Genomic DNA, 72,089 nt, shown 5'->3' with positions numbered 1-72,089 from the left:
TTTTTATTCTGTGGTTCTTAACTTTTTCACAATTTTTTTATATAAAAATTACCTATAAAACTTTAAATACATTTTTTATATTTGTTTAAAAGTTTTTATCACTATTATTATTTTTTATTTTGTTTGTCTATTTTCTAAAATTTATTATTATTATTCTTTTTACTAGAAAAATATATTCGGTTAGAAAAAAATTTAAAAATAAAAATAAATTATGATTTGTTTTTTTTGTGGTTCTTAACTTTTTCACAATACTGTAAATATTCATATTCAAACGTGGTTTCGTATACAACATTGCGAAGTCCAATTTGTTTGTACATTTATACGTTCATTTATACATTATGCAGTCATAGTCGCAGCAGTGTCTTCATTAATTAACTGACTAATCAAATTGACATAATAAATGTTAAACGGAAAGATTAAACGTTCATGATTTAGCCCATTTAAGTCAGTTGATTAATGAAGATTCCGCTGCGTCTAATGCTTAATTGTTAACGAATATAACTAAAGTCTTCGGTTAATAATATAATTACTAGCAGTAAGCAACAAGTAATACGGGTTTGTAATAATTAAATAACAATTTAACTTGACATATTATCTGAAAAATATAAAATAAAAATTTATCTATATATAGGGCTGCCATTGTCCCGGTTTTTCCGCTGAAGAACGCTATGAAAGTTTTAATTAGTTTAACGTTGTGCTCTCCTCCTTTAAAATAAGGACAATGGCAGCCTTTTCAATATAATATGATCTTTTTGGTTTTGCTCGCTTTTATCGATCTTGGCATTTAGTAAAGACCACGTAACCTAAGATATTATGTTCTTTTTAATAACAGCAAAGACCAGAGAAGGAAAGCCAAGTACAACTTACTAGTACCTAAAAAAAAAAAGAAGATAATTTTAAACAACAAAAGCATTATTTTACATATTTATTACTGTATTTTAGAATAAGTAAGTTTATTAATAAAGGGGAGCATTATTTTACATATTATTGTGTTCATGAATTAGTAATTCGTAAAACGTTTCTTAAACATGGTCGTAATAATCTAATAAACTTTCATTAAACAGAGAGGAGACAGACTGTGTTTTAAAGGCACTGTGTTAAAAAAAGTTACAATAAATTATTATACTCATAACTTAAGTTATTGTTTTTTAATGTTTGTTTAATGTTAAGTTATTGTTTTTTAATGACAATGGCAAAAAAATGTATTAGCACAAAATATCTATAGCACAATTAACCATTAAAAAAAGACATATCAGACGTGATATAGAAGAATATCTAAAAGTAATGAGAAACAAAAAGTTGAGTATAATAAAAAGTAGATATACGTAAGGTTGAATTTCAATTAAAATATAAATATTAGCACTTATCTGATGGGTTCAAGAAATTATATTTGGTAACTTTGAAAAAAAAAAAAATGTGTAGCTTAACAAAGTCTAGTATTTATATTCCATACTGATTATAGTATGTTAAAAGCGGTGTTACTTAACACCGCTTTTAACACATAAAAATAAAAAAAACAGAATATAAACATACATAAACTTTGAATATATTATATTTTATAAACTATTAACATTTACTTTATTACACATAAAAACATACTTATCATAAACTATTAATTAACAACATCAAAAAGCAAGTGGAACACCATCTTCTCCAACGAATACAACTGCCTAGCAGTATATGTCTAGCAGTATGTCGTACAATATGTCTAGCAGTATTTCGTACATTTTGAGAATGATTTATCTCGTCTAGGCCTGTCTCTTTCATTTATGTGATAATTACTTTCAACTCGTCTAACCATTATGTTTTTTTTTAATTTAGGTAAAAATTAATTTCTTCTTATCGGGCAGCATTTCTCACATTTTGATGACAATTAATTTCAGCTTGCCTAATCATTATACTAAACTATCAATTATTTTTAAGTTATCAGTATTTCATCTAATATCTTATTTAAGCCTAACATCATTCATTTCAATTTCACTTTTATCAATAAACATATAATATGGTATTACTACTGTAGTAACAAATAAACACAAAAGAATTTCAAGAGAAATGATCATTTCTATAAAACTATTTACTACTATTTTAAGTGAACATAAAAATAAAATAAACAACTTTGATAAACCGCCATTATTTTAAAAAGAAAAAGAACAAAAAAAAAAAGGAAAAAAAATTAAAATATCAAAATATTAATAGTCTAAAGTTGTAAACATATCTACTAAGTGGTAAACATATCTATTAAGAGATAATAATGTTGAACCTTACTTGGTTTCTTATCTATAAAACAAATTTAACTATTTAAAAGAAGAAAAAAAACAAAAAAAATCAAAACGCCATATGTAATGTAAAGCAATATATTAAAATCAAACAGAGAAATATAAAATATATTGAAATATACGCAAATTTATCTAAATACAATTACATGTCCACAAATAACAATCTAATTTTATTTTAAGAAAAGGAAACAGAGTATAAAAATTAGAAAAATACGAATAACCAACAACAAACAAACACTTATTTAAATTTTTATTGTAAAATTAAACAATAAACGACATCAATTCCACTTAAAACTAAAAATTAATCTAATTGGCTTGCAGACCTTGCTTTAATCGGCTTGCAGACCTTGCTCTAATCGGCTTGCAGACCTTGCTTGAAAGACCGCGTAGATTAAAGAAACGCTTTTAGAAAAGCCTAGAAACTATTTTATTAAAAACGAAAGTGAAACGACACTAACACTATTAAATTACAGTATTCATATTAAGATAAAATAAATTTTAACAGTAATATATAACTATTAAAGAATTACACTCGGTATATGCATACGGTTACACTCGGTATTTGAATGCGGTTACACTCTGTATATGAACACCGAATAAAACGTTTTAAAAATGTTTTTGTGAAATTTATCTGCATTAATTTAAAAATGGTATTCGTTGCACAGGTTCCTTCAACAAAGAAGTTTCAAAACTGACTTTTACCTTAAAAGCTGTAAAGATGCGTGTTATGAGTTTGCAACTTGTATATTTATAATTTAATTAGAATCTAAGGTTCTAAAAAATGTATCAAAAAACATGTTATTTTTGATGCTTGTAATAAAAAAGTTGAATTATAAAACATTTGGATTGGAAAATAATAAACAACAAGTTTTAAACTCAAAATTTAATTTTGAGTATATGGTCATTCGCCAAGTATTTTTAGGAAACGGTTAAAAGCCTATCTACTACGAATGTGCCTTTTGATTCTCACTGTGTGTTTCATACATTTGCGCCAATTATACATTTTCGTAACTTTTTATCGCACCCGTTTTAGAAAAGGGTTGTATCTCCAAAATGCAAAAAAAAAAAAAGTATTTCTGACATGTCTCTTTTTTGTAATGGTTTTCAACACGATGGCATATACACCTTTTTTAAATTATTAATAACTCATTAATTATTAATAATCGAAGCATATTACTTTAAGATAACATGGGCGATATGCCATAGTTTTTACTGTCCAAATTTTTCATTTTTTGCAAAAATGGACATACGTCCCTTTCCTATAACAAGTGCGTTATATAAACAATAACAAAGCTTTTTTTAAAAAAGACATTACAACAAATAATTTTTAGCATGATATAAAAAATAAAAAGTATTGCATGCTTAGCAATATACTTTTTAAACATATTTTTTATTTATTTATACTATTGCGCTGAGAATATAGGGTAGAGGGCTTGGGGACGTTAAAAATGTAATGTAGTTTTTACCCACAATTGAAATAAAAAAGTATAACATAATTTTTTGTTTTTTTAAATTTTTACACCTCAATGTTTAAAATAAAATACTTTGATTAAAGTTTTCTTTCACGTTTTTTTCTTATGGTGATAAAAAAGAAAGGTGAAAGAAGTTCTACTTTTAAACTAATATAAACGCATCATGGACTAACATAAAACGCATAATTTTAAAATGTCTTGTTAGCTTAGCCCCGAATATTGAAAAACGTATTCAAGACAAACCATGTCCATGGCTTACAGGGGAAGTAAAATACCATATGAATATAGATGACAATCTACTTCGTAAATTTTGTAAATCAAAGTTAGCAATTAACGAACGGTTTTATTAAAAAAAAGAGAAATCAAGTTAACGCTATTATAAAATGATCAAAACAGAACTACCGCCGAAATATACTACCCGAATCTGCGAATGAACCAGAAAGTTTCTTGCGTAACATTAAAAATCATTAACCTTTCAAAACTAAATCTTCAACTAGTACAACATTTATCATTAACTCGTCTCCAACCTCTAATCTTCAAGAAATATCATCTGCGTTTTGTGAACATATCTATAAATCAATACCTTTTTTAAACAAATATACCTTTTTTTAAAAAAGACTGTGTATATACTTTGTCACATCGGGAACCGACTCGTACTTACAGGTCTTTTAAATTTACACCTGTAACGGTTGATCAAATAGAAAAATAATTACGTGGGTTTAAAAAAAAATAGTCTACCGGACTAGACTATCACTACCAATACTGAAACACGCAGCTAACGTCTTGTCTAAAACACTTACTTACATAATAAACACGTTTTGAAGACGTCAACCTATCCAACTGATTGGAAATGATCGAAAATTCTCTTAATTTACAAATCCCACAACGACATTTAAAACCACCGACCCATTTCTGTAATACCAACTACATCGAAAATTATCGAGCAAGTTGTACACATCCAATTATCAAATTAATCAGAGAAAACCAGTTTGATAAATGACAATCAGTTTGGTTTTTGACGTAAACGATCAACAAAACTAGCTGCAACGCTGTTTGTCGTTAAAATAAAATGACGAAGTAAAAATAAGTTGACGAAGCTAAAATAGTTGGGGCAGTATTTCTTGACTTGAATAAGAGATTTGACACTTTAAGTCACGGAATACTTATCAACAAGCTCAGCAGTTTTGGTGCTGCTTGTTTAAAGATGCTGCTGGTTTAAAGATTACCTATTTAACAGATTTCAAACAATTTGTTTTCAAAACACAATATCTGAAACAGGAAAAGTTGTATTTGATATGTATCTCAAGGATCAATATTAGGCCCTTTAATTTGTGTATTTACTTTAATAACCTGGTATCTTGTTTGAAACATACAAAATCTATTATTTATGCTTGCAACACAGTCATATACGTACCTGGAAAAGATATACTTATTATAAAGCAGGTGTTGCTTAGTGGCATAATAATAAAGCAGCCGTGGCGCAGTGGTAGCGCACTTTCCTCAGAAACGAAGGACTCGTGGTTCAAAGCCTACTTCTGGGCAAGTATTGCGACATTGGTCAGAAAGGAGGTGTGAACTTCCAATTAAATGCTCATACGCGGTGCTAAGACCATAAGTATTTATTGGGACACATAAATAAAAATAAAAAAATTAAAGAATCGCGTCTTTCATCCGATATGGAAGAAATCTCAAAATTATATTTAAAAAGCGAGCTAGTACTTAACGTTGGAGTTGGAGTCCATGCTTTTAGGTACAGGAAAATCTCTTACAAATTCAACTCAATATGTTTTACCTTGAGCTATAAATATCTTGGTATCGACCTAGATCCGACAATAAACACGAGTAGTTAACAATGCTAAAATAAACGCTTATGGCAGACTAAGACTACTTAAAAAAATTAGATATTTGTTAACACCCTTTGTAACAGAACGCAATTATCAGCTGACTATTATACCCGTTTTAACCTACAAAAATCAAAAACAGATAAGGAGGACTCTTTGCATACACGTGCATTTCGTATAATAAATGCAAACAGCAAGCACTAAGTGAACACAAAATCCCATTCTCGCAAAATATCATTGCATCTTATTTATTAACGAAGTAATCCATTCTTGGTTTATCATGCTCAAACTTTACTAACTACTTTGAAATTGTCAACCATTCAAAAGCAACAAAAAATAACTGCAACCTAATTAAAATTCCAAAAATTCAACTTGAATTTGCTAAAAGTTTTTTTTATTACTCTAGTGCCAGAGTCCATGCCGATCTACCATTAAAAATTAGGAAAGTCAACTCGTTGACTGAATTTAAAAATAAATTAAAAATTTATATTTAAATTATGTTTTTTTTTTTATTAACATTTATAATAATCTTATTACCTCAATTGATTTTATTATATTTTATAACAGGACTTACATTGATAACAGAATTGTAATAATTTCTAAAGTAATTTATCCTGTATAAATATTTGTCAAATAAAATAAATAAATAAATAAAAAGTATGTACTATGTTTGATGATTAATTTTTCAAACTATTTTAGTTATTTTAAGTAATCTTAAACTAAATGTTAACTGTAAGATGTTGTTGAAGATATACAAATCTTTAACTAAATGTTAACTGTAAGATGTTGTCGAAGAAAATTATCTTGAAATTGTTACTGCTTTTGTCAAAGATATTTTTTGTTTTCCCTTTGTTTTTCTCTCTACAAACAGCATCGTTTTCTGATATCAATGTATCATTCTGATTTTTGATCACTTAAATCTATAGACAAAAGATGTTGTCATTTGTTTATTGTCATTTGTTTATTACAATCTGAGCTACGAGGGTCACTATTTATATTTCGGGAATTGGCAACACTGATGTCATGAGAGTCCATCTGACGGTTCAATCGTAAAGTTTGACATTTTTGACGATATACGTACTCAGAACATTTTGCAATGCGGACGCTATTTGTTTATTTTATATTTAGCTGAAAGTTTCGTCTCGGCAAAAAATGGAACTGAATCGTGAACATTTTCGTGTGATAATTTTTTACGACTTTCGACATGGATTATCACAACAAGAGTGCGTCAATCAACTTAATTTGACTTTTGGCGATGAAGCTCCATCAAAAACTACTGCGTATCGCTGATATAGTGAATTCAATTGTAGTTTGCTGTCCGACGATTTTCGTGCAGGTTGTCCAAAATCGACTGTAGTACCAGAAAGCATCGATGCTGTGCACGAAATGATTAAGAAAGATCGTCATGTAACCTATTATGAGATTGAGGCATCCCTAAGCATTAGTTCCACCAGCATATATGCAATTCTACATGAACACTTAGATGTGCGAAAGTTATGTTCGCGTTGGATCCCACATAATTTGACAATCACTCAAAAAAAGGCTCGCGTCGATTGGTGCAAAGAAATGCTTAAGAAATACAATCGCGGTGCTTCAAAAGACGATTATAAAATCGTGACAGGTAATGAATCATGGATATATTCGTATGAGCCCAAAAGTAAGCAGAAGTCAACTGTATGGGTTTTCCAAGATGAACCATATCCAACAAAAGTTGTTCGCGCACGAAGCACTTCAAAGAAGTGGTGGCCCTTTTCTTCGGTAAAACTGGTCATATTGCAACAGTGCTTCTAGAGGATTGTAGAACAGTAAATTCTGAGTGGAACACAACCATCTGTTTGTCAGAAATCTTTGGTGAAATAAGGAAAACAAACAAGAGACGTCGGATTGTTCTTCATCATGACAATGCAAGCTCTCACACATCGGCTAAAACAAGAGACTATTTGAGCACTCAAAACATCGAATTGATGGTTGATCTGCCGTACAGCCCTGATTTAACACCCAATGATTTCTTTTTGTTCCCATCCGTGAAAAACAAACTGCGTGGTCAACGATTTTCATCGCCCGATGAAGCTATTGAAGCGTTCAAAAATCATGTTTTGGAGATACCTTATTCGGAATGGAATAAATGCTTTGAAAATTGGTTTAAGAGCATGCAAAAGTGTATCGATCATCGTGGTGAGTACTTTGAAAAACAATAAAAATATATTCGCGGCTTAACTATTTGTTTTTGTTCCTATTCCCGAAATATAAATAGTGACCCTCGTATTATACCAAGTTTGCATCAAATCTGACAGAAGTATTTTATTTATAGTAAAGCCTGTTATATGCAAAAATGTAGCAAAATTATTATTATGCATCTGTAAATGTGTATTCTGAACTTTTTTTTTTGGGTTGTCTACTGTTGAAACATGGTTTAAATTTAGAAAATTGTTATGATTTTAAATTTACTTTATTATTCACAAGAGAAGCTGGAGTTCCACATAAAAATAATAAGAAAAAAAGCTGTTTCCTGGTAACATTACAAAAACAGTTTTTAAAGTTAATTGCGTTATGTTGTTTTTATCATTGTCATTTTTTAAAATACACCAATTTGGAAATCAGGGCCGTTCTAATCAGTTTCAGCGCCCAATTTCAACAAATTAGGCTATAAAGCATCTTGAATCTAATAACTTAATTTCTGATCATTAATATGGATTTTGGTCTTCTCGTTCTAAAGCTGATTCGTTAATGGTTATAACCGATAGGTTTTAAACTGTATTAGATATATGTGAAGAGATTAAGGTTGTTGCTCTCAACATTTCTAAAGCCTTTGATAAAGTTTGGCATGGTGGTCTTCTCCATAAACTTTATTCTTGCGGTGTATCTGGTTACATCTTTACAATTATTGAATCCTTCCTTACCAATCGTAGCATAAAAGTTGTCCTCAATGGAAACCACTTTTCTTCATATCCTGTAAATTCAGGGATTCCTCAAGGTTTTATCCTTTGCCCTAAACTCTTTTTAATTTATATTAACAATCTCTCAGAAATTCACACATCTAAGGTAGCATTGTTTGATGATGATACTACCATTTATTCTTGTCTTGATAAGAAGCTGAACGGGGCATTTAATCTTGAAAAGGATCTTACTTCTACCACAGCCAGGGGTTCTCAGTAACTGGTTAACTTTAGCTCAGATAAAACTCAATTTTTTTCCGCTAATTGTTATTGCAGTAATCTAGATCTTCCTATATATATAAATGTTAATGTACTCGATGAGTCATCTACCCTTTGTCTTCTAGGATAAACTTTTACTTCCGATCTTTCTTGGAAACCATTTATCATATCAATAGCAAGATTAGCATCTGCTAAGGTTGCATCTCTTTATCGTGCTTGCCACTTCCCTATTCGGAATTCTATTTTTTATCTTTATAAATTTCGAATCCGCCCTTTTATGGAACACTGTTGGCATATCTGGGGCGGATCTTCCAATGATGCTCTTTCTCCTTTTCAGACAATGTGCAAAAGTGCGTTGTAAACATAGTTAGACCTGCTCTTGCAGCCAACCTCCAAACATTATCACATTATTGTAATGTTGTTTCTCTTTCTATTTTCTATAAATACTATAATGGGGACACCTCTTAAGAGCCAGCGTCTCTTGTGTCGTCTACTAAAATTCATTCTCGTGTTACTCGTCTTTCAATTAAGGCTCATCCTTTTACTGTGACTGTTTCTAAGTGCTCTAATAAAGTCGTCTAGTTTTTGTCCTCGAACATTAGTTTTTTGGAACTCGCTCCCTTCATTTTATTTTCCGGATTCATATAATTTGCAATCTTTTAAGTTGTCTGTTAATCGTTACCATGCTCTATAAAATTCATCTTTTCTCTTCCAGAAACTTCCAACTCTAATAGTGATTGCGTGCAGCCATGTTGGAAGTGAAGATGTTACATGCTTATACAAATTTTTATAGATAAATATCGTTATTCATATTTTACAAATCACTATAATTTTTGGATAACTTATTGATTTCGTTTTTTTTTTCAACTAGTTGTCATGTAATCTAAAAAGACTTATTTAAATATACTATTATTATCACTATTACTATAATAAATACTTCATTCGCATTATTTAATTTTTGTTCGATAATTGTCATTTAACAAACAAAAATTAAGTCATTTAGATAACATGAATAACACTATAAAAACTTAAAGCAACTCATATGTGTGGGATTATGTAGATGCGCTAGTAATTAATAATAAACTTGTAAATATTTGCAAAAAAAAAAAAAAATATCCTGAAGAAAATAGCGACTGGAAAATAAAATAGTTTGACGATTCAACAAGCAACATAACTTTAGCTTTTATAATCTGTCCGTAAAATGTTGTTATATTTTTAAAATTTATAATATCTAATGAAAGGGCCAATCTAGAAATAAGAATGAGAGGGGCGAATCCTTTATTAGTACCAACTGACTTTGAAATAAATAAAAAAATTCCTCAAAGCTTAAAATTACTAAACTGAAATATGTAAAATGCCCAACTAAATGGCTACATTCCTCAAGAAAACGACTCTAACTTAAAAATCACATTCTTTGGTGTTAGAGTGGGGTATAATTTTTACTATGTTTTGTTTTTATTCAAAAGTAATTTAAACCACTGCAAATTTAGGACTTTAAATGAAAAACACTGAGTCATCTGAGCATGCTCATATTACTCAAAATCTTTAAATATAGACAAAACTAAATGTTTCTAAGCATTATTTTTGAAACAAAAATGAAGCAAATTTCTAGCTAACATATTTTTCTTAATTAAAAATATGTTAGCATAGAGAAATATGCTTATGTATGTATGTATGTATGTATGTATGTATGTATGTATGTATGTATGTATGTATGTATGTATGTATGTATGTATGTATGTATGTATGTATGTATGTATGTATGTATGTATGTATGTATGTATGTATGTATGTATGTATGTATGTATGTATGCATGTATGTATGTATGTATGTATGTATGTATGTATGTATGTATGTATGTATGTATGTATGTATGTATGTATGTATGTATGTATGTATGTATGTATGTATGTATGTATGTATGTATGTATGTATGTATGTATGTATGTATGTATGTATGTATGTATGTATGTATGTATGTATGTATGTATGTATGTATGTATGTATGTATGTATGTATCTATGTATGTATCTATGCATGTATCTATGTATGTATGTATGTTTCCATTTATAGGATTTTACTCAAATTTTACCAAATCTAAAGTAAATAAAATCATTAAAAAATATTGTAAAGATGTTATAATTAATTTAATTTTCACTACCAAATTTAAAGTAAAGATGTTATAATTAATTTAATTTTCACTTTTCACTACAAAACAGTTTATGTATAAAAGATCCACTTCCTAAGCTGCTCAAATCCAATGGTATATGTTGTTTACAAATTTTCTTGTACCGGATGTAATGCCAGTTATATTGGAGAAACTCCAGACACTTAACAACAAGGATTCTATAATTGTTTTAAAATTTTGAATACTGTTCATAACAAAAACAAATTGAAAATTAAAGAAGCACTCCATATTGAATGGGAAAACCCATCTTTAAATAAACAAACTGTTCATTGTAATATAAATATATCAATCTAGTTTGTTTTTTTTTTGTTTTTTTTTTAACTTGTAATTTTATTTTTATTTTATTTACGGTATCATAATTTGTATTATAATTTTTATTGGTTTGTAATAATTCTATTTGTCTGTTGATATTTTTCGGTAATGTCTTTAAATTTACCCAGAGTTTTTAATAGTAATTTTATCTTTTGAAAATGTAGTATGTTAACTACGAAACATGTCAAGAATAAAAAATATTGTGTTTTTCTTTAAAATATGTTCATATATATATATATATATATATATATATATATATATATATATATATATATATATATATATATATATATATATATATATATATATATATATATATATATATAAATGTTAGTGTGTTCTACAAATAGAGAGCTCAATGTTCTTAAAGAACAGAGCGATAATAAATTAGTAAAAACACTTATCTAATTTTTTTCTTCTACAAATTGTTTCACTATCAGTAGTTTCATCAGGAAGCTTCCTGATGAACCTATTGATGGTGAAATGTATATAAATATATATATTATATATATATATATATATATATATATATATATATATATATATATATATATATATATATATATATATATATATATACAGGGCCGTGTAAAAAGTTTGGGGGGCCCGGAGCATCCTTCAATTTAGGGCCCAAACCCTTCCCTTCTGTCTTACACAAAGAAAACCTCGTTTAGGTTTTTTATTATACTTATATATCAGTACGTTGCTCCAGTTTAAGTTGTATCTAGATAACATTTGTTTTCAAAATAGAAAAAACTTTTAAACGTGTAACAAGTTCTTTGTACAAATTTTTATAGAAATGATGTTTAAAACCATTCAAGTCAAAAGCTTTTTGTTAAATAAATTAAAATACTTTTGTTTGAATAAAACTAAATCCCTGTTAGTCAATTTAATAATAATTTAAGACTTTTTATACTGATTGTTGTTTTTCTTTACTTGCAATATTAATATTTGTGAAAATGTGTGTGTGTTTTTGTGTGTTTACTGGAGCGTAGTAATGGTATATATACAACGTTATTTTTCTTGTCTTTTGTTTTAAAAACTCTTGAGGCCAATGTCATTGGAATTGAAGCAAGAAAAACGCAGTACAAATACTAATTTTCTAAAGATTCTCTGCTTCAGACGGTTTTTGATGTTCCAATAAAAAAGAGAAAATAAAGCTATGAAAGGAACAGTTAATCTATCAATCGCAGAATTAAGAGTGTGATATAAAAAATTACCTCCTCAACGAAACCTTTGCGCTTTTGTTTTGGTAGATTGTAAATTCAAAATTGATTTTTGCAGTATCTGCAGCTAATTTGGCTTTTTCCATATTTGTTGGACACTCCTCCAAAACAGATTTAAGGTGATTAATCATTATTTAAATACTTTTCACCTCAATATCAAAAGTTGCCTTACTTGCCTGAATGACCTGTTTGTAGCAATCAATCAATGTGAGGACTTTCATGCAAATTCCAAACATGAAAACACATTTGAATGAGGTCATTTATATATAGTTGCAAAACCTTTAGTGGGGCCTCCTATGGGCCGGTGCCGGAAGCATTTTACTTGGGTTACTTGCACTCTCTCTCTCTCTCTCTCTCTCTCTCTCTCTCTCTCTCTCTCTCTCTCTCTCTCTCTCTGTCTCTGTCTCTGTCTCTGTCTCTGTCTCTGTCTCTATCTCTCTCTCTCTTTATATATATATATATATATATATATATATATATATATATATATATATATATATATATATATATATATATGTATGTATATATATATATATATATATATATATGTATATATATATATATATATATACTTACATTATATATATATATATATATATATATATATATATATATATATATATATATATATATATATATATATATATATATATATATATATATATATATATACATATATATATATATATATATATATATATATATATATATATATATATATATATATATATATATATATATATATATATATATATATATATATATATATATATATATATATATATATATATGTACAATTAAACTTTAACTTTATTTATCTTAACTTATCTGTGAAAGTACATCAAATAAACTTTTTAACTTTTAAAAGCACATAAAGTAAAACCCTTGAGAAAACATTGCAATAGTAAACAAATATGTTATTGTAACAATAAAACCTGTTAAAAACATTGAGAACAAATTGTTTTTAAATAGTGTAACTAAAGGATATAGCCCTGGGTACAAGAAGTGAAATTAAGTTACAAAACTTGCTTTTATTTTAAGACGACAAAGAGGGCGACGGTTCGTATAGAATTAGGTTATTTGTTAAACTCCTATTATAGGGTCAATCCTTAATTTGTTTTTGGTTTTTATTTATGGTAAGTGAAATTAGAAGTTTAAAATTTTTTTTAAAATAATTCACTGTAAATCATGAAAAACTAGTTGTAACTTATTCAAATCAGTATATTTTAGAATATAGACTCATCTGTTAAGATTCTTAGTTTATAAATGTTGTAAAAAAGTAATACTAACCCTTAACTGTGTTCTTCACGCCATTGCCCTGGTCCACCTCTCTCAATAAATAAATTACTTTATTCCTGGTCGGGAAAAAGAATCTACTATTTAAGTCAAGCTAACCGGAAATATTTTTCTTTTGTTTTGAGACTACAATAAAGAATTAATTTTTTAAAAATTTAGAAACAGTGCTCTCCTATATGTAAAAGTTATTCTGGTTAGCCTAAATTTAGACCAACGTAGTAAAGTTTTCTTGAACACGTAGTAAAGTTGGCTTGAACAACGTTGTTTGCTTGAACAACGTAGTTATGTTGGCTTGAACACGAGTTTCACAAGCGGCATGATGCAATGATAAACATTGTCATAAATCTTCCCTATATATAATATTTATTTAAAAATAACATCTATTTTTCAAACAACGATTACTAATTAAGAATATTTCATATATTTTGTTAAAGATATTACTTTAAAAAAAATTATAGATCCAACAGATTTTTTGCTGAAAACTATTTAGAAAAGCTACTGAAGATTATTTAGAATTGAAGTTTAAAGTTTAGTGTTGATTGTTTAGTAAAGCTAAAAACATTCTTTTTATTTAAAAAGAATATCATTGGTAACATGGTAAAAAAAAGCAAGTTACTCAAACGTCAAAAAGTCAAACTTATTTGTATAATATTTTTGTTTTTTTTAGTGCATCGAAGGGGTCATACATTAATTACGTCACGCAAATTTAAACCATTTTTGATCCCCTCATTCATCTTCACAACATCGTAGCACTTTTGTAACAAAGTCCGTATGAGTCGTCCCTTACCAACCCCCCCTCCCTCTTAGAGCGTGACGTAATTTATGGACGACTCCAATACCGAAATAGTTTTTCAATACCTGTATTTCCGTACTGAATAATTTCCATGCCGGTAATATCGGTATATAACCGGTATTGAACTTTTTTCTCTTAAACATATGTTCTACTATAATGCGAGTGACTTAGTTCCATATTTTAAATTGGTATTGGGCATTTAAAAAATTCACTCACGGAAACTGTATTAGGAAGGAAGGGGAATCCAAAATTCAATATTTTTTGTTTAACCAGTTATTCTAATTAATTTTTTTAGAAAAGTTCAAGGAACAATTCAACTTTGCTATTTTTTTGTAGTTGACCTTTTACTTCAATTTTTAACATTTTAAAAACTTTAATTCTATTTTAAAAATATTTAACTAATCTTTAAATATTAGTAATCATTGCAGCGTATTCTGTGCGTGTAAAGTTACGCAACTTTATGTTAAAACTTTGCAAATTGAATTTTGAATTAAAATAAATGCAAGTTGCGTTTTAAACATTGTTATTGTATTTAAATACTATGACTACGGTTAAATCCACTTTAGTTTAAACCATATTCATAGTTAAATACTATGACTATGGTTTAAACAAAAATAAGTCTTAATCAGAGCAGAAATTTTTTTCGATTTACTTTGCAAGAAAATACTTAGCTATTAGTTATGTAAACTGAATTTAGATACCAATTAAAATAAAAAATATTGCTAGTAGAAGTAACAAACTAATAAATAAATAAACCATAAACAAGTAAACAAGTAAATCAAAATTAATAATCTTCTTTAGAAATCTCCCAGTAATTGACTTTATCTTGCAAAGTTGCTTTTACTCATGGTTTTTCTTTGTACTTGTCTTTAATAAAGTCAACAATAAATTATTTTTGAAAATTTTCATTAAATAAAATTGACTGCTCAACAGTCGTAAAAACAGTTAGTATTTACGCATCTAAAAACTTGGATGATTGTATCTTTTTCAAATATAGCTTTGCAAAACTTAGCTATTTTTTTCCAACACAAAATAAATAAGTATTATGGGTTTCGAAAAAGATACAATAATGGAATAAATGATGTATTATGTTTTTAATCAGGTTTTTGCAATTTTTAAAGCAATTACAAACACCATTGAGCTTAAGCGTCGGCGTGGCACTGGTTGCAATCGGCTTCGGGAAATACAAAAATTTCTCGTGGTAATATACTTAAATATCGAAACTATTGCGAAATCAAAATTCATCTATTTTAGAAATATTTCGGAAAATGTGTCTTATTGTTAAAAATCTAAAATTATAAAATAGTTATATAAAAATATAAAGCAGTTAAAACCAGTGACAGTAACAACTGAGACGGAGGGGGTTAGCAAAGAAAGAACTTGAAGCTTAACTTCAAGAGATTAGCTTAACTTCAAGAGATAAGCTTAACTTCGAGATAAGCTTAACTTCGAGATAAGTTCAACTTAACAAGAGATAAGCTTAACTTCAAGACCTTAGCTTGTTCATTTTATACAATTATAAAGCAGCCAAATTACTTGCGAGTCAGATGTCAATAAATATATTAAAAAAGAAACAGCTGCAATGAAGTTATTTTGTGTTTTCACTAGTAATTGCTACAAATTGTTCCTTATATGGTATAGTTTCATGTATAATGCTTAATTTTTTGTTGTGTTTAGAACTGCTCTTAATGATTACGTACTTTTTTAATAAAACGAAAAGGAAAATATCTACCACGGATTCTATTTCGATAATAATAAAGGTTTTATTTAATTTAACGATTGATCGTTTTTGTCAAAATAATCATTTTTATTGAAATTGAAGTAGACGGCAAAATATATATAATAAAAAAAAAATTATTAAGTAATTCGAAATCAGCATAAAAAACTAATTAAGAAAAAGTGAGTAAACTACACAAAACCCAAAAAAAGTTAATTTTGGACCCCCTACTTGTATATGTTTTCTCTATTATTTTCATAATAATAAAACTGGCTATCTCCAATTTACTCTTATTTAATTCTAATTTATATAAATATTTTGTTTACCAAGAACGGTATTCATTAGAATAAATTAAGTTTAAAGCGAAATCATGCACAAAACTCAAATTTTAGTTACTAAACAAATAAACTTTAACTCCTCGTAAAAAATAAGTTCCAACATTATATATTTTTTTATATAATGTTTTAAATATTAGTTAAAATTTCCAGAAAGTTACATCATTGCACTGCTATCAAAATATTAGAGTTACAGCATTCGTTTAAATGATGAACTTACAGCATGTCGAAGCTAATATAAGATAAGTGTTTCTACTAATTTATATATATATATATATATATATATATATATATATATATACTTAATTTGGTATAACTATAGTTATGATAATATAATTATGATGGTAATATGCTTTCTCACCTGTAATGAACCAAGAGCATAAAACCGAAATAAAATTGACAGTTGTTGTACTGGTAAAATGTATTTATATAGAATAAAAATAATAATTCATTAGTAATTCACTCATGAAATAAGTAAATTGACAAAAATTCTATATAACGTTTTAACACATATTTACAAAATAATAATGGCGATTGGGTTTTTAATTTCAAATTTGCTTTCAAAACTGGTTTCACCTAACTTAAAAAACAACTTGAAATCTGATTTTTCTTGAAATCTGAAAAAGATTTTTGCTTTTTCAAGTTGGCTTTTCAAGTCTAACTTGAAAAAACCTAAAAACGGCAGGTTTTCAAGTATAACTTGAGTTCAAGTTCGCTCTTTGCGTTTGCTCAAGTCAAATTTTAGACTTGAAGTATGAATTCAAATTTCAAGTTCGCTTCTTGCATTCCACCGCTAGTTCACTTATGGTCACGAACGGAAGTCACGCAAGTTGAAAATTTGTCGATTTCATGTAGTTATTTTTATGAAAATAAATTACTTGTGAGTATTTCAAGTAAAAAAAAAAATGCAACTCTCTACAACTCATACCTAATATATTTTTGATGAGAAATAACAGTCATTAAATAATTCTGGCTAGAGTAAAGCGTTTTAAAAATATAGTATATTTTTCAAGCATCATTTACACACACACTTACGCCTAAAATCTCTTAACTTGTTGCGTAAGTATATTTGTAAGCAAATAGTAGACTATATCTTGTTATAGTCTATTCGCAAGTAAGAAAATAAACATTTTTCTGCAATAAAATTAACAGAAAATAATAATTTATAATAATAAGTTTTGAAAGCAATTTCAATCTAAAGTAACAATAATAAGTTAAAATTACTTAAATGCAACTAAATTTGCATTCTTTGCAAAAAAAAAGTGTTAATAGAAAAAATAAACTTTATGAAGTACTTTTATTTCAATTTATATTTAAAATTTAAATTAAAATAAAAATTTAGTTTAAAGATTGCTTGTCCGAGCCAAAACCTTTGTCAATGTATTTACACTCCATTGCGTCTATCCATAAATAATTAGTCGGTATATTTAGGCTGCACTGCGCCAAGACATCTGAATAAAAACAGCTTTTATTAGTGAAAACTGGCATATGTACAAATGGTGTAAGTGCAAACTGGCGTAATTGCAAACTTGCATAAGTGTAAAATGACATGAGTGCGAAGCAGTTGTAAAAACTGGCACAAGTTCGAACTAGTATAAGTGCGAACTGGCATAAGTGTACCAAAAGAACTTGAAAACATTGGCATAAGTGCGGATTGGCATAAGAGCAAACTGTCATAAGTGCAAAGCAATTGCAAAAACTGACACAAATGCGAACTGGTATAAGTGCTTCAAAAGAACTTGCAAACATTAGCATAAGTGAAATGGCATAACTACAAATTATAGTTGCAAAAACTGGGATAAGTGCAAATCAACCCAAGTGCGACCTGGCATGAGTGCGTCGAAAGAATTTGCAAACATTGGCACAAGTGCGAACTGGTATAAGTGCAAATCGGCCTAAGTGCAAACTGGCATAAGTGCGTCATAAAAATTTGTTAACATTGTTACAGCGTTATTCATTAATATATGCGCTTCTATTCATTTTTATATGCGCATTTATTCATTCTTATATGCGTGTTTATTCATTTTTATATGCGAGTCAACCACCCATAAAATCTATAATATAATTTTGTATAAACAATAAATAGGCATTTATGTGTTTATATAGATTTATTTAAAATATAAATTAGGTTGTTGTCACTGCTATTTATATAAAAATTGGTTGCCGAGCCAGCGCTGGATTTATGTAACTTCGCATATGGTAATAAAATAAAGTTAAGTTAAACTCAGTAGTTTCCATAATATTTTTAAGTTTCCTGATTACCCAAACCGTATTTTGATGCCTTTCTCCTTGTTTGCAAGTATGCTTAAATAAAGAAAAAAATTCTTCTGGATTAAGCTGTGGCGTGTATGCTAGCAGATACTTAATAGCTATGCCGTGAGAGGCTAGTGTTTTCCGAACAAAAAGACTCCAGTGGAACTTACAATTGTCCATAACCGGCGCTTCCACATCTGCATTCCTAATCGCTGCTGCCTACATTGTAGTAATGAAAGTACAAAAGGAATCTGCATTGCAGCCTCCAATTTTTCTCAAGCCAGCACTCCCATTGTTGAAACAGCACAAATTAAACTAACATTCTTGACACGTGTTTCAGGCAACTGTAAAATTTCTGGTGCACCTCTTAGCAAATAACCATATGTGCTGTTAGTGTGCACATTAAATCCAGTTTCATCCAAATAAATGTTTTTCATTTGAAATTCCGTTAACTTTACTTGGAAATGCGTAGCGTGCATCAATAACTCATGCTGAGTTTTGTTCTTCTTCTGGCACATGCAAAACTCGCTTTCTTCATAAATCTGAGCGTTCGAGTTTTCTATAAATAGAAGGCTGAGACATATTGAAGCCTGCTGCAGAAAGATTTTCTTTTATTGCTTCTTGCGTACAAAGATTTTCTAACATTTTCCCTTGTTTTATGATTTGCACTGCTTTTTTTCTCTTTCATCCATCGGGTAAATATTTGAGTATTAATAATAGTTATAAATATATAAATTTAAATCTAGATAAATCAATATTTAGATAAATTATGATTTAATCAATCAATAAATATAATAATAAAATTAAACAAAGATCTAATACTAAATTAAATAAACTATCATCGAATGTAAAATTTTTTGTCTTAAGTATTTTTAACCTCGTTTACCAGGAAACAAGAGCAGTTTGTTTTGAAAAAACTGCAATCGTGGCAAGAATGTTAGTTTGATTTATGCTTTTTCAATAATGGAAGTGCAGCCTTATGAAATAAAAACTAGAATGCAGATTCATTTTGTACTTTCATTAATACACTGTAGGCACCAGCGATTAGGAATGCAGATGTGGAAGCGCCGGTTATGGACAATTGTAAATTCCACTGGAGTCTTTCTGTTCGGCAAACACAAGCCTCTCATGGCATAGCCATTAAGTATCTGCCAGCATACACGCCACAGCTTAATCAAATAAAACTTTTTTCTTTATTAAAGCATACTTACAAACAGGGAGAAAGGCGTCGAAACACGATTTCGGTAATCAGGAAACTTAAAAATATTGTGGAAACTACAGAGTTTAACATAATTCCATTTTATTACCATATGCGTAGTTACATAAATCCAACGCTGGCTCAGCAACCATATTTTAAATAGTTAGCAGTGGCAACAACCTAATTTATATTTTAAATTAATCTATATAAAAACATAAAAACTTATACAAAAGTTATATAAATTAATTTATATTATATAAAATTATTATATATTATTCAAAAACATAAAAGCTTATATAAAAGTTTATATAAAATTATATTGGAGATTTTATGGGTGGTTGGCTCGCTCATATAAACGCGCATATTAGAATGAATAAACGCACGTATAAGAACAAATAAATGCGCATATAAGAATGAACTAATGCGCAATAAACACGCATATAAAAATGAATAACCCTGTAACATTGGTGAAATGCCATTTTACACTTAAGTTAATATTTGCCATTTTATTCAGCGCACTTTAGCCAACTTGCATTTATGCTAGTTTGCACTTGTGCCTGTTTTTGGAACTGCTTTGTACTTATGTCAGTTCTCACTTATGACAGTTTGCACTTATGTCAATGTTTGCGAAACTTTTTGGCGAGTTCACACTGCTTTAGATTGCATTGCTTTTGCAGTTTTGCATTGCTTTTTGCAGTTTACACTACTTTTTTTGCATTCCGTTGCATGCCAATGTTAGCCTTTTTTTGGCGCACTTATGCCCACTCACACAAATGCCAGTTTGTACTTATGCGAGTTTTTGCAACTGCTTTGCATTAATGCAAAGACTACATTTTTAAAAATCAAAAAAAAAATATTTGTCTTTTCAGTTTTCATTAAATTGTTCATGTAAGGTATAATCTGTTCCCACGTGAAAAACGTGCGAACAATTACTCCGTAAAATTAAAAGTAGCCTTACTTGCAGCAATAAAAAAGTGATATCGTCAACTAAAAGTGCCCGTGCTTTAAACTGTTTGAATGTAAAATTACTAAATGTTAACTATAAGCTACATAATTAAAATAAGAATGTATAAAAACATTTCAATTCCGAAATTGTAGAGTAAAAATAGATAGAGCGAAATAGAGGAGAAAATGAAATAGATGAGAAAATGAAATAGAGGAGAAAATGAAATAGTTAAGGCAGTGCTTATTCTTTTGCTCTTACTTATTTATTGAATAAATATTTTGCAAATATTTTTTCAACATGTTGCGGAAGATCTTTTTTTTGAATAAGATGAAATAAAACTTTAACACAAAAAAACTTTTTTTTCATTCTATGAATTGTCAAACCTTCGGTCGCGTAATAATTTTTTTTTTGTATCAAACACAAAACATTGCCGCAACATTTTGAATCAACTCTGATAGATACACTGATAAAAAATTATCCGATTGTGGCTTTGGAAGAACTTACAACAACGTCATCACTTTAGTTATCGACTATTTGCAACACCAAGGTCAATCTCATCTGTTTTCTAACGGTACACCAGAGAAAGATTTTAAGTCATTCAACAATTTGAATTTTTTAGTAAACTGCAAGCAAAACCTTTTAGCTCTGGTGAATTAATTCAAAATACTGGTTTGTTTCCGCTCAACATAAGGAAAATCAATCATCCTAAATTAAAAATGCTAATACGTTTTCATCTCAATATAAGTTTTTGTTATCTAAACCATCAAAGTCTATACCAGGGTACGGCAGACGTAACTAGTAGTGTATCACAGGGCAGAGTCTTAGGTCCACTTTTCTTCATCATCTATATATACACAATTTACGGTCAGTTAATAATTACTTCCCTAGTAAGTTGTATGTGGGTGACTGCAAAATTATTGCCCCAATTAAAGATGCTTCAGATTTAGACAAGCTACAGCTTGATTTAAATTTTATTACTGAATGTTTACTGAATGTTTACTGAATGTTTACTGAATGTTTACTGAATGTTTACTGAATGTTTACTGAATGTTTACTGAATGTTTACTGAATGTTTACTGAATCGTCTAAAAAATAGTACATGAATCTAAACTACAAAAAATGCAAAGTGATGCATATGGGTAAAAACAACCCTCTAAATAATTACTACATGTTTAATGCTGCAACTTCAACGACCATAAACATTTTGAAATTTGAAAAGGAGCATGATCTCGGCATTACGATTACGTCGAATGGCAAGTGGGATAAATAACATAAAAAGCTAATAACATCTTAGGATAAATGAAAAATTTATTCATCAGCAGAGACGAAAAACTATGGAAGAAATTATATACAGTTTATATCAGACTGCATTTGGAACTCGCGACTCCATCGTGTAATAATTATTCAAAATTAGCAGTAAAACGCATTGAACAACACTTTAACAACTAGAAGAACGCATTTTGATTACATACAACATTTTAAAATTGAAAATAAAATTTACAGAGTTGACTGGCATGTTGAATCATTAACATGATGAACTAATTGACAGATGATGACCTAAGTACGGTCATCATAAACGCCAAGAAAAAACAAATAATGGTGAAACACGTCATAACTTTTTCACTAACAGAGTTGCGAATCCTAGGAACAATCTTCCGAATAATGTTGTTTTTAAAAACTTCGGCTAGTCTTTTTAGAGCCCATTACAATATGTTTTTAGATAAAAAAAAAAAACTTTTACATAAAATGTACAGTGTAATTACCTGCCTACACTGCGAATAGCAGGGCTTGTATTCACGCTCTGCTCCAGGAGTTATCTCTTTACAGTAAATATATACTACACTATACTATACAATCTCAAAATCACATCTTAAAATTTTCTACAACTTTAAAAAAAGAATTAAAAATTGTTTTCTTGTTAAAAAAAAAAAAAATTATTAAAACTCTTAACTTTAATTAATCCACTTTTACTTTTTTTTTTGTTTAAAAAAAATAAAGTTAAAAAAATAATCATTTGTATTTTTTATTCTTTTTCAGAAAAAAAAATCCTTAAGTTAATAAAGATGTAGTTATATATTATTTTGGTTATTTACAAATACGACATTAAAATAAAGTTGATTAAGTTGAAAAGTTGATTTGATTTTTTATTTTATTTAAATTTACTTAGATTTACAATGGAAATATTCTTTGAGCGATTCGAGTCTATTTTTGTGTCATGTTTATTAATTGCTTCGATGTTAATCTACGGTTCTCTTTGGTATATTTTGGTTGGAATAACTATTTACTTATTTGTAAACTTACATTTAAAGACAAGCATATCCCAAGAGGTTTTACAAAGACGGAGCAGCACATTTGTTGTTATAATTGGAGCAGGATTTTCTGGCATTTGCGCTGCAATTAAACTAAAAAAAGAAAACATAAAATTTATTATATTCGAAGCTGCTCCTGACCTTGGAGGTACATGGTTGCATAATGTGTACCCTGGATGTGCATGCGATATTGAAGCGCATTTGTATTGTTTTTCCTTCTATCCTAACCCAAGTTGGAAAACTCCATATGCTAGCCAGTCTGAGATTTTACAGTACTTGAAAAATGTGTGCAACTTTTATGATATTCGCCAACACATGAGGTTTAATACAGCAGTACAAAAGTGTTACTTTGATAGTAAAACGCAGCAGTGGAAAGTAACCACTTCTGGAAATGAAGAGTTTTTGTGCAACTTTGTTATATCTGGCGCAGGAGTACTACATATGCCAAAAATACCTGTGTTAAAAGATTGTGTATTTTTCAAAGGAGAAAGTTTTCATTCAGCAAAATGGAATAAAGAATGCAACTTAGAAGGAAAGTTAGTTGCTGTTATAGGTACTGGAGCTTCTGCAGTTCAAATTGTTCCGAGTATTGCTGATCGTGTAAAAAACTTATATGTATTCCAAAGAACACCAACATGGAGTAGTTTTAATCAAACTCCGTTTTACCCGAGAGGGACACAAACAGTTTTTAAAATGTTTCCTACAATTTTAAAGCTTTTTAGATGGTTAACTTTTGTTAAGCTCGAGATATCTTTCTATGTAATATTCCGAAGTAAATCATATTTAGCAAAACTAATCCAACAGGTAATGAGCAAAGCAATTCAAGATCAGCTACAAAACGAATCTTTAAAAAAGAAAATGGTGCCCTCTTATGATATAGGATGTAAACGAATCACACCATCTAATAATTTCCTTCAAACTTTTAACAAAAAAAATGTACATTTAGTTACTGAACCAATAATAAGTTTAACAGAGGACGGTATTAAGACGGATGAAAACGAGTACAAAATTGATATACTAATTTATGCTACCGGATTCGATGTTGTAGCTTCGATTAAAAGTTTGAATATAATAGGACCAGATGGAGTTACACTCAATGAAAGATGGGGAAATAAACCAAACGCATACTTGGGAATAATGTGTCCGGGTTTTCCAAATCTTTTTTATCTTCTCGGACCAAACACAGTATTAGGTATTTGTAATATTTTATGCAGCGGATAAATATTTATTTCAAAAATTCAGTTTTCAAATAATTTTTTAAAAAAGTTTGTTAATTGTTGCTTTTTGTGTTTTTTTAGGGTTGAGGGTGAGATGTGATTGCTGATGCATTTTTTGTTGTAATATAAGTTTGAAAAATTGGAAGTTTTCAAAATAAGTTTTTTTAAAAAAAGTACTAATGGATTTATTTAATCTTAAATGTTTTTAGGGCACAGCAGTGTTGTTTGGATGATTGAGTGTCAAATGAACTTTGTTTTGGATGCAATTCTTAAATGTACAGATAACGGATTAAAATCTCTTGAGGTTAACATTCTTATCATGTAGTCAACAAATTTTGTGTATAATATTACTAATATTATTAAATAAAAACAAATAAAATAAAAAATTCAGCAATGAGTATTGACGTTATTGTTACTTAACTTTTATAACAACCATTCAATTACTCATTCATTCATTTATGTGAATTTTAGTGTAAATCTGTTGCAGCAATGGCACAGTATTTAAAGTTTAAAATTTTAACTATGGATTGTTTTGGTGTTGAATAAAAATTTTTTAAAAAATAATCACAGTAAGTTGAGCTTAGGAACAAAACTAATCAAATGTTTTTACTTAAACCACGCCACGCCCTCATCGTGCAATGGCCCTCATCGTGTGATGTGATATTTTTAAAAGCCATTGGTGATATCTTAATCAAAATTCATAAAAAAAAAAACATCAAAAAAAAAAAAAAATGTAAGAGATTTTTAAGTTAATAATTCAAATTTAGTGTATTAATTCTAAACAATTCAAGTTAATATTGATTTTATTATATAAGTTGCAGCGGGGTGTATAGTAAATTTTTTGGATAAGTCCAAAAAAAAATATCCTGCCTCCTCCTCCCCCTATTTTTTTGATTAAGACACAACTGAGCGTATTTTATAAATATGTTTCAATAGTTCTTAAACGACTCATAACATCGCTTAAATTCTATTACTGAATGTTTACTGAATGTTTACTGAATGTTTACTGAATCGTCTAAAAAATAGTACATGAATCTAAACTACAAAAAATGCAAAGTGATGCATATGGGTAATAACAACCCTCTAAATAATTACTACATGTTTAATGCTTTGAAAATTTGAAAAGGAGCATGATTTTCATTATTTTCAGCTTTAGTGACCAAAATGGTCACTAAAGCTGAAAATAAGATTTTTGCTAATTAAAATAAATATTTTTAGAAAATACTCAGCTGACGTTATGTATAGGATATGCAGATTATAATTTTTTTAAATATAGAATAAATTTAAACCCATAATATTATTAATAAAATAATATTACAATAAAAGATAAAAATCAAAAAGTAAAGGCGTAGTTTGTAAATGCGTTAGGTATAAAAGACAAAAGACTTCATTATCATTAACTCATAATGACCGACAAAAACCTTGACGCCATAACACTATCTTGCAAAATTTTATTTAATTTTACTGTGGAAAATTTTCATTTAATTGTATTTTATATAACTAATATAAATTTGTAAATAACTTTTAACTATAAACAAATTTATAAATACTTACCAAGAATCAAAAAACTTGTAAAAGCTGTACAATGCTAAGTCATGCTTTTACAGGTATAATGCCCTTAAAAAGACAGTGCCTTTAAAAAGACAAAAAAATTAAATTGCCTATAACTTATCTTAAAAAGCATTAAACAAAAGTTGGGAAATTCAAAAATATAATCAGACCATATAGCTTTCAGAAAAAAGTCAAGTTATAGTGCAGAAATTTAAAATTTAAAATTTTTTAAAATTTTGTTCCAGAAGATTGTTTTTAAAGAAATTTGAGAACATAAAATGACTAATATTTAACATAAAAATATTTAATTTAAGTCCATAAAAAAGAGTCTAAAATGAGTTTTTAGACTCTTATATAAAATAGTAATTGTTTTTCACTTGTTTAATAGGAACATATAGTTTTGGTTGCTTAAAAAGCACTGCTAAAATGTTAATATTTTTGTTTTTTTAAGGGCACCATATATTTTTAACTATTTTTCCAATTTTTTATACTTCTGAATGAGAAAGGTCTCAAAAACAGCAAAAAAACACTTTAACTTATAATGAATAATAAAAAAGGTTCTCAATAATGAAATCTATTGGATTGCGAATCTTCAGTAATGTCTTCTTTATCATTAGACTTTCTAAATAAATTTTTTGTAGTGGTTCCTTTTTTTTGATAAACATTAAGGTAAAATCATAACTGATCATTTACCACCTACAATGCACTTTGATTTACCACATATTGATTTCATAACAACTCGACACATGAGACATTGATTTAGCTTTGCAGCTTTGCAAATGCTGTTGTCTGAAATGGATCCTTCCTTGCATCTACAGAACAGCTCAGTTTCTTCACTCTTTTTTTGTTCTCTGACTTCTTTCTCTTGCACTTTCACTTTTTTTTGAGTTGTTAATAGATTCTACAAGTTTTAGCACATCTTGACCTTCCATGGAGCCATAGACTTGAGTTACCCTTGTAGTTGCTTTGTGCATACCATTACTTTGAGTTGACTTTATTTTTTGGATTGTCAAGAGACCTGGTATTTCATTAAGATTGATGCTTTTTCATGTAAGTCTGTAATCATGGTCTGCAATGACAAACATTTTTCTTTCCAGTTTAAAGCTTTCTCTTTCCAATAAATTTGCCTTTTCGTTTCATAGGAAAACTTATTTTGCTGTTTAGAACTGTTGAAATATCAGTAACGTTAGGCGATGCGGCTTCCTCGACTAAAATAGAAGCTTGGTGGAATTTATCACTTTGCATAAATGCAACATTTAAACTTTAATTAGTAATACCAACCTTGGTACCAGCTTTTTATATCGATTTTGGCGTAGCCTACTTGTCACACATACTTCCGAGAGACAACATAAAGACTTCTCTATTAATTGTTTGATGTTGATTGAACAGATTTTCTTTTGAATTAGCATAGTGTTCATGAAGTGCCTTTTTAATTTGATCAAGTAGTTGTGTTACCCCAGTTGTGTCTGGAGGTAATATATATAAATGTATTTCTTTTTGTTAATGAAATCAAAGTAAGGTATAATGGAAGCGAGAACTGTGACCATTGCTTAGTACAACAACAGGGCGAAGTATTTTTTTTGTAATCAAGTGACTTTCGAATAGTTTATAAAATGCAAGTAAAGATTTGGGATCTTGTGATCCACTCTCTGTTGTCAAATCTAATTAGTTATTTATATTTTGAACAGCACTCAGCGGAGCCATCTGACTAGTAGATCCTTGAGTACCAAATATTACATGGCAGATGCATTTTTCACCTAAAAATAAAATATTTTTAAAAAATGTGTCTGCAGTTTTAAGTAATAAAACACATGTGTTGTCTTAAATTTAGGGTGCGCACCGAGGGTGAGGGAACTTTATTTTGGTAGAAAAACAGTGGGGACCCAGTAAATTATTATGATCTGCCTTGGACATCATGAAATCTCTGTGCGCCTATGCCTAAAGAATATTTATTTTCAAATTTGATATTTTAATAAGAATATAAAATATAAGAATAATATTTTTCAAAAGTAAATTTTAAAGTTTAAAATGTGTTTTAAGTTTAATGTACCTAATAATGACACCATTGGATTTATTGTGACACAGTCACACATTTTGCCGAATCATTTTTTGATATCTTTCACCACGACCATCATATACTAAACCGCTCGCAGAATCATTAACATCAAAGTTAACAAATTGTGGTGTTTCATCGTGATTGAAGATCCGAGACAAGTCAGTTTGCCCGATCCAATGTCCAGATACTTCTAGATTTTCATTAATCATGATGCCAAATTTAATCAGCTTTTTTGGCAAGATCATCTGAAAGTGAATATTCATTAAAATTATTATTTTTAAATCAAAACACATTTGAAAGTTATAGTTCTATATCATTTCTAAATTATTTGAATGAATTTTTTAATTATTGCTCTTAGTCACAGATACAATATATACTACTTACTTTTGTAAATTTCAAAGTTGTTATATATATAAATATATATATATAAATTAAATATATATATATATATATAAATTAAATATATATATATATATATATATATATATATATATAAATTATATATATATATATATATATATATATAAAAATTAGGAATTATATATATATATATATATATATATATATATATATATATATAAAAAAATTAGGAATTATATATATATATATATATATATATATATATATATATATATATATATATATATATATATATATATATATATATATATATATATATATATATATATATATAAATTAGGAATTATATATATATATATATATATATATATATATATATATATATATATATAATATATATATATATATATATATATAATTCCTAATTTTTGATGTTCTTTTTCTTGTAAATTTGGAATTTCGTGGAAATTTGTAAATTTTCTTGTAAATTTGTAAATTTTTCTTGTAAGTTTGGAACAGTGGACATATACAACTGTGGAGACATAAAACTTCTATAGTTTTAATAAATTATATAATTTTTACCTTTCCTTCAAAAGAGCTTTCCTTCCATTTTCAGTCAAAGCAATGACATTTTTTACTCCTTTCATCTTTTTGTTAGCATGATCTCGAATTTTTAACACATTCATAATGAGGTTTGTTAGTTAATTTCTGCTCATAGCTTGCTAAGCACGATTTTTACAGAGTACATATTCAACTACAGTATCTTCTTCCTCAGCTGTTAGAATCATTAGATGTTTTTTCTCATTTCCTGTAAGAACTAGATTATCTAATCACTTATCAACCACATTTTTGCTTTTTATTAATGAAAAATGCTCTGTTGATATTGCAGCAGAACCTCGCTTTCCATTAATTTTGCACCACTCTACAGCTTGGTTTATCTGTTTGTATCTTTCATCTCGGTTAAACTGCTTTACAGCTGCTTCAGATTTATTGCATGGGTTTTTGTAAATAGTAAACCTCCATTTCTGCTAAGCCAAAGGCAATAAACAACCAAGTCGGAAGTTAACTAATGTTGGTACTTGATAAATATAAATATATATATATATTAACACTGGCATAGAGACATGTTGCAGAGGAAGCGTTGCCCGTCTTTTAGTTTCTTCCTTCTAACCTTTAGCTTCTTCAAAAATTCAGTGTTCTTGTTATACTAGATGGAAAGACCACATTATATCATTTAGTGCCTATTATATAACTGAGTTACGCAATCTTTTACCAAAGGCTTAAGTTGGCTTATTTATTATAGCAAAAACCAAGGCTTTATTAACTAGTTTGACCTGTGCGAAATTTGATTGAATTTTGCTTAACTGGCTGAAAATTAAAAATGAGCTCCGAGCTAATAATACTGGTTTAATAAAAAGTTTTAAGGTAGTATGTCATAAATACGTGTAAATCGTATTTATGACAGACTACCTTAACACACACACACACACACACACACATATATATATATATATATATATATATATATATATACATATATATATATATATATATATATACATATATATATATATATACATACATATATACATATATATATACATATATACATATATATATACATATATATATATATATATATATATATATATATATATATATATATATATATATATATATATATATATATATATTTAAACAACTTTAAAAAGTATTCTACACAATAGAGTGCTCAATGTTCTTAAAAGAACAGAGCAATTATATATTAGTAGAAAATCACTTAACTAAATTTTTCCATTTGACACTGTGTTTCATCAACAAAGATTCATCAGAAATGAATGATCAAATTAATAAAACTTCAATTTATACCAAAAATTAAATTACAGGAAGTTGCAAATGTCTTAACTACTGTAAATTTTCACACATTTGTGGAATTTACTGACACTATTATAAAAAGAATTCTTTAGAAATGATTACTTATGCTATTTTTTTAAAATGTTTTTTTAAAAAAGGGTAGTTAATGTAAATATTATTTGAACTCATTTATTTTTATAGTTTTTTAGGAGAAACTTATTTTCGTGCCTACATTTAGAAATTAATTCCGATCTTTTGTTTAATAAGCATTCTTGATTTGCATGTGTAATTATTTCAAATTTTTCTTGTAGGCATAGTATGCATTTTTTGGAAATATTGTTATATGCAGGCGCTGTTTTAAGGATAGACCAATTCAGTATAAAATCATCAATATTTTTTTCTTTTAATTCCCATATATATTTTGACAGCATGGTGTCTTTTGAATACTTTTTATTCTTGAAAGATTGCTTATGATTGGCAAAACGTTTTTTCCATTCACCCTCTGTTATGCCAATATATTGTTTATCAGGTACATTCTTAGAGGAAACAACACATTTATATACCACATTTTTTGATAAACAACTTCCACTCATTGGACAATTGATTTTTTGTTTACAATTACAATTTTCTGTAGTTTTTTCATTTAGGATTTCTTTTTTGTTTAACAAAGCCTTATTGTGACCTTTTATAATTCTTTCCATATTTTTTGTGCAACTGTAGCTAACTTTAATTGTATTTCGATTAAAAATTTTATGTAATTTATTAGATCGCGGGAAATGCTTATCGACCAATTACATTTCTAGTTCTATTTCGTTTTTTTGTATTCTTTTTTTCAGGGTCAAATTTTAGTTCAAAATTTTCATAACCACTTTTTTTTAGGGCATCTTCAAATGACTGTACATTTATTCAATTTGACATTAATGATTTTTACCCGTCAATAACCGCAGATATTTTAGATAAGACTATTGAATTCGCAAAAAGCCACACAGTTATTCCTGATGACACAATCCGTATAATAAAACATTGTAGAAAAACCTAACTTTATTTTAATAAGGAAACTTGGAAAAAGAAAAACATACATGACTGCTTTGATGTAACAATGGGCAGTTATGACGGAGCAGAAATTTGTGAATTTGTTGGACTATACATTTTTGATTTGTTAAGTAAAATAATCAATATAAAAGATTTAGGCCTTTATCGCGACGATGGTTTAATAGTAATGCGTAGAAAATCTGGTCCACAGCTCGACAAAATTAGAAAAGATATTATAAAAATTTTAAAAAATGTTGGCTTTCAAATCGAAATAAACATAAATTTAAAAATTGTGAATTTTCTTGATGTCACATTTAACCTCTCTGAAAATTCATATAAGCCTTTCAAAAAACCAAACGATGAACTATTATATATTAACATTAACTCTAACCATCCACCCCAAGTTCTAAAACAAATCCCTATTTCAATTAATAACAGACTAAACCAAAACTCCTCAAATGAAAATGTATTCAATTCCTCTAAACGAATATTTGAAGATGCCATAAAAAAAAAAGTGGTTATGAAAATTTTGAACTAAAATTTGACCCTGAAAAAAAGAATACAAAAAAACGAAATAGAACTAGAAATGTAATTGGTCGATAAGCATTTCCCGCGATCTAATAAATTACATAAAATTTTTAATCGAAATACAATTAAAGTTAGCTACAGTTGCACAAAAAATATGGAAAGAATTATAAAAGGTCACAATAAGGCTTTGTTAAACAAAAAAGAAATCCTAAATGAAAAAACTACAGAAAATTGTAATTGTAAACAAAAAATCAATTGTCCAATGAGTGGAAGTTGTTTATCAAAAAATGTGGTATATAAATGTGTTGTTTCCTCTAAGAATGTACCTGATAAACAATATATTGGCATAACAGAGGGTGAATGGAAAAAACGTTTTGCCAATCATAAGCAATCTTTCAAGAATAAAAAGTATTCAAAAGACACCATGCTGTCAAAATATATATGGGAATTAAAAGAAAAAAATATTGATGATTTTATACTGAATTGGTCTATCCTTAAAACAGCGCCTGCATATAACAATATTTCCAAAAAATGCATACTATGCCTACAAGAAAAATTTGAAATAATTACACATGCAAATCAAGAATGCTTATTAAACAAAAGATCGGAATTAATTTCTAAATGTAGGCACGAAAATAAGTTTCTCCTAAAAAACTATAAAAATAAATGAGTTCAAATAATATTTACATTAACTACCCTTTTTTAAAAAAACATTTTAAAAAAATAGCATAAGTAATCATTTCTAAAGAATTCTTTTTATAATAGTGTCAGTAAATTCCACAAATGTGTGAAAATTTACAGTAGTTAAGACATTTGCAACTTTCTGTAATTTAATTTTTGGTATAAATTGAAGTTTTATTAATTTGATCATTCATTTCTGATGAATCTTTGTTGATGAAACACAGTGTCAAATGGAAAAATTTAGTTAAGTGATTTTCTACTAATATATAATTGCTCTGTTCTTTTAAGAACATTGAGCACTCTATTGTGTAGAATACTTTTTAAAGTTGTTTAAATATATATATATATATATATATATATATATATATATATATATATATATATATATATATATATATATATATATGTATATATATATGTATATATGTATATATATATGTATATATGTATGTATATATATATATATGTATATATTTATATATATATATATATATATATATATATATATATATATATATATATATATATATATATATATATATATATGTGTGTGTGTGTGTGTGTGTGTTAAGGTAGTATGTCATAAATACGATTTACACGTATTTATGACATACTACCTTAAAACTTTTTATTAAACCAGTATTATTAGCTCGGAGCTCATTTTTAATTTTCAGCCAGTTAAGCAAAATTCAATCAAATTTCGCACAGGTCAAACTAGTTAATAAAGCCTTGGTTTTTGCTATAATAAATAAGCCAACTTAAGCCTTTGGTAAAAGATTGTGTAACTCAGTTATATAATAGGCACTAAATGATATAATGTGGTCTTTCCATCTAGTATAACAAGAACACTGAATTTTTGAAGAAGCTAAAGGTTAGAAGAAAGAAACTAAAAGACGAGTGCTATAACACTTTATAACACTTTAAAGTTCATCATCGACTATTGTGTTAAACTCAACACTCTAATGATCTAGCCATAATAATCAATTGAAAATGCAATTTTTAGGCTCGGTTAAATCATACTTGAAGGTATTGATCAACAATAGTATTTTTTAATGCTTGAATCTTATTCAAGCATTAAAAGATGAGACAACATCTTTTAATGCTTGAATAAGATTCAAACTATAAATTTATCATTATTGCTTGCCTGCACAACCATGTAATTAAAAGAGTTGAATCAAAAACATTTCTCGATTTACACAGTGCAAAAATAAAATCAAAACTTATTATTAACTTCAGTAGAAAAGAAGCAGAAGAGGATCAACGAATAAATGTAATATTGATATTTAAATATATACTTCAAGACAGAAAACAACAGAAATAAAATTTTTTTGTAAAGTACCCAGGCTATGATTTCATAATTCATAAAATCAAAATGTTGTGTAGAAAAGAGCAGCAAAAACATATAAAATTCGTTCATAACTTAAGAAGAAGATAAGGTCCTTTAAAAACAAAGGGGATAATAATTCTCAGAAGTCTCATATGGGGATTAACAATTTGGCTAAGTAATATTTTATACTTAACAAGTCCTAAATCTGGATATAAATTCTATTTTTTTGGGAATCTCAAAGTCCTAAATTATCTTAGAAATGGAGGACCTTATTTTGTTTTGTTTTTAAGCGTGTGCACGAAATAAATGTGAAAAAGTAAATACATAATTTTTTTTCAGTGGTGGTAATAATATATATTTGATAGTGTTTGTATTTTGGTGGCAACATGTAATGTAATGATTTCATGATAACATTTACATGATCTCAAAACAAAATTTTAGTTTTACCATTTAACTTAAAAACAAGTTTTAAAAATGACAAAAGAAGTTGACGTAAAAAAAAAATTTTACACAAGTTTTATGAAAAATCTGAATTTGCTACAATTCAGTAGCAAAAAATTCGCAAATACAGTTCTACATCGTTTAACGTTTTTCCTAAACAAAATCAATCAAATGCAAATTTTTTGGGCTTGGTGATAAGACAAAGTAATGTCTTCTACTTGCCCCGCCAGTGTTTATATTTATAAACTTTTAAATTGTAAAAGTTATTAAATGGCGAAATAAACAAACAATCAAACAAACAAAAATATGGTAATGGAGGAAAGGAGGTTTTTCAAGGCATAAAACTAGTTAGAAAACTGGTCCACAGTTTTATGATAAAATCCAAGCCTCTCACTAAGGGAACGCACAAAAGTATGAGAATTTTCTCATTGTTTTGTTGTAAAATTTTGATATAAACATGTTTTTAAAGCTTTTAAATCACAAAAAGTATCAAACTGTTCTGAAATTCAAAAAAAGCAAGAATCCACGGAAAAAAGTTATATGACAACTATATTTGTAAAAACTTCAGAATTATTGAAGATGATGAAACTTATATGAAGTATAATAGACCAGGAATTTGCTGATGATCGCATCAGCAAATTCCTGGTCTATTGTAATTCCAAATATAGAGAAAAAGCGAATAAGAAATTTTGATACCCATAAAATGATAATTTTGCTATAAAAGCTTTGATTTGGCAAGCTATTTGCAAGGATAACAAAAAATTAGCACCCTATATTTCTGAGTCAACACTTTTTGGTAAAATATATGTTAAATCGTGTTAACAAAAACGTCTTTTACCTCCTACTAAATCACATGATAGTAAACTGTTGATAGTAACCTGATTTATCAAGTCATTTTAGCAAAATTGCTATGGGATGGTATAAAAAAAATGACCTGAAAGTTATCTAAAATAGCAAACCCTCCAAACTACCGAGTATTAAAAATTATTGCAAAGTACTGGGTAAATATTAAACGAAAATAAAAACAAAACAAAAAAACTATGCAGAAACATTAAAGATTTGAAATTTTCATTTAAAAAACATCAAATAGTTTTGATTGTTGTTCTGTGCGCAAGCCTATGTGTACTACCAAAACAAAGGTACGAAATTTTATAATACACCCACAGGAATAAATAACTTTCTTTGAATTATTTTATCTTCTTATATTAATGTATGAAGATTAATACTTAGTTCCCAATAAAAGTCAACGAGTACCTTTTGTTAGTTGTTTTTCTACTTTCACACATATTTCGAGCAGATGCTTAGGAGACGCGAATGTGGCACAAAATACGAAAATATTTGAACATCTTCCCCCCCTTCCCTACCAAAAATTTCTAGATCCGTTACTGCTTTTCTTGTATTAACTCTCTACTTTTTTTTCTTGCATCCAAAAAATGTTATGATAAAGAAAAATATACATTCTTAATATAATATTTGCCAGCCAAACTTTCGAGCAAGTTATTTTTTTTTCTAATATTTATCTTTAACGGTCTAACTTCAATTCGTACTTTCTTTGATGTGCCATATGTATTATAAGTTTCAGTCTTCATTTTTTCATTTTTAACATTAAAATTATTTCATTATTTTTATTTTTTAAAATTTCAAAATTATTTTATTACTTTTATTTTTTAAAATTTCAAAATTTTCATATATTTTATTCATATTTGAAAAAAGCTCATAAATGTCTCTGTTTGACAGAAATAAATTAGTAACGTCCGCAAAAATGATACTCATAAGGTTAGAAGCTTTATTTAAATCATTTATATAGACTAAAAACAAAAGTGGGCCTAGAATAGAACCCTGTGGAACACCACATTTTATGTCAATTAATTTTTCATTTTGAAAATAATCTCCATAGAAAACAAATTGTTTTCTATTTGTCAAATAACTTTTATACCATTTTATTAATTTGCCATTAATTCCATAAAATTTGAGTTTCTTAAGTAGAATTTTGTGATCGACCGTGTCGAATGCTTTTGATAGGTCAATGAAAATACCTAGTGTATATTGTGATCTACCAAATGAATTGGAAATTTCACGAATGAACTGTGTAATGGCTTGTTCAGTTGAACAATTTTTTGCATTAATGCCAATGTTTACACATTGGCATTAATGTTTTTTTTTCCATTCTGAGGCCTTTCATTGTTGTACGCATACTTTTTATTTTTTGATGTATTTTTTGTTTTATTTATTTTTTGTTTGGTGATATATTTTTTTGTTTATCTTAGTTCATATTAGTATTTATATAACAATTCACTTTTTTTTATTATTATTATTGTTAGTACTGTTTAGGTGCATTGTCTGTCTTATTTTAAATATTCCTCTATTAATCTTTATTTTTGTCTTGACAACTGTCAAAATATGCTTTGTTTGAAAAATAATTCTCCTTTGTTCTAATGTACTTCATTTCTTCCCTCAGGCGTTCACTGCTCGTGTGTGACCATTCGGCGAATTTTATATATGTCAGAATTATATATATGCCAAAGTTTATAAATAATATTTATCTTTAACGGTCTAACTTCAATTCGTACTTTCTTTGATGTGCCATATAAACTTGCGAATTAAGCAACATTTTAAACTAAGAGGCCATATTCTAAGTTTAATAAAACACAAATATATAAAAGTGACCGTACATCACTTTTTTAGTTACTGCTGTGGTTCGGTTTTATTTATTTTATAAATAGTTAAGTTTTTTTTTTTAAATATATTCAAGTTAAAACTTTTGTTTGATTTTTTTTGATACGTCCAACGACTTAGCAGACATCCCTTAGACACACCCCTGAGTTGTAATATTTATTTGATAAAGACAATAATTTTTCAAAACTTTTGTATTTAACAACGTTGTTAAAAATTATTGTAAAAACATGAATGTTTTGTTGCACTAATCAAATCGTCATAAACGTAAATCGTTTGGATTGGCTACTTATATAAAACAATTAATGTCCTCTTTGGGAATATGTATAAATAGCGTGTTCATCGAAACCTCGCTTTCTTGAAGTAACCTATCAAACAACAACGGACTCGAACAACTCTTTTACTACTAGCTGTGCTGTACGATATCTTCTTTGTGTTTATCGCATATTTGTATATTCTTATTAATTATAATAAATTGAACTCGTTTTACAATACGACTCTTACGTAAAACAACAGTTCTTGATGATAAAACTTTCTGGACTTTGCGAATTTCCGAATTATTTTAACTATAACTCTATTATTTTATGAAAATTTGTAAGAATAAACTTTTATAAGTAAAATTTCTTTTCGCTCACACACAAACACGCGCGCGCGCACACACACACACACATATATATATGAAAATATTTGTACTAAAAAAAAAAGCTAGTTTTACCATAAATTTTAAATCAATTAAAACATAAACAGATAAATTCATAAAGATAATAAGATAAATAAATATATATACATACATACATACATACATATATATATATATATATATATATATATATATATATATATATATATATATATATATATATATATATATATATATATATATATATATATATATATATATTTCAAGAAAATATGTGGCAAAATTGTTTTAAAATGTGTTTTTAAGGTTTAGAGTTTACAGTTAGGTACCGGATTAAATCATTAGATTGGATCGGATCAAGTTAATTAGAACCATTCAAAGTATTTTAAACTATTCACTCATAGCCAACAGCGAGGTAGCACTCGCCGTAGCTAGCTCCTTGTAGCCACTCTTCTTTTTTAATGTCTTTTTACAAGAACTTTTTATTTGAAGTAGCTTCTTAAGCTTTTCCAAGTTTATCACACGCTCTACATTTTGAATAAACTTTACTGTAAGCACAGCAAAAGTGAATTTGCTACTACGAAATAATTTTCATGAAACAAGAAATACATTTCTTGTTTTAAGAAATAATTATCCGACACTGCAATTTATTTCTAAAAACAAGAAACATTTCTTCCTAGCATTTTATTTTTTAAAATAGGATAATATAGTTCTTGTTTTGAGAAATAAATTTCTGATTACAATGGATTTACAATTTAACTGTGAGTTCTGAGGAGTTGCCAGCAACTGTGAAAGATTTTACAATTTACGTTGCATGCAAAAAGTCTGAGGGAGTCTCATTCGTTGTCATTTTTTCTTACTACAAACTAGAATATCAAAAGTTAACCAGGAAGTGAGTTATACAACTCAAGACTTCGTGGCTGGTTTCTGAAGAATTTAAGCTTTGATTCTATCCGTTTTTACATCATTTTAGACCTCCTTTTTTGGTTGAATAAACAAATTTTGCTATTTCTATGTAGTGATCTCTGTCAGAATATGCAAATGCTAGCACTATGGTTAACGGATCCAAACACCCCTATCGTTTTACCATAATTTTAATTTCACCTCTGCAGCAGACTCATATTCAGTATAATATCTGGCATCATATTCAGTATAACATCATGTATTGGGACATCTGCCAATAGTCTCGTTGATGTTAAAAGTGCAAAATAATGCAAGGGCGAAACTAACTAAAAATAATTTACATCAATACTAACTAAAAATAATTTACAGTCAATTACCTATAGCTTTGTTCCTGTTACTCATTTGTGTTTTGCGTAAATAAATAAAAATAAAAGTATCGAATTGAATTAAATATTTATTTAAGATTATATATACTTTATTAAAATTAAATACATATAAACTCAAAACAAAGTGCAAAATATTTATAAATACAATAAAGTTTTGTAATAAGTAATAATAATATTTACATTTAGTCATTACCCACTTTATATTATGGCTAAATACTTAGTATAAGTTAATTGGTAATACTACAGATTATATGATACTAGCTCTGTTCACTCAGAGTGTAAACAAAAATCACAAATTAAAATTAAAATTAAAAATTGCAGAATCAGAAAACTCGCAGGTCAAACAATACTGGAATTGCTTGACCTGCGAGTTTTGAGAGAGAAATGTCATTTATTTTATTTGACTATTTTATCACTCAGAATAAGAACCTGATTGATTTCGAGGAAATACAACTTAAATTTTTATGTAGCAAAATGTCTTTGCCAAAAACCTGGCTGTAAAATAGCTCCATATTTTTTAAATTTTACCTAATGGCCTAATTTACCTTATGAAATTTTTTCCGCAAGTGCACAATAATCTCTGCAACTCCCTAAAATCTAGTTGTAAATAATTTTAAAATTTATTTAGAAACTAATATGTTTTCGCATAAAGGTATTTTAAAGTGATACAATTTTATCATTACCTATTTCTTAACTTTTTATGGACTATTAGGTTCCAGGATAGATTAAAAACCTTCCAATCTTTGAAATGACGCAAATATATAGCTAATGATTTGTGTGTTTCAATTCACGACGATTGTTTGAAAAAAAAAAATTCATTGAGAAAACAATACCTATTATAACACACGGAGTATTTTAAAACACTCCGTGTGTTATAGTTTGTTCATGAGGTCATTTGTAAATCAATGTCATTTGTCATGATATTCAGGAGGCATTGTCTATGCAATGTCATTGTGCAATTTAAAAATTTTAAAAAGCTTTTTCATAGTATTTTGTTTGAGTCTAATTAAATTTTGTGTGAGAAAAATGTTTTTTTTAGTAACATAAAATTATCGAGATTATTATTGATACACTGAGTAGAAAATATCAATATGTAAACTACTTGTTACATCTTATTAAGAATATTAAATTATCATGATGTAAATGTTTTGTTACATCTTATTAAAATTATTAAATTATCACGATGTAAATGTTTTGTTACATCTTAATAAGTAATTACATCTTAATAAATAAAATGTAACGATACTAAAAATGTAACGATACTAAAATGTAACGATACTAAAAACATTGGTTTGGTAAAAGATACCAATTTTTGTTCACCGTAACAATGTTTTGGTAAAAGATACCAATTTTTGTTCACCGTTACAATGTTTTGGTAACATATACCATATATCGAATTAGAAAGAGTGCACCGTTATAGCTTTTTATAAATGCGACCAAATTGAGATTACCCTTTTTTAAAAAAAATTTTAGTTGTGTATTTTTATTATTAGAAGTTCTCTAATATAAAACTAACTTTTTTATCAAGTTTATTAATTAAAAATATTATATTAATATTCTTTTCAAAATATGATTTTATTCTATTAAAAAATATTTTCTCAGTAAGGATTTCCAATAAAATATTTCCAAACACTTGTATCTTTCCACATAATAAGAAACTCGTATCACAGTATCCACATAATAAGAAAAAAAACTTATGAAAGGGTATTTAGATTAAGATAAGGATAAGGTATTTAGAAGGATAAAGTTAATAAAAATTGTCTTATGAGTTCGGCTTCCGTCATCCTTATTAAATTATAGTGTAAGTGTTCGGGATAAAAAAGTTTCCTCTATGTCAGCTATGAGTATTATTTTACATTTAGATATTACATTTTATTTATTACCTTTTGTTATTACCTTGTTATTACCTTGTTATTACCTTTTATTATTACCTTGATTTTTACTATTACTTATAACTATTACAATTACGTTTAGGTATTAAGTAAAGTTAATGACGAATTTCAATGTTACGTGACGTCCGAGAGTAAAAAACGTCCGTTTTCTAGTTCTTGTGGATCCTGGTATCTCAATAAAGACGGAGAAAACTTTACTCTTTGGCCAAGTCATTTATTAAACTATTGGTGGAGAACACTGAGTGTAGATTTAAAAGAATTTAAAGTTCAATGACTCTTTTGTTTATTCAAAACATACAACAAAAGTAAATATATTAATATATATAAATTTTTTAATTTTATAATTAAAAAACTAATAATTGGATAAATTTAAGAAATATTTTCGCGCAATCCACTGATTTTTAATAAAGTCCAGCATTTGCATGCCACAGAGATATTAATGTAAAATACAATTCAAAAAAATGCCCCAAAGTATGTAGAATTTGCATAAATATAACATATTTAAACAAAGTTTAAATATACAATAGTTAATAATGTGTATTTTTATCACGGTTAGCACGGATCCTGATAATGCCAACCTAGCTTACTCAAGAACGCCATTTAAATGGGGTGATAAAGTACACATCAAGACAGCCCTTGATGCAAATTTTGAAATCTTTTAATTTTGTGCGCGGAATTTAATTTCAATGTAATGCCATAATAAAAACACCTGTAGAATGAGAACCACAACATTTAATTTGATAAAAATAAGCGCAAATGTAACATATGGCCGCACCAAACTCTAGATAAATTTTCATTTCTGGATTAATTTACTGGTTAAGGATTTATGGAAATTTTAATTTTTTATTTTGTTTGTTTTTTGCTAATTAAACCTCAAAACGTTACGGATTACTGTGGTATTCAATCACTATTTTCAAAATTATGGTTACATGAGTGTTCCACAATGTAATACCAACAATTTACATGAGTGTTCTACTATGTAATACCAACAATTTACATGAGTGTTCTACTATGTAATACCAACAATTTACATGAGTGTTCTACTATGTAATACCAACAATTTTTGTTTTAATTGTTTTATTGCTACTACTACCATTTTCATTTTATAGACCAAAATATTGATTTGCTATTTACAGCACGGTTTGACTTGGCTTAATTAAGAAAATTACGAAAACGTCAGCATTTTCTAAGGTATAAACTACTGGCAAAAATGCGTGAAAACGTTAAAAATGATTTGTATTCATGTTAATGGATTATTATTCAATATTTTTAAAAGGGGTAGTTTGATTTAGTAAAGTTGGATTTAGTGAATTGCCAAAATACCAAATCAAGCAAAGGTTCACGAAGAAAATCGAAAATTTGTGTGCTTGCTCTGTCTGAAAAAATGTTTAGGACAGCTTATTGCTTTCAAATCAGATTGAATATGTTAACTGTACGATCAAAGATCAATATCAGTGATTCTTGGGTGCCACACAGAGACAGTTTTAGGGTGTGTGTGTGTTGAGGGGGGTGGAGCATTCACCAAAAAAAGGTGATTTTTAAGTTATAGTCGGTTTTTTTACGAACTTTGTTGGCTAGTCGGGTATTTGACACAAATCATTTGGATAAATTTTACTTTTCATTTTTGTTATTTTTTTAGATTTAAGAAGCCTGTTGGATTCACCCCTTCATTTTATCCGTCGAATTGCCTCTGGTACCGCAAGGACTCTGCAAACCGTATAAAACAATTTTGCACAGAAAATAGGAAAAGAAATTACCTTTGTCTGATAAAATGTTTAGGGCAGCTTACTGCTTTTAAATCCAAATTATAACTTATACTTAAATAATTTTTACATATATATTCATAGAAAATCTTAAATAAAAGAGACAAGATAGGTTTTAGGAAGTATATCTCTAACAAGTTTCTAATCCCTTTAAAAAAAATAGTTTAAAAACAGAAATTCAGAAAGTTTTAAACAAACTTTCAAAACGAAGTTTAGTATATTTCAGCTCAAAGTAGTGCCCTGCCACTATCAAGCGTTCCAAAATTGACCTCTCTTGCTTTTGTAAATGTACAATTAAATACGAGACTATCAAACAAACTATCAAACGGATTAAAGAAACTTGTCAGAACTATAAACAAAACATCAAGCAGCAAGATGGTAGAGCCAATTATTATAAGAATTTCTTATAAGCAGGTCAACACTTGAGTGATTTCTTCACTTGCAGTGACATAAAAAATACCGACGGAAAAAGAGACTCTGATAAAGTTTGGTTTGTTGCTCTCTGCATTGATTTATCAAGTCTTGTGAATCATGTTATCCAATCTCGCAAAATTTCTGGTGGATATTTTGTTAAGCTCGGAACTGATGCTGGTAAAGGTTTTTCAAATTTTGTCTTAGCATTGTTGATAATACATTAAGGGTTGATACCAGCTCACCGCCTCAAAAACAACCTCTCACTCAAAGGACTCAAGTTAAGAGACAAACTCTTGTTGCAGTATCAGAAGATTTGCCACTCCAACATTTGTCACTCCAACATTGGACAAATCTGGTCATTGATTAATGCAATTGAAGTTAGACTAATTTTGGCTTTTAATACGAAAGTTGCAAATATAAATTGTGGTCTTCAAATTCATTTAAGTATGCACCTTTGCACATGTGCGTGTGACGTCAAATCGAAGTGTCCTGCCAAATCTGGAAACTTGCGAATACAGGGCTAAATCAAACCTAACCTCGAGTCTTTTCAGAAATCTGGCAAGATTGCTAGTGCTTTGGTAATGTCATTCGAAAGCTAACCATTAGTGGGCCTGACACCATTCTCATAATATAATGTAAAAAATAGGGTTTACATAGTTATTTTTTATCACTTCATTTTGAAAGTAAAAAAAACTGTTGATATTACTTAGCAGAACACTCACGTAACCTTTATTTTGAAAATAGTGATCGAATATCACAGTAATTGGTAAATTTTTTTTAACATACTATTAATTGATTTTTGAGGTATAAGTAGCAAAATACTAAAAAAATATAAATTAAAACTGCCATTATACAGTAAACAAATCAGACTGAAATTTTTTCCAGAATTTGGTCTGGCCATATGCTTCATTTGCACCAACTTTTATTAAGTTATATCAGGGGCTCTCATTCTACAGGTGTTTTTATTATCGCACTTCAAAGTCAAAATTTCACTCAATTTGAACATTCAAATTGAGCTCCGCGGACAAAACTTAAAGATTTCAAAATTTGCCTCACAGGATCCTTGATGTGTACGCTATTATATTATTATTATTATTATTATTATTATTATTATCAATTAAAAAAGCGACGTTCTTGGGTCAGTTAGGTTGGCATTATCAGGATCCGTGCTAACCGTGTTTAGTTTCAGTTTTTCTAACAATAAAAGAAGCTTGTGTACCAAGGGCTGGAGTTTTTCAATGTATTAATTGAAGGTCCTAGACTTGTCTGAAAATGGTAAAACTGATATGATACCTCTATTCTAATTACTTTGTATTAATATAGGTATAATGACTTAAATTATAAAAGTCCGTCATGAAGAAGGGTTTAAAAATTAGTGGCTCTAAGTACAATAAACTTTTTTTAATTTTACCTATTGCTAATAGCTATTGCACCTACGGCCGGTTCCTTAAAATTAAGTTTAACTCCTTAATAAAATTAAGTTTGACTCCATACTAAAATTAAGTTTAACTCCTTAATAAAATTAAATTAACTCCTTAATAAAATGGCAACAAAGATTGACATATTTAATTAAAAATTTATTTAATCTTAGATTGTTTTCAACAAATTTATCAAGTTATACTTGATTGCAACACTAAAATAAATGAAAAAATTGACTAATAGTTCTGAGCAAAATCAAAAAATAAATCTATGCGTAAAATGTTTATCACAAAACAGCCGCGAGAAAAAAATTATTCTGCCACAATTAAATCTCAACAGTCTACTTACAATGGCCCTAAGCAGAAGCAAATTATTCAGCCCTAGGTACAAGACTTGAAAGCCTCATGAAAAATGTGATCTATAAACAAACCAGGATTGAGAGGAAACTAATTGATTATCTCATTTAGTGCTTAAGTAACAAACAGTATAATATATAAGAACTTATAGAAGACATTTCCACTAGGATTGTAAAACAATCCCAGTGGAAATGTCTTCTATAAGATACCATTGGAAAAAAGGTACTTTAGGTCATCAAAACGGGTTTTCTATTGCTGTAGAAAGCTCTCTTGGAAGCATAATCTAGAACTTTATAGTTTTTAAATAAAGTGGAGTAGCCCTTGGTACAAAAAGCCCTAAAGTAAATAAACTTTCCCTTTTCAATTTTTAAAAATGACACAAAATTAAAGATTTTAAAAAAAGTCTTTCTTTGCTAAGTCTTTCTAAAAGACTTTGTTTGCCTCTTTTTGCGTGCATGTCTAAATTATCCACTCTCTGTTTAATAACAATAGCAAACATATAGTTTGTTAGTAAAACCCGTACGTGATCTTAGTCATGCTTTGATCCACCTCATCACGCTAAATGTTCTTTCAACTGTTGCAGAAGACATGGTTTATGTAGAAAATCATTTTTTAATCGTGACATCTGAATCATTGTTTGCGCCTGATCATAAAATTGAAATTCTTAACCAATTTTATGTCAGTTGTCACTTTTTTTTTACACTTCATTTCCATTTTCGAATTACCATCACAATGTGCACTAGGTGCAATTGTGATGATAATTTGAAATAAAAAACTCTTAAGTCAATATGTGTTTGTATTATACAAATACCTATTATATAAAAATTAGATGTATATATAAATTATACGTGACAGGTTATATAAAAAAGTTTCTATAATAAACAGCTTTACACTTTTTATTCTAGTCTCAGATCGAATCTTCACCATTTTAATCGAATCTTCACCATTTTAATCGAATCTTCACCATTTTAATCGAATCTTCACCATTTTAATAAAATCTATTGCTTTTTTCTGTCAGTCTTTCTTCTGAGGATTCTTTGAGTTCAATTTCAAAATTTAGGAGACAGAGCCAGATCTTTCGGACAATATTTAATTTAAATATTGTTCCGAAAGATCTGGCTCTGAAAATCCAACAGTTTTCTACATCTTCAGAAGATGAGTTTAAAGCTGCCTAAATTCTGCATATTTGAAGGTGATAACATTTCCAGCTGGCATCCAACTTTCTCTTTACTTTTTAGACAAATCTGAAGCTGTAAAGTTCAGGTGTTTTAAATTCCTCACGTATCCCTGAAAACAAGGCAATCAGTTTGAGACTCACCCTAACAATTGCACACAACTTCTCTGACACAGAGTAACAATTTTGAAGCACTCGGCATAATTAGGTAGGATATTTGAATACCAGTGCTTGGGAATAGGCCATTCAGCAAACAAAGATGGCTAAACCATTTATAACACTTTAGATTTTTTTTTACCAAAAACATCATTGGTGGTGTATAACAAAATTAAACAATAGCATTATAAAGAGATTAAAGATCTTCGAGACCGAACCAATGGACTAACTAACAATCAAAAACAGCAGCCAGTCATTTGGTATAACAAAGCGCAACTCTTATGTTAACTTAGCAGCAACCGAAATGAAAACTAGAAAAGAAATTGTCAAATTTAGTTGTTATAGGCTTTAAAAATTTCGAAAATAGGAACCATGATGACGATGTAAAGGAGTTCTTTGAAGCAATCAAAGTAAACCATGAGGAAATCGTTCGCGTTTGTCTTTACACAAAAAAAACAAAAAAATTAACCAATCAGTTAATAGAACACGAACAAGAATTAGCAAAATCCAACAGGTGTGAAACAAGTGGTGTTCAAATCAACAAGCACACAAAAAGAAGCTCTAGCGAAATGTGACTTCTTTTATGAGAAAGCATTAAGACGAATATACACTCGAGAAATTTGACCTGCATCAGGGCAAGAAACTGTCAAAAACTTACACAACAAAAAGAAGCAACGAATGAAGATCTTATAAACGCCAACCTGAAAAAGCCTTTTTTCTAGATCTCTGCACTGCACAAAACGTTTTGTGAAATACACAAAAAATTTGGTTACTTTAACAAAAAGATTTGGTGAATATTTATGCACTAAATTTTTTTGTTAAAGTAACCAAATAATTTGGTAAAATTTATTTTGTAAATTTCACAAAATGGTTTCGTAAATTTCACAAAATGATTTTGTAAATTTCACAAAATGATTTTGTGAATTTCACAAAATGATTTTGTAAACTTCACCAAAAATAATTGGTGCATAAATATTCACCAAATGTTTTTGATAAGATAACCAAATATTTTGGTAAATTTCCGTTAAATCACTTTTAGTGTGTGCGGATAGTTAACCAATAAATTGCCTTTATTTTCAGACAAAACAGAACTTTAAATACCTCGCAAAAAAACTCCATTTTATTATTATTGGATAATTATCTATAAATATTATTTTGTTTACACATAATGCAACTATACAGTCAACTTAAAGATTTAACTCAGAAGCCAATTCACTTGCTTTCGGACATGATACGTCTAAATCGGGACAATTAAAACAATATATGAATTTTTGTAAAAATATCCAAGCTGGAAAACTTGCAGTATTGCATTCCTTATCCAAGATCAGAAGACAAATAATTGAAAATGATAAAGAATCATCCATAAAATCTTTACGCAAGAACGTAAATATCAGTAATAACATTAAACTCACTTGAATCAATTTAAACGAAAAATCCATTGCTTTCAAGGGGGTTTCAAAGGACCACCAGTGATTGTTGTACACAACAACAGCAATGTTTGGTGGTACAGCATAAACTAAAGGTTGAAGTGTCAGCCTCAGGTCATTATATAATACCCTAATGTTATTGATTGACAGCTCAGCATTTTCAACTGACTGAAAAAATAAACAAATAATAATAATTAGGCAACGTAAGTAACAACAATTATTTTAATCACATTTTTTTAATTTTGAATCAAATTTTAGTAGTTTATTTATATCTAATATACATTGACTAGAAAAAGAAATGATTCGCCACATTCTATAACACTAGGAATTCAGGATTTTCTCTTTGCTTCTTTATCATTCGTTCCATACGCGTATATATATATATATATATATATATATATATATATATATATATATATATATATATATATATATATATATATATATATATATATCCACATGAATGTATAAATATGATTTTTCTATTTTCAGTTTAGTGTACATAGGTAATTTTCCACCCTCTTCAAAACTGTCAATCTGTCAGATTGAAAGCTCTCATTAATATGTTTATGCTAATCATAAATTTTAATTTAAAATAAAAAACTAACCATCTTGCATGCAATATTTCTTGGCAACTAGGCCTATCAATTTTTTTGCATGTAATGGGATTTTTTGAAACAAAAAGTTGTTGCAATGCTCATAGTACTTCTGCATGCTCAATTGAGTAAAATCGATATTTACCTATAAAAAAAGACGTTATTTTGTATTTCTGTGGTAACATATAGTCAGTAATATATAGACATATGTAATGAAATATAAATATTTAAAATACTTACCAATGCATCTGATTTTAGATCCAAAAGAAGTTTAAAATTCGGAATGTCTTTGGTGCCTGCTTGAAAACTTTTCAACCTAAATTTCGAAGTTGATTTCCTTTTCTAGCACTTCCATCCATGGTTGACTATTAAATTTAAGCCAATTCAGGTCATCTTGAATTTCTTCTTCTATATAAATTTTAAAATGTAAAAAAAAAAAAACTAAAATTTTCTCTATAACGTGATATAAAATTGTGCAAAGATGAATATACATTTTATCAAAATACAACTTATAAAACAAAATTTCAACGATTAATTATAACAAAGAAGTTGTTAGGATTCACTTCGGCTTTGTTAGGATTCACTTCGGCTCAAAATAGCTGGTTCTATAATCAAATAATATCATTATTCACATGGGTTGCAAACAGTAATACTAGTATTGTGAGAGTGAGAAACATTACATAAAAAAATCAAGTGTTTTAAGTATACTCTTATCAAGTATTTAAAAATGTTATAGCCACTGAAAAGCTTTTTTCTTTTTTAAATATGTAAGACAAATACCAAAAGTAGCATCTCCATTTTCTTTTGTACAGTTTTGAGGTTCAAAGAACATGCTAGACATACTAAGAGAAGCTAAATATTATTTATAAAACATTAGGTATATTTTTGCAAAAAATTTTATGTATGAAATATTAAAAACATAAAAACAAGTAACAAGTAATTTGACAATATAATGATTTGCTTTTCATTGCTTTCACTACTTATTGTATCTATGTGAATTTATTGTATCTATGTGAATTTATTGTATCTATGTGAATTTATTGTATCTATGTGAATTTATTGTATCTATGTAAATTTATTGTATGTGAATTTTGAAACACATGACAAAAAGTAATAAAAATAATAAAAGTACTCGAAAATGTGTTCTGTATTGAATTGGTCTTAGAGAAATGAGCTAACTCAACATCTTTAACAAGATTGAAATTATCTTCCACTAAAGTAGATAAAAATTGTGTTATATGTAATATTTCCATAATTATTTAAAAATATTATTATATAAAAATACTTAATCAAAATACCTTAATGTAAAACTGGTGCATGATCACAATAGGCACACAAATCAAAATCTTTCTTTTTTGTGTATTGATCGCAATCACAACCAGCTCTGAGACATTGCATTCTATTTCTTCCTTTTTTATATTTCATTTTTAATGTCACTTTAGAAATAAAGTAAAATAAAGTAACAGAAAAGCAATTTTTCATTATCTAAGATTTTTATTACGTTATATCAATTATATAAATTTATTTTGAAAAAATAACACTAAATGACTAAAGAAACCAAAAAATGAAGTAATGAAAATATATCAATTTAAAAGTTATAGTAAAACTTATAGTATACTATAATAGTATATAGTATACTTATATGTATATTTATCTATAATATAATTATTTTGTGGGCTATATATATTATAGTACAAAATGTAACAATAAATAGTAAATGAAAACTAGTCAATAATTTAACGTAATATAAAAAAAAAAAAAACATTGGTTTGAAATAAATACATAAAACCAGTTCACTAAAAACAGATACCAAATACCAAAATACATTTATATAGAAAATAAATATTTGTTCAAAACTTTTTTTTTTTTTGTAATTCATCTTCCCAAGGCCGATAAGGCCACTACAGATGAGGAGGGTTATAACCAGGGTTATAACCACTACTTGTGATTATAACCCTGCCTCAACTCTATAACACTGAAACACGAACTTTGACGAACAAGGCCGCTGCGCAGAGAAACAAGTTGAGCGCGGTACAACCAGGGACGTGGTGGTAATCGAAAGAAAAATAACCTTTGTAAACTAAATAAGAAATGAAATTAAAAAAGTGCTCTGATGGATTCAGATGGCAATAACACCTTACATATTACCTATAAATACCTAATTAGTTTCAAGTAAAGACATTATTTGAAAAATTTTAAATTTTTCGTTATAACCATTAAAACTTGTCATTGAAAAAACCTATAGTTTCTTCTGTGACACAAATTTAGAATGCCTATAACTAAAAACTTAGAATGCTACTAACAATGTCTTTATTCCAAATTAAATAGATATAATATCTATTTAATTTGGAGTAAAGACATGGCTTGTTGAATTCTAAGTTTTTAGTTGTAGGCATTCAAAACTTGTGTCACAGAAAGAATAATAGGTTCTTTCTGTGACAAAAGTTTCAATGGTTATAACGAAAAATGTGAAATTCTACAAACTTAAATATTTACCTATAAATATTATTTATAGGTAGTATGTAAAGTATTTTTGCCCCCACTGAAAGTTTTCAATTAATTTTGAATTTCCAATTTGCAAATGTCATTTGAACGACTTTTTAATCTTGCTCAAAAGAACATTAAATAATTTTACAAATGTTTTTTATTTAAAAATAAAATTTAAATGATCAATAGTTATATTTTGTGCATTAACGACACATATTTATTTTTATTTAAATTTCGTAGTTTCAACGGCCAAGGTGAGATGTTATTATCAAAGTGAGAGCAATTTAAAACAATTAACTCTGTTTCAATGTCAATCTCAAAAGATTGCAAGTGATAGCATTCATTTATAATAAACAACTTTTGACAAATGAAATAAAATAAATCAGTATCAGATACGAAAATTTGTTTGATTACACAAAATGCAGGATATAATTCTTCAACTGCATAAATAATAACATCGCCAGTTTTAAAGTTAACGCAGTTAACAGAAACACTCTTTGTTTGGAAAATTTGTCTGTACAACCCATAATTACCAATCAATTCTGATATAGTTTGTCCATCAATCACATGGCATAGTAAAATAGACTCAGTTTTAGCAACACAAAATTCATTATTTTTTAAGCCATGTTTTGCCATGAACCGAGTTGACTGATCCATTTGGTGTCTAATAGCTACCGTTTTACAAACATTTTCAAAATTGTCCACAGATGAAGCAGTCCTCTTAAAACCTCTTAATTTACCTTCACAACGCATTACCCACACATGACTTAATGGACCAAGCATTTTAATAATACGTGGATAATGAATAAGGTTATGAAACTTCAAAGTTAAGCCACACTTAAACACAAAACAGTACTCTTGTAAAAATTCAGTGATAAGAGAACCAAAATATAATAAATCAGGTTTGCTAAAATGCGAACCAAATGAGTAAAGGACAATTTGTCTTAACAATAAAAAAACAGCCCAAACATTGTCATCAAAAGGAACTAAATCTCCAACTAATAAAGGAAAGCTTAAAACTAAATTTAGCATTTCAATTGCACCAATATTAATTGAACAATTTTTTATTTGATACTCAGTAGGACATGAAGGAATTGATGAGTGATCATATGAAAAATTTCTCATTCGGCTATTTATGTCACCTAGATTGCAGAACTTTTTCTGAAATACTAGGTAGTTTAACATTTTTTGAAAAACACATTTGCAAATGTCTTCTAACAAATCGTGCATAATATCACAATAAATATTATCATTAACATGAAATGATGGAATTTTATTAAAGCAACACTTTTCCTTTATACCATTGAAGGAACAATTATGTAAAAAAACATCATAATCGTAACATTCTTTAGTTCTAAGTAATTCAACAGATTCAACAAAAATACTGTCAAAGTCTTTACGTTTCATTTTGCATATTCTGCATGGGTATGTTGCAGTAAAACTTTCCACATAACCTAATGCTCCATTTAAACCAAGATTGTCACCGATAATTTGAGCAAGGACAACATATATTTTAAATTCATCACCATCTATTTTTATAGTAAAGCCTTTTGTTTCTAATTCTGTCATTTCTTTGATGTATATAGAAGATGCATCTTTATTTGAATATTTAATGCGATCAGAAGAATATATAATTGCACTTAACAAAATATTCTCAAGTTTTGAGTTATGAAGTAGTTTTAAACATTTTAGAATTGTACACAAAGCTCCAATTTTGTGAACAGTGCTATGTGAACCCAATGGATTAGCAGTTTCTAAATCATCAAAAAAACAAAAAACTGGAATTACGAAAGTATTTTGGGAATGAACATGTTGACGACGTATTTGATGATTTCGCCACAACTCTCCATCTTTAAAGTCTGAAACTAAACCATTAGTAGATAGTTTTATATTACTTCTTATTTCATCAAGTACACCAGGAAGACAAAGAAAAACTTCAAGACACAGCTTTAATGACACATATTGCCCTGTTGCGATACAAGGTGAACAAACTATTCCTTTAGCTGTTCTTTGAGTGCTTATAGAATGACCTATTGAGTATGATTTAGCTGTTCTTTGAGTGCTTATAGAATGACCTATTGAGTATGATTCAGCTGTTCTTTGAGTGCTTATAGAATGACCTATTGAGTATGATTTTGGTTTTATATAATACCCTTTCAATTCAAAATAAATTCTTTGTTTATGCAAACTTTCTAAACCTTGAAAAGGTTTTTTGAGAGATTTTCAAAAAAATTATTATATTCATCATTTTGTTACAATTGATGACGCAAAGTGTAAACATGCATCCACAATTTTTAATGTAGTGGTTAGGGGCAGATTAGAATAACTTCTTAGTTTAGAAATAAAATGAGCAGAATCTTCGAAAATACCATCGAATTCTTCAAATCTAATACCAAAATTTGACACATTATCTGTGCAAACAGGTTCGGTATCGCGAACAGCTAAAGACAAGTTATTCTAAGAGAAACATCGTTGCGTAATATCTGCTTCTTTCAAAGTAGGTCTTTGAAAAACTTCTTGGTGAGATTTTTTAATATGTTTTGTAAGACTTTGGAAAGAATTATATTCCGTCGGACAACCATCCTGACTGCAAACTAATCTTTCGCCATAACAATGTTTGTTATGAAAAACTTTTAAATGGCATTTATAAGAGTTGCTGGAGCTTGCAGTATATTCACAATAAGCACAGTTAATCATAATTATAATGAAATTAATAAATTTTTCTTTTCTGTTGAAACTACGATGCCTGAGAATTAATAAAGAAAAAAATGGCGACAAAGTTTTGTTTTTTTCACTTTTATTTGCAACCCGTTGGCGCATTTGGTGAAAATAACAAATACAATTTTGTAAATTTAACCAAATAAATTGGTTATACTTTGCGTGAAGACAAAGAGTAAAAACATCATAAAACCAAATAATATGGTTAAAATAACAAAAACGATTTGGTAAAGTTCGCAAAAGATTTGGTATATTTTACCAAACAGGTTTGTAGATTTTACAAAATCTACTTAACCAAATATTTGTTTAAATTAACAAAACAAATTTTTGCAGTGTGGCGGACCGGATCTGCGCTCTCGACGCAGCTCAATCTGACAATAATAAGAAGTTTATTTTAATCAGCGAAGAGTAATTAGATCAAATTAAATCAGCAACAACCAGATTTAATAATAACTAGCCTTGGTTTTCTAAAGCAAAAAATTTGAACATTTTTGCCTCCAGCACTATCTCCGCGTTGCCCGAGACCGTTGTTGGCCGTTCATAAATTTTACTAGCCAGACTTAAGTCAAAAAAATTTCTTTCCATACAAAAAAATCATCAAATTCAACCAAAGTCTAAAGTTAACTTTTATGCAAATAATTTTTTTTCGCTAAACAAAGCTAAAAAATTGAACAAACGGCATCAAAAACAAAACCACATCTGATTTTCTTAAATATGTTTGGTAGAATGATGAAACCTCAACACGTAACTTTTTTGCTACCAACTCCACAACAAAAACCGAGAAAGCCGAGGTAGTGGTGTGGCATTCAACATCCCAGCAAATGAAACAAAAGTAAATCAACTTAACTTTCAAAATATCGAACAAGTATGGCAAATAATAACTTATTCACGCAAATGGTCACTTTTCATACTCATTCAGAAATAGAGAAGAAAGGCTGTCAACCAAAAATCACATCTTACGATTGGATGACAAAATTCTAAACTTAGCAGCTTGTCAATGAACGCATGAAGCAATTCGCAAAAAGCATAAGGCAGGCTAAAAAGAACTAGTTAAAGTTGTATTATCAAGTATATTTGTCGAGTATTAGAATGAAAAAAATGCCGTCTTTATAACATGAATAAATATAACGGTCAGGTTACTGGAAGATAAATTTCTATTCTGTGCTTGCTGTTAAACCGTAACACAAAATGCCAATCTTTGAGAAAATAAAAGAAACAGAATGCGCCCTGAGTAAGACAAAAATAACAACTACATCTTCAGCAAAAGATAAACTAGCTAACTGAGACAAAGCTAAAGGCTTCAATGGAATACATCCACGCGTTCTTCAACATTGTTTCACTGTAATAGTTGTTTCACAAACAATGTTTTTCAAAAAATCACTAACTGAAGGCGGAGGAGTGACTTATGAAGGCTATCAAATGTGATCCCTATCTTTAAAAATGGAACCACAAGAACATGCTTAAACTACAGACCAGTTTTTCTCACATCGGTAAAGTTTTATATACAATAGAATCATTAAACATTGCTTTTAAAAAAGGCTCTTCACAAAACCTCAAGGATGATGAAGTTGTCGAGGGTACTCTACAAAGTATACGCTAGACCTCATGAGTATGCTAATCAAGCCTGTTATTCTCACCTATAAAGCAATATCAAAACACTTGAATGCATTCAATCGAGAATAATGAATGTTATACCTAAGATTGAAAACACAAAAAAAGGATAGACTTGCCCTTCTCAGTCTTAATACTCTAGAAGAGCGACAAAGAAAGGTTCAACTGACTTAACAACATAAAATAAGAAATTGACTTTGCAGTTTTATAAGTATATGCACAATTGCTCTCAGAATACAGTCTACGTAGACATAGTCAAAAATTAACTAGACAGGTTGTAAATACTGCCAGGAAAGCGAAAAATTTCTTCACAAGCCGAGTCGTTAAGATTTAAAACGCGCTACGTATAAACTTTGTGAATGCAAAGTAGTATTTTAAAAAATGGTGCTGCTTCACTACATCATTGTTTACATCATTGTTTACCCACAAAAACCTTTTTTTTTCTTTTTTTTTTAAGTGAAAATAAAAAGTAAAAAATATATAAGTATATGAAGGCCTCAACGGAAGAACGATCAGAGTCACACTTTTATTGTTTTGAGAAAATCAATTTTCAAGATTTAAAACACCATTATGTAGCTCAATGAATTAAAATCACCCCCAAAATATTTTTTTTTGGAAAGCATTTATTTCTCAAAATAGCAATTCAAAGTTTTATGTGAAAATATTGATTTATATGTTTAATATTGATACTGTAAGAGGGGAACTGCTGTTCGGACTTCGATCGTTTTTCCGTTGCATCACTCAAATACAACCCAAAATATTCCACAGGTTAGTTCGTAGAGACTAATTCTTATGACAGGTTTTCTTAATTGATTACTACTCACACCAAACACAACAGAATCGAAACGCACTAAAATAATGCTTTACAATAATATTATTATTACACGAGTGTCATCTTTATTGCACCAAACTAAAAAACAAAAAAAGGTGAAGGAAAATAATAAAAAATAATGTTTATGTGGCAACAACTCCATAATTATAAACTGATTGATTCAATCAACAGTATAATATGACTTGTCTGTTAAAGAACCATTTTCACAATCAGAGGATCCAACAACTGGAAAATTGTTGTAGAATTCCTGGTTCACAAGAATGCATAGTTTTTAAGACCCTGCAAGTCCTTGAATTTCTCCCAACTAATTTGTATCGGGGCACTGTATAAAAACTCAAGTGGCCTTGTTTGCAGAGGGTTGGTTGTTTGTTTACCTTTAGGTCGCAATGTCACAACCGCAGTTTCAGTGGTGCTATTCCAGGAATCTCTAAAGCTGATGTATTTCGGATGAGCGGCTCGATGTAGACTTCTCGTAAAGGTCTTGTTTTAAAGGGAAAAGATGTCTTGTAGCCTGCTTCAGGAAATCTTTGAACGTCTTGAACATATTCTGGTCACTGAGGATCACTGTAAATGGAGATGGCCAATAAAATTGCATCAATGAGTGGAAAGACAAAGTTTGATATATGCAAAATTACTAATAGTTAACAACCTAAAATTTCTAAATATTTTTGGTATTTTCTACGTAAAAAACTTTATAAAGAATATGATAATGGGTTATTGTTTTAAATATTGGTAATGTGTTATTCTTTTAAAATTGTGTTAATTCTAGTTTAGTAAAAACTTGTTAAGTACCAGTTTTTAAATACCAGTTTAGTCATATTAGACTGTTTTAGTTCAGCTTGAGTTTATACTCTAAGTAGTGTAGCTTTGATAAAAAATGTTGTTTTTTATAAAAATTTTAACACTCTACAGGGTGACCAGAAAGTTCTGGCACTCATTTTTATTAGTTTATTAGACTTAAGAAAATGTATTGTTTGTCAATATTTTTGTTTCCATTTCATTCCTATGTCAACTCTTAATCGTATTCAGGCATTTTTTTATTTTAAATCTATTTTATTTTTAGTATGAAAGTCACAAAAGACCATCGAGTTTCTATAGAGCATTTGTACTTTAGTGGATGCACTGGAGCAGAGATAGTAAAAAGACTTAAAATTCCTCAAAGAACTGTATATAACAATTTGAAATGTTTAAAAGAGATAGGCAGCACCCAAGACAAGCCTAGAAGTGGAAGACCACCGACATCAAGTAGCAAAATTATTATCAAAAAAGTGCGCGATAGAATTCGTCGAAATCAAAGGAGGTCGATGAGAAAAATGGCAAATGATTTGCAAACAGATTGTGAATCCCTCAGAAAAATATGCAAGGATAAGCTAAAACTTATCCCATATAAAATCCAAAAAGCTCATCTTCTCACAGTAATTAGTGTGAAGTTCAGAAAAGAAATAAGGTAATTTTTTAAAAATATTTTACTAGCTAAATTATAGGATTAATGGAAACTTAATGCAAAAAAATCAAGTTCTTAATATTCTATTGATATTACTAGTTAAATTACAATACAGTTATTAAAATCTATCGTATAAGAATCACAGAGTCGTCAAGTTTCTTCATCTTACAATGGTTGTCTTTGTTAAGTCTTAGAGTTATAAAAATCATTAGTAAAACAAACTACTTTTTTTAAATCTTCATTTGTAAGAAAATATTATGAAAATCACGGATTTTTTGAGTTGAGAAGTTTTATTATAGTATAAGTACTATATTGTACAAAATTTGATTGAAAAACGTTTTTTGTTATTATTATTTGATTTTTTTATGCGATTATTTCACTTTTGTTACACTGTGTTACAAATTTTTAATTTTGTTTTGTTACTGGGTTGAAAGTGTATTTTCCTAACTCGATAAGTCTAGAACAAAAAAATAAGCTCTGTTATTCAGGAAAAACATTTGCTTCTGTGACTTGGACAATGAAATTTGGAAAATCGCGTGTTTCAAAAACGCCCCTCAGATCGTTTATCCGGACATAACTTCTTCCATCGTTCATATCCAGACTCAAATTGTGGAATTTAATTGATAATAACGTACAAGTCACGGATCAGAGGAAGCGGCATCATCAAAGATTCTCCAAAATTTTCAGTCAGTGTGATTCTGCAACGATGTTGCCGGTCTATCCGGTCTATCCAGGCTAAAGACTAATTCTGCCTTATTACCGACAGTTCATCTCGGAGCCTCAAAGTTGTGTTGCTTCACAATGGAAACAACTACCCGTCTCACCCGATGGCTAGGCAGTGCATCTCAAAGAGGACAACACCGGTGTCAAAATCTAACTGAATTAAAGTATGACGACTACGGACGGGAGGTCATCGGTGACTTTAAAATGATATCTTAAAAAAGTTTCCTTCTTTCCTCTGTCTCTGGGACAGCCTTTAAACTAAGGTGTATTATCGCACTAAGGACTCGCCGCAACGGACCGAGTTTTCTGTTGGGAAGGGCAATGTGAAGTGGGAGCTGCTTATAGAACCTCATAAGTGCTTATGCCAACAATGTACATCAAGTTAGCCATCATTAAACAGCTTGTCACTGCTTTTGACTATAATTCAGCAGCATTTTAATATCTCAAAGATTTTTTCCAAAGCTTTCCGAGGCTAAGATTAGGGCTGATATAGTTGTTGGACCACAGATCAAGACAATCGTATAATGTGAGGATGTCCGAAAGCTATAAAACAGGACGGAGAGAGACGCTTGGAGCAGTTTTATTGCAGTTGTTCAGGACGCCCTAATTAATCACAAAGCAGAAAACTATGTGGAGTTGGTGCAGACTCTCATAAAGAATTACGCCAAAATGAGATGCAGAATGTCTTTGAATGTCCATATCCTTAATTCGCATCTCCAAAGAGCAAGATATATTGGGCTTTGACGTCGTTACCAAGGGCACTTGAACAAAAACATGATGGGGGACTAAATTTGGGGGCTACTTCCAGAAAATTGTTAAAAGTGCAATCGTAAATCTAGAAAATCTAAACATTTCTGATCCTTATTCATTGGTTTCCGACTGTGTTTGTCTATTTATTCTGTAAATTTTGTTTTTACCTAATCATAATGAAAAAAAAGAAAAAAAAATCATTTTATTTTCACAGAAGACGAGTTTTCTTCGTGCTGCTGTCGTGTAAGCAAGATTTTTGCTTAATGAAATAATTTTTTCACATACTTTAGACATATGCAATTGAAATATAACATTTAGAATCTGGGAACAAAAATTATGTTACTCAACGTTATTCAATTTTTTGACATAATTTGCTTTTTGACATTTGTTTTGATTTTAACATACCCGCAAAAACCTCTTTTTCAAAATTAAGCAATGAGATAGCGCATATCTCTGCTTATTCTGAGTCTGTTTAGGGCTTTAAAGTATGTTTCCGATGGGAAAGGAATAAGCAAATAGCTTTACAACAATTTTTTTGCGATTTTTTTCTCAAATTATTTCTTCTAAATTATTCAATTTAAATTAACTTCTAATATCAATTGTATCAAAAGCATTTCATAAATTTATGAAAACTTCCAACGCGTATTGGAAATTATTTAAATATTCAGCAATATTGCAAGTAAATTGGAGTATTGCATGTTCTGGTAAAATATCTTATATGACTCCGTATTGATTGATATATTTTATATTATTTAGTAGAAATTGACATTTGTTATTAAAAAAAAAGGTGATTATGAATTATGTTATTTAAAAATCTCTCAGAATCTTTAGAAAAAGCAGACAAAACTTCAAATATGACGAAATAAAAAATCCTGAGAAGATGTAATTAAGAACAGTGGAGCTACCTCTTGTTTTCAAAACAATATTAAAGTTGTTATGCTCCGCTTAAAAGGCTAGTATTAAGAGTTTCAGATGCTCACTTAAATCACGGATTCTATAATACGCAATCTTTTCCACCAAAAAAAAATTAACATCAAATTTCTTTCAAATATGAATACGAATACAAAATTTAGGAAAGTTTTATGAACTTACCATCTAATTTTGGAAATAGTGATAGCTGAATGTATTTCTGTAAAAAAATTTTGTTAGTTTGAGTTTGTGTTGTTATAACTGTGAAACAGTTTGAGTTTGTATTGCTGTAACTGTGGATATTCTTTCAATGTATTTTGATGTTTATTTGTAAGCCAGTTTAACATGGGCATGATGAATTTATTTTTGTTTGTAATTTATTTATAGTTGACACTCATAGTTGTTACATTTATAGCTCTATAATTGGCTAATTTAAGTCAACTGACACTGAAAAAATATTGTTTGAAATAGCGTGGTCATAGTCTACACATATAAAATCAGAAAAAATAATAATGTTATCTTAAATTATTCTTGTTGGTATACCGTCCTTTTGATGCGCTCTAGATTTATTTAGTTTAGAAAGTATGGCAAGATTTTTTAAAGGTAGTATGTTTGAAAGAGAAGAGTTTTGAATTTTTTATTAAATCTTAATCGCAATAATACTTGGATGTGATTTGCATTTAAATATTGAATTTTCTATGGAGTCATGGATAGATGTTTCAATAGTTTCAGGGATCGGTTTAATGCACAACTGCGATAGAGTTTATTTATAATATGCGTTGAAAATATCGGCCACAAGTTTATAACCTGATATTATAGAATCATTTTCCACTAAAACAATTTTTTCATTAAAACTTGAGTTTTCCTCAAACATGGCTTAACTGTTTTCCAAAAGGTTTTATTATCGATAACATTTTTAGTTTAAAAATTTTCAAAAAATAATTATTTAGTGTTTCTTAGGAGTTCTTCACAATATTTTCTTTGACGGCTGTATGCTATTTTACTAGATTCCGTTTTATTCAAACGTTCAATTCTTTGGTCATAAATACTGCTTGGTTTTTTTGTACATACCTTTTTTTTGTGTTGCATGCTTATTTAAAGTGACTATTATGGTATCTTTAAATCCAAAAAAATCCGAATTTTGTACGTTTTTTTAATTTATTTTCTTAATTAGCTCATGAAATCTATAATGTTGAAGTAAATCTCGATGAGTCAACATTCTTTTTGGGTTGCTAGTTTCACAATATCAAATTTCACTATATAAGATAGTTTAACTTTGTTAAATTAGTTGCAGGTGCTTGCTAAAATATACTTGAATTATCTTTTAAATGCCATTTTACATTCATTTGAAACACAATATGTGTTATATTATATTGTAGTTGCATTATAATTGTAATTACAATCAAAATAAGACATAAGTTTAAATTAAAACACATTATTTATTTTATATATTTTTTTGCATAGATAGATAAATTTATTACAAAAAGATAAAAATTACTTAAAGTATCCCTGGGAATAAGTATAAAAATAATGTACATAATAATTTAATATAGTTAAAAGTATAAAAATTCAAGATTTTGTTCATTTATTTACTTTATAGAAACAGTGTTTTTTGAAGTTGAAGGATTTTACTTAATTTTAAAACATACATATGTTTTCTGCGTTTACAGCTTCTAATGTCAGATTTGGCAAAATCATGCATATTTCATTATTCAGTTTTTTGAGCCAAGTAGGTGATTATGACATGATGATGACCATAACATTGTATTATTCGTATCATTTTGAAAGCTTAATTTTAAGACCTAAGATCTGACAGTAACTTTGTCACTCCTGACCCGTGATGCGAAGTCGGAGTCCAGGAGTCCCTGTTTTACTCAAAGTCCCGCCCGTCATAAAAATTGTTATGACTTTGAGAGTCCGAGGTTTTTTAAATATTAATCAGCATATGAAAGTTTTCTTACTAACTATTATTAACTTCTATAATTTTATTAATTTAAATTCAACAGTTACGTAACTTTAAACCTGTAAAAGCTCAAACGCATTGAATAACGCTGCGTATGGCAAGCTCTCCAGCATATAAGTATTTCAAAAATGAGCAGTGTATTTATGCCATACATCGCCAGACAATGCTTTTGAAGAATATAACATGCGAATCACAGCAGATGCGGTACACAAAACCTTTGGTGTACACTGATTGCTAGGTGCCAATTTATGCTTAGGTTAGGGTTGTTATTGACCCGGTTTTCCTATGGGAGAACACAATGAGAATTTTCATTTTAATTAGCTTAGCGCTTTGCTTTCTTATGAAAAAATTGGAATAACATTAGCTTAGGCATAAACATTAATATACTTAAACCTTTGAGCAGCCGTGGCGCAGTGGTTGCGCACTTACCTCAAAAACAAAGGATCGGTGGTTCAACCCCTCCTCTGGGCAAGTTTTTCGACATTGGTTAGGAAGGAAGCGTGATCTTCCAATTAAACGCTCATCCGAGGTGCTCTGTGATAAGACCGTAAGGACTTCTTAGGGCACCTAAGTAAAAATTAAAAACAAAAAAAAAACTAAAAAAATCCTATAATAACTGTGGCGCTGTGGTTAGAGTTCTAGCGAGGAACCAGGAGGTCTGAGGTTCGATACCTGCGTTGATGTCAAAATAAAAGAAAGTACTTTTCTAACTCGGTTTCTTAATGGTATTGCTTAAACAAGAAGATATGGTTTTACTGATAAAATAGTTTTAAAAGCTTTTTTAAACACAGTTAGAAAGTATCAATTTACAAGTGTTGTAATTGAAGTCTTTTAAATATGTCTGAGCACTTCGTCAATATAAAGTTTGTCATACTTTTTGAGTCGCTATAATTTATCATTTAAATTAAATAAAAACGCATTACGACATTTTGGTTTAAATACGTGTTTAATTACAAATTATTATAATAACAATTTTAATAACTATTTTATGTTGATTATTTAACTATTTATTTATCTCATTTTGGGAAAAGTATAAAATAACAGAAAGCTGATGCGCGGAGAAACAAGTTTATCACGTTGATCATCCTCGTAATTTTTCGCTTATCAGGCAAACCCTCAACCCCTTCATCACTACCGCATGTACACTTGAAGTTAACAAGTTTTTTATACTAAGTATATTTGTAGAAAAACCTTCAACCTAAGAGTTGAAGGTTTTTCTACTAATATACTTAGTATAAAAATAATCAAGTTAACAAGTTTTTTATACTAAGTATATTAGTAGAGAAATTTTCAATTAAATAAATGAAATCAAAAATAAATTATAACTTTTTTACAGCAACATGAAACTTATATAATACAGTTTTCTCTTGCATTTCAGGGACTATTTTATTCCTAATAACTCTGGTTAATTGACTTAAAAAGTTAAAAAAAAAAGTCCGAGAGACTAAGGTGTCCCTATTTTTTGACCCCAGAGCCTTCAGTCTGGAAGTCCTTAAAAATCCATTAGACCTTTCATTTCTGCTCCTGACTGTGCAACTCTCTTTCCATGAAAAGAGACAAATTCAACTTTCTAAATCCTCTGTTTCGAAGATCAAAATTTTTTTAAAGTTTTTTAGTGTTTTAAAAAAGATTTTACAGATTTCTTCTCTGTCTCCTTTGTTCTCAGGATGACTAAGTTATAACAATTTAACAATATTAACTTGGTATGTAAAAGAAGATCTTGAAGATTTTGTTGTCGGAAATTTCATTAGTTATGATTGATTTATCACCATATGAATTTCCGTAATATTACGTAGGATAGTTATTTGAGTTTCCAGTTTAGAAACCGACTTACGTACAACCTTAAGTTTAACATTAGTTAAAAGGGCTAGCTTCTTTAGCTTGTTGAAATACACAAATCAAGATTATATTATAAAAGCTTTTTCAACTACCACAATACTGATAAAATAGTTGCCACCTGTTTCATTCATACCATTGAACAACTTCTTTTTTCTTCGTTCTTCGTTGTCATTAGTCTATCCACTGTTGTTAATTGTTTTAGAAAACGTCCAAGCAGCAAAACCAGACAAATGCATTGATGCCATTGATTGCTAAAAAGTAATTGCTACTGAAATAACAGAACTATTTTACCCGCAAGGATACCATGTGCTAACTGAGCCAAAAACATCTGTTTTAGATCAACGTTATAAACTTTTGTAACTTTTTAAAGAATCTATTTGAAATGAAGCATGTTCCAGCTGAAATAAAAGCTATTGTTATGCCAGTATTAGGAGAAAATATCGAATTAGTAGCAGATAAAATCACAAGCACAAAAAACGAGCACGAATCCAGTTGCAAACAAACTTACCAAAGGAGAACGTGTTTAATAAACTGACATTGCTGAGGACAACCAGTGAATGATTTAGACATGTAAAACTTGCGTATTACCTATCGGAACCGTGATTGACTGTCAGCGGAAATATCTTAGAGATTTTTTTGAGATAACACAAAACATCACCAAAAATTAGTTATTTTAACACACAAGTACACATGCATACCAGCACATGTACTTGCGTGTACGTCAATTTACTACTGCTGGGCATGTAGTGAAATGATATCTTTGGCACCCAAAAATTGAAATGTTAGTATTTCTAAACCGTAATTGGGACTTGCGTAACCTAGACAATTATTTCTTCTTATTTTAGCTTCAGTTCCTTTATCTTCTAAATTAGTAAATAAATTTCTTTTTAGTTGTAATATAATTGGTTTTCTTCAGTGTTTATTTCTTGATTTTCTAGGGAAAGAAATTGGTCCCTGAAGTTGAAGACATGATGCCAAATGTTTGCGCATTTCAACATCATGGTAATAAAGTTATATGTTCCTAAAGCCAACGTAAAGACAGATGCGGCAGCAAAAACTCACATTCATACGCGTTAAATTTTATAATAAATATTTCAATTTGATCTATAAATCTTGCATATAAATGTCACATTTAGCGTCAGATATTGAAAATTGATTCACCTAGGTTGTCTACACATTAGACATTTTTACCAAAACATGCTGTACGTATCCAGTGGTTCAAGTTAAGTAATATTTGAATTGAATCATACCTCAAAGCTTTAAACTCATCTATTTGTTTGCAAAAGTAGTACTGACTGACTGGGTACTTGATTCGCCAAGTGAAGGCGAATGGAGGTAACATCGTTGATTTTGTCTACAGCAACAATAGCCATTGAGCTATTTATTAGATTAAAAACTATCTATATCTTCTTATTTTCAATTCAGTTCCTGTATCTTCTGAGTATATAATTTGTATTGTATTTATTGCTTGCTTCATATGAACATCTTTCATTTCCAGATTAGAAGTAGGTAAAGACACCGGAAAACGAAGGCACAAATTTGTTTTAAAAGTATTAAAACTCAAAATTTGAAAATTTGAACTAAAATTTGACACTGAAAAAAAAATAAAAAAAAGTAAAATAGAAGTAGAAACACAAATGTGATTCAACCTACCATACACCAAAAAATGTTTCCACTAACATAGGAAATTTTTTTAAAAGTTGGTGGATAAACACAAAACGCCTTTTAATAAATTACATGATACAATAAACACCTTTTAATAAATTACATGAAACTTTAAATCGAAATACCATTAAAGTTAGTTACAGCTGCACAAAAAATGTGGAAGGAATTATAAAAGGTCACAATAATGCTTTATTAAACGAATAAGAAATCCTAAATGAAAAAATGGCAGATTATAAAAGTTGTAAACAAAAAAACAGTTGCCCGTGAGAGGAAAATATTTATCAAAAAGCGTGGTATATAAATATGTTGCTTCTACTAAAAATGTACCTCATAAAAAATATGTTGGCTTTATAGAGGGTGAATGGAAAAAATGTTTTGCCAAACATATATATATATATATATATATATATATATATATATATATATATATATATATATATATATATATATATATATATATATATATATATATATATATATTTATATATAAGTTTGTAAAATACCATTACTAAATTTAGAATGCTCATATCATTGTTAAGATAACGTGAGAGTTAAGTTATTTTAGGAGTTAATTTGGTACGCTGACAGGAGTTTCGCTGACATTTTTGTAATAGATTAACTCCCCGGGTAATTTTTTACGCTACGGGAGTTAATTTATAATGGGGGTTAATTTATTATACTGCAATAAAAGTAATACCACACCGGAATATTCCACCGTGACATTATTTTTATTTCAAGCCCAGGAAATATTTTTTTTATGATATCATTATTGCATATACAACTTTTTCTATGAAAAAAAAACGATTATGAAATTTCTTCCACCATTTTCTAATGAGTTATCATACATCGTCAATGCATGTTCCATATTTTACAAATTTTCTTTAGTTTGTGCTGTAAAACCGCAAAATGTGAAATTTTGCAATGAAAGTAGAGCTGCCATAGCGCAATGGTTAGAATTCTGGCGCAGAACCGTGAGGTCCCTAGGTTTGACATTGACTTTAGCTCAATAAACAACAATGGTAAGGAAGGAGGCGTGAACTTCCTTTTTAAATTTTACCGCTTTTCGGCAATTCTCTGTGATAAGATCGTAAGGACTTCCGGGAGCACCTTAATAAACATACAAAAGTAAAGGATACTAAATGCAATAAAACCTGCAACAGATAGATTGCATAACTAACTTCAATCACATCAATAGCTTAACGTTATTAATGTCAATTCTTATGTTATTTTGTCTGGTTTAATCAGCAGCATTTCTTAACTTACTTAACTGTTTTAACAACTTTATTTACATAACTTTTATTCACACAGCTTTTATTCACACAACTTTTGTTCACACAACTTTTCACTGCTTGATTCTAAGGGTTTTAGTTTGAATTTCAAAAGATATGAGGCTTTTCTTCAGATTCTATTAATATGTATACGTACGAGCTCGAATGTGTTGAAAATAAAATCGAAAGTATTCCTTTTTAGTCCAAAATTGATATTTTCCGAAATCCAGAAAATAGTGCTTCAAAAACAATATCATTTGTATTATTTTAGCTATCTCTCATTAAAAATTTTATAGAAAACCTCATGACCATCCATTATCTTTGTCATTAAAATGTGGTTAATTTAATATATGATAATAACTTTAATGATTTAATGACTTTAGGGCTTACGTGCAACTAGAATTAGCATTTTTTGGTCCGTTATATACATTAGAGGTTTCAAATCAAAATAAAATTAAATTAAAAACTTTTCTTTTTTTAATTAAACAATAAGATCATATATATTATATAAATAAGTTAAAAAATTTGAATTTAATTAATTTAAATTCTCATAGAGCTGTAGGTGGAAGCAACTTTTTTAAGCTTCATTCCATGGTTTTTGTTAGTCTCTGCAATAGCATAGCGCTTCAATGTTTTTGTTAAATTTTTATGTACAGCCTCGGATGCTTTTTCTGAAAAAAGTCTAAGAGCTTTCTGACTTCTATTAAGAAAATCTACAAGGTGGTATTTAATATTATGGAACTTCCAACCAAGTGGCAATGTTTTGTCGAACACATCTTTACAATAGTATTCTAAATATTCAGCAGAATCAATAAACTGCGAGATATCTTTACTGTATGAAGGTTTTAGCATCGTGCCAAAACAACTTTTTGCAACTGAAAAATTTTAAGTATATGATTAAAATATATAAATATATATATATATATATATATATATATATATATATATATATATATATATATATATATATATATATATATATATTAGGGTTTTAACGCAGGAGTATAACTGAATTGGTGTTACCAGCATCATTTTATCTAATAATTTGAGAACTTTACCACAGTTGGGTCCATCCAATCCGCCACCATTATAACCATGCTACATTACAGGATTTTTGTTCAAAAAGAATTTCAACCCTCATCAACTAAAAGAATGTCAACAATTTTTGTCACAACATGCTCATACATTTTAAGTTCCGGAGGAGGGATGGTATTAAGAATAAATTTTGAACGATCTTCCTCAAGCAAAAATGGATTAATAACATTATTGAATAATTCCATAGTCTTATAAGAATATCCTGCATCTTGGTACAGATAGTATTCTGAACTTAAGGAGGCAATAGTTCTCAAGTCATCTGATGAGCTTGTTGTACCAGCACAGTAACAACAAGCATGTTTTCCACCATGACTCTATAATAAATTATTTTGTTATAGTCTTTCTCATTTCTATTTTGCTCCTCTAACTTTTTTTCATCAAAAATATTCATTATAATCTGAAAATTAATCACAATGGAATAATAATTCTAATTTTATTTCTTTTATTTGAGTAATATAAAGTAGGTTAAGTTACTAAACTTTCAGTGAACCCTGCCCTCCGTCAATTCCAACTCTAACAATGGCTTTCATAGGATCTAATTCACGTAGAGAGCAGATTTCTTGAACAAGTCTGGTGAGATCTTGTATACAACATCTTTCAACACTGAAGAAGATGAACTTGAAAACTCAGTGTTGAAAAATGTTGTATACAACATCTTTCAACACTGAGTTTTCAAGTTTATCTTCTTTACCATTTAAAAAAACAATTTTTTTATAACTGTAAAACTTATCTAGAGCATGAGACCGCTTCATAACCGTAGCAATTGAATTCTTTTTAACACCTAATTGTGAAATACTATACTGTAAACAATGTGATATATTAAATATTATAGACTTTCTAAAAAAAAAAATTAATGTACTGCCGTTTAAATTATGTTATAAAATATTTAGACACCTAAACGACCAAAATCTTTTCGTAAATCTCTAAGAATATCACGAACAACATTTTCAGGCAGTTCATGATTTTCCTTGATATCAAATATTGTATCAGAAGAGACTACTTTATTTTTTTGGAGCTTTGGTTTTAGTACTACAGGTTGGAGTGATCCTCCTAAAATTAAAATAAAATATTGCAAAAAGTCATTATAAATAAATAAGAAAATAAATAAAAATCTACCAGTGAATAATTGTAACGAATTTTCATTCTTAACTAGAAACTTTAAAACAGTTGAGGTTATTTGCTCTGACATCTTTTCATCCTTAGAAAGAATAAGATTCTTAGCATTTTCGACAGCTGATGTTCTCGTGCCTTTTGCCCTTTCAAACTAGTTGAAAACAATCTGTACAGAATGAGTTTAATCTTTCAATGTAGAGATTTTCATTTGACTCAATAGTATAATCTCTTAAGTTAAAAATCTTGTGGTTGCTCTTGTCTGATACCGTTCAACTAATTGGACATAAGCACTGATTCTCAGTTGGAGCAATCCTTCCTACCTTTATTAGTAACTCTCTTCCACTTTTCCAAACCTCTTCTATCATTTTTACAGGCTTTCCTTGCTGTGATCAAGATTGTTTGTATTTTTAGTGAAATATTTTAGAAAAAAATTAGTAAATATAATCAAATATTTATAAAATATAATAACCTTTTTGGCATAGAGAGTATTTTTGCAACGGCAGCAAAGTCCAGTGGGAAATTCATTTATATCAAAACTGAATCTTTTGTGTACATAGTCTCGAACTAGTGTCACCAATGATGGAATACTGCGGAGGGAGTATAATCTCTTTGCAGACAAAAACAGACAACTATAAAAGATTAACCAGTTGATATGTAATATTTATCTACTTTTATTGTTATTTAAAATAAATGTTTATTAATTAAAAATATTATAAAAAGTAGTTGTAACTTTTACAAAATAAAATTAAAAAAGTTGTAAAATTTTTTACAATATTTCTAAACAAGTCATCAACCGCTTTAAGAGCTTTACTAGTGAAACTATTTAAGGTATTATTATATATTAAGTTGACCACATTTTGAAGACAAAAAAAATGAAATATCACGTGGCTTTCTATGATTTTTGTAATAGAAGTAAGCTTAAGTAATAAAATTAATATTGTTTTTTAAACGCTAATTTCTGGACTTCAGAAAATATCAATTTTGGGCTAAGAAGAAACGCTTTTGATTTTATTTTCAACACATTCCAGCTCGTTCATATACATATTAATAAAATCTGAAGAAAAACCTCATGTCTTTTGAAATTCAACTTAAAACCCCTAGAATCAAGCAGTGTTTTATTCATAACTTATATAATAACTTATTCTTAACTTGTATCACCCAACTTTTATTCACACAATTTTTACGCTGCTGCCATAGTTCTATGAGAACAACTTTTCGGTTACTAGAAATCGCTATAGTAATTTCTGGTTAAAAAAGTTTATTTAGCTCTGTTAAAAAAGTGACCGTGTTAAAAAAAGTTTAATTAAAAAAACAGTTATACCTCACCACCGAAATGTTTTTAAAATTTTAAAGTTACTAGCACTAATTCGCATTAAGTCCCCTTTTTCCGCTTCAATGCAGAGTTTGTGATACACATCTGGGATATTTAACATTTAAAAAAAAAGATTCAAAGTAGTGGGAGCTGAGTAATGACCTCATTGGTCTGATAGTATTGGACCCGATAACTGAAAAGCCTCTTAACTGGTGAAGAGGATATTAGCGTCGCCTTGAACTTGTTAATATTAATACTATTATGTATTTGCCATAAAAACATTTACGAAATTAGACATAAAAATAAATGTAAATACAAGATCAGTCTTATATCTTAGTCTTATTGCCATGCCGCGAAATAAAAATTACAAACGTTACGTTGTTAAATTACATTTTTTACGTAGTATAACCATGTAATATATGCAAAATATGCATATAAAAAAACAAATATAAGAATAATATATGAATACAGATATAAGGAAAATATAAATGTAAGAAAAACACAAGTATAGGGCTTCACGTCTATCCAGGCATCTTTGAATTCAGAAAAAATTATTTTAAATGACAATATGTTTTTGAGAGACACCTCGATTTCAATCAATACCATGGGTACCTCCTCATTTGTCCTCCAAGTTTTTTTGAATCTCATTTAACCGCTACATATACTAAAATACTGTCTTGACCCTTTATATTACAGTTTTATGATTTTTCGGTGATAAATATTTCCATATAGAATGTTATTACTTCAATAAAATTTAATTTAATTAAAACTAAGTGTACTTTATTAAATTAAAACCAAATGTATTGTAACTTGTTTTATTTATCAACTGTAGTGAAATGGTCAAATCGTAACTTTTTTTAGGTGTAATAATGAAATCTCACTTAATGACAAAGATAATTTTCACACATTGTTTTAATATATGAGCACTTCATTATTTTTTTAAATTTGAATTTTTTTTTTAAAAATTCCTATTTATATGGCTGGAAAGTAGGAAGCGTTGCCAAGAAATTTTCCATAACTCCAGATGACAAAAAGTATAGAACTGCATAAGAATTATAAAAATAAATGCGAAAAGTTTTGTTTTCTTTCAAGTTTTGATTTATGTTGACATAGTTACATGATTGCATAACAAAAATTAAAAGTGTTTTCGTATTGCTTTTGCATTTGCAAAAATTACTCGCAGCGTGAATAACAACATTAACATAACTTATACTTCTGAAAGTTTACTTTCAAAAAAACTATTTATAAACAAATCAAAGAGTTGTCTAATATGCAATCAATGATTCAAATAATTTTTACCAGAATTGAGTTAGAGTTTTGAAATAAATAGTATAGTGCATTTATTTTACATAATCCACACAACAGTCTGACAAGTAGTTTAGTTTTTGCAACAAAACGTTGGATAACGATCTACCATCATTGTAGAGTATATATATGATACAAATAGACTCATTCGAGATGTCTTTAACACGTGTCCCCAGCACAAAGGGTTTATATTTCTCATCTACTTTTGCTATACGGTAGCTTCGCCGCTATTTATTTACTATTATCTAATTGAATACTTTTTAGTTGCCATTGTCATTAATTTATTAGTTTGCCAACTGTTTAAAAATGGTTTTTTTAAATCATATAAGTTTAGTAAATTTATATGATTTGAAATTTATTTTATTAACGATATTTGCCAACAGTTATGGAGAATCTGAAATTCAACGCCATACAAATAAAAATAACTGGTATTACTGATAACATTAGGAAAGCCATTTTTAAGGTTTATTTTGTTATTACTAATTTGTGTTCTTTTGTTGTTTTAATTATTTTCAATAACAGTAATACTTTTGTCATTGTCATTAACAATATCAACATTTTTGATAATCAAAACAAAGTATTTAATAAATCATTAGTTGTGTCTCTTTTTGAGTTTCGTACAAACGCCCCTCCGTCACTCCCTTTAATGAGAGTTTTTAATAAAGAGGCTATAAATAAAACCCTCTTTGTTATTACAGTGTTCATTGGCATTTCTTGATACCAGAATTGATGATGACCATGTAAAAGAATAATTTTATGTTACATAATTTATCTTTTCTTATTTTATTGGGATGTTTCTCTTGTTTCCTATTCATATTTTATATTCAGTTTTTAGTCATTGGTAATTGTTTTTTAGAGTTAAAAAACATGCATTATAGGGTATGCAATTTA

General features: G+C 28.5%; 3 protein-coding genes across 3 annotated transcripts; 2 read left to right on the top strand and 1 right to left on the bottom strand.

The window, feature by feature from the left end:
* Positions 1-13,476: 13,476 nt before the first annotated feature.
* Positions 13,477-41,249, top strand: LOC136079690 (baeyer-Villiger monooxygenase-like). The gene is made up of 4 exons (XM_065795875.1): positions 13,477-13,607; positions 23,177-24,510; positions 24,745-24,839; positions 40,942-41,249. Exons 2-4 carry the CDS (start codon positions 23,184-23,186, stop codon positions 41,131-41,133), a joined length of 1,614 nt encoding a protein of 537 aa, XP_065651947.1. The 5' UTR covers positions 13,477-13,607; positions 23,177-23,183; the 3' UTR covers positions 41,134-41,249.
* A 9,591-nt stretch (positions 41,250-50,840) lies between these two features.
* On the bottom strand, positions 50,841-53,348 carry LOC136079292 (uncharacterized). Its single transcript, XM_065795026.1, has 2 exons — positions 53,120-53,348; positions 50,841-52,849 (listed from the first exon to the last, which is right to left on the bottom strand). Exons 1-2 carry the CDS (start codon positions 53,346-53,348, stop codon positions 50,841-50,843), a joined length of 2,238 nt encoding a protein of 745 aa, XP_065651098.1.
* Positions 53,349-56,388: 3,040 nt separating this feature from the next.
* LOC136079291 (uncharacterized) lies at positions 56,389-64,465 on the top strand. Its single transcript, XM_065795025.1, has 4 exons — positions 56,389-56,426; positions 56,876-57,259; positions 61,018-61,030; positions 64,379-64,465. Exons 1-4 carry the CDS (start codon positions 56,389-56,391, stop codon positions 64,463-64,465), a joined length of 522 nt encoding a protein of 173 aa, XP_065651097.1.
* Positions 64,466-72,089: the final 7,624 nt, after the last annotated feature.

The sequence above is a fragment of the Hydra vulgaris genome, chromosome 04 (genome assembly GCF_038396675.1).
Source record: "Hydra vulgaris chromosome 04, alternate assembly HydraT2T_AEP".
In the NCBI taxonomy this organism is placed as follows: Eukaryota; Metazoa; Cnidaria; class Hydrozoa; order Anthoathecata; family Hydridae; genus Hydra; species Hydra vulgaris.
This window is presented reverse-complemented; position numbering and strand designations above follow the sequence as displayed.

What these genes read in the sequence shown, in the direction of transcription:
- LOC136079292 (XM_065795026.1), bottom strand. Translation starts at nt 53,348, where the DNA reads ATGATTAACTGTGCTTATTGTGAATATACTGCAAGCTCCAGCAACTCT. An exon ending in AGCAGATATTACGCAACGAT is followed by an intron (nt 52,850 to 53,119) that starts GTTTCTCTTAGA and finishes AACCTTTTCAAG; the next exon opens with GTTTAGAAAGTTTGCATAAA.
- LOC136079291 (XM_065795025.1), top strand. Translation starts at nt 56,389, where the DNA reads ATGGCCAATAAAATTGCATCAATGAGTGGAAAGACAAA. An exon ending in TCAATGAGTGGAAAGACAAA is followed by an intron (nt 56,427 to 56,875) that starts GTTTGATATATG and finishes TTTTATTTTTAG; the next exon opens with TATGAAAGTCACAAAAGACC.
- LOC136079690 (XM_065795875.1), top strand. Translation starts at nt 23,184, where the DNA reads ATGGAAATATTCTTTGAGCGATTCGAGTCTATTTTTGTGTCATGTTTA. An exon ending in CGGACCAAACACAGTATTAG is followed by an intron (nt 24,511 to 24,744) that starts GTATTTGTAATA and finishes AAATGTTTTTAG; the next exon opens with GGCACAGCAGTGTTGTTTGG. An exon ending in ACGGATTAAAATCTCTTGAG is followed by an intron (nt 24,840 to 40,941) that starts GTTAACATTCTT and finishes AATTACGTTTAG; the next exon opens with GTATTAAGTAAAGTTAATGA.